The sequence below is a fragment of the Pinus tabuliformis genome, chromosome 6 (genome assembly GCF_031772625.1).
Source record: "Pinus tabuliformis cultivar Carrire ecotype Pingquan chromosome 6, CPIR1, whole genome shotgun sequence".
Lineage (NCBI taxonomy): Eukaryota > Viridiplantae > Streptophyta > Pinopsida > Pinales > Pinaceae > Pinus > Pinus tabuliformis.
This window is the reverse complement of record NC_142292.1, coordinates 1666519810-1666591898: the sequence shown is the minus strand read 5'-3', so window position 1 is coordinate 1666591898 and position 72089 is coordinate 1666519810.

Sequence of the window (72089 nt, the reverse complement as noted above, 5' to 3'; positions counted from 1 at the left end):
GTAGAAGTAGAGGGAGTTAAGAAGAGAAATCATAATTCTTGTACTATGTTCTCTTCTTGAAAGATCTGAGAGCCCTAGGGTTTGTAGAAGCTAGATTAAACTTGAAAGATAAGGAATACCTAGGGTTTAGGGATAAAACACTAGAGATAGATCTATATTTTCTGCTAAAATAAGAAATCCTAGATCATGCGAGGAAGGAATGACATCATGTTAATGATGAGGATGAGGTTGATAAATTTACATGATGGATGCAAGAAGGCCAAGATCAAGGGGGAGCTGATATTTCCCTATAATCCTCAAAATATAAGTACTTTATATCTTTCATCCTCGATTATTATTGTTATTTTTATTTAGCTTATTGTCTTCGTTTCTTTTGTAGGGCTGTAATCATTCTACCATGGAATCCTAGTGAGGATTGCAAGTACATATTAAAGGTTGCCAAGACACTAGTGGAAGAGCAAATCAAAGCTTGTGACAAGAGAAGTCTCATAGAATCAATGATTTGTGGTATTGTACTAGATAAGATTCAATCTCAAAGGATGTAGATAGATCAACAAGCTTTAAGTATACCTTGATTGTGCTAAAGAGAATTCAATGGTGACATCCAAATGGATCTATAAGATCAAGTGTGCATAAGATGGCAACATAAACAAGTAGAAAGTAAGATTTGAGATTGGAAGGTTCTCTCAAAAGAGGGAGAGGATCATGAAAATACATTTTCTCCGGTTGATAGATACACTTCGATTACAATTATTATTACTTCTCTTATGGAATTGTATCATATGGATAAGAGACCATTTTTCTCCATCAAGAATTTGAGGAAGGATTGTACATGGAACCACCTCAAGGCTTTGAGGGCCATGAAGAAGTCTCCTACTTGAAAATAAAATATTTCACCTAAGTTTTGGATTAATGGATCAAGGTTGATCTTATATGATTTAATTATAGCGGAAGTATAAGGATTCATGTGTTAGAGGGAGTAGATGTGGCAAAAAGAATTGCTTCCATAATAGAGGGAGCAATCAAGGAGACTTGTTTTAGCTTTAGAGGGAGTTGACCTATGAATTCAAGGTGACAAACTATCATTGAGATTGTCATGCTATATAACTGATATGCTATAGTAACTAGAAAGCTAGAATGGAAGAGGGAGCATCCAAGATTTCCATAGTAGAATGTGTTTAATAAAGAGCACCCAGTTAGGGTAACCATAAAATAACCGTGATGATGGACCTGGTGAAAGAAGTCAGTCGATTTATGGTTGAGCCAAGGCATGTAGCTCAACATGTGTTGAAGTACCAACATGGTACAATTAGTTAGGAAACAATCAATTATGGTTTGAGATATGCCTCAAACAGTGAATTACAACTACAAGGATTCACAGATTCAGATTGGGCAGAGAGTGTAGAAGACAAAAAGAGTTTGTAACAACCTCTGGGGTAAATGTGCATAAAAAAAACATAATAGAAACAAAAATATAATGAACATATCAGCCATCAAAATCCATATACACATCTGTACATTTGCACATGAAAATCAAGGGAATGAATTTTTTTCATTAATAAATGAAATGAACCAACCGGAGATGGGAATACCACATTCCAACTGACCATATATTGGCTGAGCCAAGTCTCTCTTCAGCCAATCACCATCGTGCCATATTACAAGCATGAATGTGGGATCTCATAGAACACATCAATCAAAACTCATACAGAGCTTCCCGAGGCCACCCACCTCAACCCATCAAATAGCGATTCCACCTCATGGTTGAACATCACCAAAAACCATCATCAGGTTGGTTTCCATCCAAACCTTCCAGGGCTTCTAGAGTGTTTGTCCAACAATGGCTTCCATAACTAGTAACTCAACCCACGGCTTATACAGGGCTTCCAGAGCGTTTCTCCAACCAAAGCTTCCAGGACTAGTAACTCAACCTGCCAAGGGCTTCCAGAGCATTTGTCCAACCAGGGCTTCCAGGACTAGTAACTCAACCCAAGCTGTTACAGGGATTCCAGAGCATTTGTTCAACGATGGTTTCTAGGACTAGTAACTCAACCCAAGCTATGGAAAAATGAGAACCAACAAAAACAAAGCAATGAAAGTAAACCCACAACCACCATGGCTATCCAAGAAATCGCAAGGTTAGGCAATCCATTGTCGATCCACACAATCGTCCATGCCAATGATAGATCACAACCAAGAAACCACATGCATGGGCCATGCATGCCAAAACTAGTGAATAAATCATACATGTAGCACAATACCTGCAAGAAAATCTGATGTAGTTATTGTTGTTGATGCCTTCTTGCACTTTCTTGTTCTTCCTTTGCCTTCTTGCTCTAAGAATCCAAGTCTGCTAGACCCTTCAAGAGTGTTCCAAGAAAACTCTAAGTCTCTAAGAGTATGAGAGAGAGAGAGAGAATAATGAGAGAGCTCCAAAGCTAAACTAACCAAGTCTTCACACTAAAATGAAGAAGCCTGCCAACTGATCTTCAGAAGCCTTTTTATTAATGAGGCCTCTATTTTCTTCATTTTCCATTATTTTCCTTCAATTTCCTCCTCACATGCAAAATGTGACCTTTCACCTTCCTTTTCTCCTAATTTCCGTTATTTTCATAGATAAATGTGCCAAAATACCTTTTTTCCTCTTTAATGCCTTAGCCATTGCCTTTTCCAATTTCCTTAGCCGTAAATAACCAAATGAACACTCCCTAGGATGTTTTTCCCACCATTCAGCTTGGAATACGTGTCCCATCATCCGTGGTATTTATATATTTTTACATGGAATTTTCACCAGGGTTGTTACAGAACCCTCCCCCTTGGGGAAACTCCATCCTTGGTGTTCAATGACACCTATAACCAACATGACTACTAAAAACAAAACATACTTCTCATGGAGCTTTATAATAGAGTTCATTGCAGTATTTACAATGAAATATCTGCTCAAAATCAAAACATCATGACAACATGACAACATACCGCATACTAGAGCTTTATAACATAGCTCATTACGATACTTACAATAACCACATATAAACCTATGCACATTTTCTCAACCATAAAATAAAATAATATGATTCTTGTATCAAACAATAAGGGAATCGAAAGGCTCACACCTCCACCCTCAATGTAATACAAGGATCCACCTCCTTTCCAGGAAGTCCATAGTCCACTGCAAAGTCAAATCTTCATCCCATGTCCAGCGCTATAATCCTGTGCCACTTGTCCTCTCAACGAATAGTTACCGGTGCATTGTCCTAGGCCGCACTCCCAATGTGCATTTGATTCCATCTAGCAATGTTAATGACTCACCCAAATTCATCCACAAACTTCCCTTCTCTGTTACACAGTCCCTCAAGAATCTAGTCACCTCTTCTGTGTAGTCACTCACCTTCCAAGTTCCGTTGGCACCCCCATCCCGGGCAGTCCATCCATTGTCAAGGCTTCCTCGCATCGGAAAATACAAAAACCAAGGCATATACCTGCCTCAAAACGTCATACCAGTCATAGCATGCTCATTGAAATCAATGGACACTATTGGGTACCAGTGTCCCACAATGGCCCTATTCCTGAAGTGCTTTACCAGCACACTGCTGCCTATTTCAATTCCTTTGCTACTAATTCCAATTATTGTAGTCAATTTCAACCAGCCAACTGAGCATTTCTTTCATTCCTATACCAAGCACATAACTTCTATTAGATTCAAAATAAATTGAAATAACTTCAAATCGTACCTCATTGGTAGTTCGCCAATAAGGTACACTTGGAATCATGTTCTCTTCTTGTCACAACAAGTCAAACTAGCATACTTGACCAAATCAAGATATATAAAGATATCACATTAGGTTAGCTCAAAACACAACCATCATAGGTCAAAATCATAAATCACATGTAACCATCATAAACTAGAATCATAGATCATAAGCCATAATCATGGATCATAAATCAGAATCATAATTCACATGTAATCATCATATACCAAAATCATAAGTCACATGCATAATAAAACTGAAATAAAATGTTGATACTTATCCTTTAATCAATCCTTAGCTTCTACCTTCGTCTTTATTGCATACGCACTCCAGATCGGTCGCTACACCCAACAAACACCCAGTGCCTTCTACTCAACCATGTGCATAGACACATAGTGTGCATCACACACATACAACCACACAACATGCCACACCATGCAATACATGCATCTACACCTGACATACAACACATACAACTACACCTAGTGTATACAATACAATGCATCCATCTATACCTGATGTGAAATACCACCCAATACATGTACCTACATAGAGTACCACACAATGAGTACACATGCCGAAATACCATGACTACATGATGCACATACATAATACTACATGCCCTTGACACAACATGTATGACATGCACACATTACCACATGTGCACCAATACCATATGTACAACATGTACACAGTACCACACACATGACATGTATGCGAAACCACATGTACACAATGCCATATGCACGACATGTACATAGCACCACATGCACACAACGTCACTTGTACAATAAGTACACAGAACCACATGCACACATCACCACTTGTACAATTCTGCACACCACACCATATGTACATAGTACCAATGTACCACATGCACGTAACACCACTTGTACATAGCACTGCATATCTAACACGTACATAGCATCATCCGTACACATAATTGCATATCCAACATGCATAGAGCACCATATGCACACATGCCGCATATACATCATGAAGACAGTACAATATGTATACAACATTCCATATGAAATATTCGCACAACCCTATTTGTACCATCATGTACATAACATTGCATAAATAATATGTACACATGCTATGTATACACAACCCTGCATGTGCACACATCATATATGAAACATGTACACCATATACAGTAGTATCACACATCCAAAACCACATTGTCCTTACCAAGAAACTTTGCTTCCGGTATCTCATCCATGCTTATCCTAGCATGCTGCAGACCATACTGATTTCATTTTGTTGATGTATCCTTCAACGTTACCTATCATAACATAACCATAGGCATAATACAAGTATACAATACCAAATCATATTCACATGATACTGACCTCGTATATTTGTGGTGACTACTCTTCCCAATTGATTCCTCATAAGACCAAGAACCTCTTCATGTCATTCTCCTGCATAATAAATCATTCCTCCACAAGAATGATCCTTAACAACCCTGTCAGATAGTAACACAGATACATGGATACATACATACATATATAAATGTTAGCATAAAACAATCATGATCCTGTCAGATAATGACATACATACATTCATGTATACATATATAAACATCGGCATAATCATGTTCATAAGATAATTACTAGATAACATAAGGTCTAGGTTAAGAGAACTTCCTTATTCATGCACAACATGCACTATATTGAGAATAATAATTCCCAACACATCCAAGGCATATGACGCCTAAGATCCATTTACTTTACCTTTTCTGGTTACCTTTCTCATGACTATACTGCCACTATCCATTTACACCAATGGACCAAACCAATCTAATTTGATTTTCATAGTCTTACCTTCCGCTACGCTTACTCATACATTGAGCTTTATTTGAATCTTACATTACCTTTTAGGTACCACACAACTCTCCTTGAGCTCCATCAACTTTCCTCTTTCCCAACCAATTCCCCAGACTCAAAACATAAAAGGCAAGATAAGAAACAAACAAGAAGAAGACCATAAAAACCAATAACAACATGACTCCGCAAACAAAGTGGCATAGCTATGCACCAGACACAATCAAATATGAAAATCAAGCGCAATAATCGTAAAATACCAAAAGCACAAGAGTAATAATAGACACCATAACTCAATCCTCTTGGTTCCCAGGGAAAGCTCAACCCAAGCCTTCTTCAAGATTTCATGGCAACCTCTCTTTCCATGCAACTCTCTGCATCATGCTCACACATGTCAACCACATGTTCCAAATATAAATACAATCATATTTGTCAATTCAAAATCAACTTTTACAAACAATCATGTCATAATCCATAGTCATTAGACATAATGCTACAACTGTCAACTACATTCAAGTACATATCAACTGTCTCAACGCATACATGTTAGTACAATCATCTTAAAACAAAATCATTTGAACACATACTCATATTAAGCAATTCATCAATCATTCAACCACTTGCAAAAATACCATGTTAAATAAATAACCTAGGCATCAAACACTCAAACACCAAATAGATGTCATAATCAAACAACCAAGCATCAAATATATGACATAAGAAAACTCATACCTTAATGTATATGAGGGGAATCAATCTAGTTAGCAGGATATAACATTACAACATGTCAACATAAATCATGATATCCATAACAGTAACTAACTAATATGTTCACATTGTAAACTCATACACATATGCAAAGTGAATCTAGATTAGTATGACACCATCTCACAAATATGTCAGTTCATACCTGAATATCGCAACCATTACCATCTGCATAGGTCAAACCAGGTTAACACAATACATATAACATCAAGATCTTCAAGGCAATGAACATAACCATCACGCATATGACCAATCCAAATTATAACATCAATATCTCAATGAAATGACCCTAATCATCAAGTTAATAGCATATAACAACAATAAGCTATATATCATACTCATCAACAACACAAAACATAATCATCAGGTTATCTAATATAAAACAATAATAGAAATGCATACAACTATAGATTACTATCATTCTTGACTACCTGACACATGTGCCTATAACCACACTAATCATCTAACATCTATCATGAATGTAAACATAACATCAAATACATGTTCATAAACCTAATGTATATAACTCTAATGCATATAAAAATCCTTAATCTACATACCTGCATGCCAAACATACAATACATGTATGAAGATCTTCTCTTATCCCAAATTCCAATGCCGCAACCTCATTATGATTATCTGCATCCCTTGCTCTATCTCAACTAGCTCATTAGCATCATAAAAACCAATAGCATTAGGATGACCTAAATTGCATACAATGACTTCACAAGGCATGTTTGACCTACTATAAATGAATAATCATAGCCACGACCATACATGCATAACACCAACCATTACTCCATTGTACTCATTTCCACATGCAACCAACATTATGCATAATCAATGCCAAATCAACTACACCTATGCATAAACGCATGTAGTCAAACATAAGCGATCAATTCTTGTAATCAACCTACAAGACTAATACACGTAATCAAAATATTACAAAAATGTAACCTAACATACAAGGATGTAAGTAGGTATCATGAAATCAACATTTAAGCAACATATAATTCATACACAGTCAGTCACATGTTCCAAAAATAAAGACATCGTGTCTATTAATTTGAAATCAACATTCACAAATACTAACAACCTATAAGCATACCCCCTTACTATCCATGGTCCACACTAAGGTAGAAGGAGGAAGCTACTATAATGGTTTGATCTCCAATGTCCAATTATGGAAATGGGATCTCCAAAGATCTACTAAATTTAACCACACTTGAAAAGAAATTGATTTTTATTTCTCATAAATTTGTATGAGACTATGTCAAAATTATTGCACTTATTCCACTTGTAACATAATAACTAAAAACATGCCACCTTTCCATTTCCTTACATGCAACCTTTCAAATTCCTTACATGAAACTCTTCAAATTCTTTGCATGAAAATAGGCATAGATCAGTTACATCCATATTATCATACTACAATACTATCCCATCCAAAAAAAATAACATTTTCTTCAAACAATTACCATACTTTTACATTTTCTTCAAAACAACTACTATACTATTACATTTTCATGTAAGCATTTCTTCGAACACTTTAAATGCATACTAATATAGCAAACTGTTTGCATACAAGTAAGCATATATCAAATACGGAAATACTATTACACATCAATACTATCCCCAGCCACAACCAACATACTCATTGGGGCATTTTATCAAATAGTTTGTATGCCATTAATCATTGAACCATTTAAGAATTTCATCAAACACTTTGCATGCAAAATAATATAGAAAATGATTCAATGCATATATCCTAAACTATAGTAGTGTAAGTTATGAAAACTGAACTTTATGATCGGTGGAGTTATTACTGACTATGGTTCAATTTTCAGCTTCTGAGATTTCATAGAAGAAAAGTTATAACAAAATACCAACACAATCGTATTTGGTGCATAATTCTAGGAGTATCCAGAAAGCTCGACTTATACTGGTCATATCTCCTAAAATATAGCGAATAAATGTTTGAAATTTTTATCTCAATATAAGTGGGATTTCCTCTCATTGTGGAAAACCTTTCAGCTCCGGAGAGTGCCCAGAATAAAAGTTATTAAAAAAATTTCACTGTGACCTGTTTGAGACCTGATTTTAGGAGAATTCAGAAGGCTCGACTCCCTCTGCTCATATCTCCTAAAATATTGCGACCCAATATCTGAAATTTCTACCACATAATCATTGGTATTTCCCCTCAATGTGGACGATTTTTTAGCTTCTGAAAGCCTACAGAAGAAAAGTTATTGCAGAAATTCCAACGTGACCTGTTTAAAGGTGCATTCAGGAAGGTCATCTTCCTTAGATCATAATTCCTAAAGTATTGTGAACCAATATCTGAAATTTTTACCACATTATCAGTGGGATTTAACATCAGTATGGACAAATTTTCGACTTCTAATATTCCACAGAATAAAAGTTATAAAAAATATGACAGAAAGGTATAAAATTTAACCTTTGTTCTTCATTTTACGTATGATAGAGCCCATCCAATCCAAGTGCTTGAACCATGCTTTGATACCACTCTGTAACAACCTCTGGGGTAAATGTGCATAAAAAAAAACATAATAGGAATAGAAATACAATAAACATATCAGCCATCAAATGCATATATACATCAGTACATTTACACATGAAAATCAAGGGAATGATTTTTTTTTTTCATTAATAAATGCAATGAACCAACCGGAGATGGGACTACCATGTTCCACCCAACCATAGATTGGCTAAGCCAAGTCTCTCTTCAGCCAATCACCCCATGCCATATTCCAAGCATGAATGTGGGATCTCATAGAACACATCAATCAAAACTCATCCAGGGCTTCCCGAGGCCACCCACCTCAACCCATCAAACGGTGATTCCACCTCACGGTCGAACATCACCAAAAACTATCATCAGATTGGGGTCCATCCAAACCTTCCATTGCTTACAGAGTTTTAATCCAACCAAGGCTTTCGGAACTAGTAAATCATCCCACGGCTTATACAGGGCTTCCAGAGCATTTCTCCAACCAAGGCTTCCAGGACTAGTAACTCAACCCACCAAGGGCTTCCAGAGCATTTGTCCAACCAGGGCTTCTAGGACTAGTAACTTAACCCAAACTATTACAGGGCTTCTAGAGCATTTTTTCAACCATGGCTTCTAGGACTAGTAACTCAAGCCAAGCTATGGAATAATGAGAACCAACCAAAACAAAGCAATGAAAGTAAACCCACAACCACCATGGCTATCCAAGAAATCACAAGGCTAGGCAATCCATTGTCGATCCAGGCAATCCTCCATGCTAATGATAGATCACAACCAAGAAACCACATGCATGGGCCATGCATGCCAAAACTAGTGAATAAATCATACATGCAACTCAATACCTACAAGCAAATCTGATGTAGTTGTTGATGTCGATGCTTTCTTGCGCTTTCTTGTTCTTATTTTGCCTTCTTGCTCTATGAATCCAAGTATGCCACACCCTCCAAGAGTGTTCCAAGAAAACTCTAAGTCTCCAAGAGTATGAGAGAGATAGAGAGAGAATAATGAGAGAGCTCCAAGGCTAAACTGACCATGTCTTCACACTGAAAGGAAGAAGCCTACCAACTAATCTTCAAAAGCCTTTTTATTAATGAGGCCTCTATTTTCTTCATTTTCCATTATTTTCCTTCAATTTCCTCCTCACATGCAAAATGTGACCTTTCACCTTCCTTTTCTTCTAATTTCCATTATTTTCATAAATAAATGTGCCAAAATACCTTTTTGCCTCTTTAATGCCTCAGCCATTGCCTTTGCCAATTTCCTTAGTCATAAACAACCAAATGAACACCCCCTAGGATGTCTTTCCCACCATTTAGCTTGGAGTACATGTCCCATCATCCATGGTATTTATATATTTTTACATGGAATTTTCACCAGGGCTGTTACAGAGTTAATCAATATATTACTACATTTTTGGCTTCCTAATGATTTCTTGGATGAACAAGAAGTAGACATCTATTGCACACAGTACTGTAGAATATGAGGATATTACAACTTGGTTGATGAGTTGTGAAGTAGTATGGCTTCAAAGGCTACTTTCAAGATTACCTTATCGGGTGAAGGTGAAGACCATGATGACAAGTCAAACCACAGTGAGATCTAGTACTGAGACACGGTACAATAGGAATAATTATGGATTTAATATTATTCTTCAGTCAAGCAGATTGCTTACAAAGACTCTATTATAGGATGGAATTTCAATACTTTGAGGACAAGCTTGGACTGATTGAGCATGTCGCTCTTAGCAAGAGGGACTGATGAAATTATGGCATTCAGGATAGTCATTCTTCCTGGGCCAAGTTTATTAGGATAAGAGAAAATGGTTTAGGGTGATAACATAAGGGACTAACATTCTCCCCATGTTACGTTTGACTAGAATTTGGGAGAATGGTCTAGAAAAGGAAAAACATTATTCCTATGTCAAATATATTGACTATAATTAAAAAGAATGGTACTAGAGGCACATTATCACTGAGTTGAGTGGTTTAATTTTAGCATAAAGCTTAGAACTCTCTAGATAGGTTGATTGAACTCAATTAGCATCAACCCCATAGTTACTTAGCTAGAGTGTGGCCTTTGTAGATTCACTTTGTATCAAAGATATTGACCGGAATGATGGTGAAGCAAAACTAATCAGCATACCATGTGTTAGATGGACCATAATTATGGTGATTAGTTGATGCTAATGTTTTACCTTGTGTTAGGAGTACCAACTAGGATTATAGTGATGATGCACCACAGGCCATAGGTACCAACCAAAATTATGGTAGCTAGTTGATGCTATTGATTTATCATGTTTCAGAGTTACTGACTAGGTAATAAATTGATGTTGATCTTGATGATGAGTTGTTATAACCTTTTCTTAGAGAAATTTTTCAACAAGCGAACATCTGGATAGTCATTATGAATACATCCATAGCAAAGAGGGAATGTTGAATTTTATATCTATGGTCGGCCTTCATAAATGATGTTTTATCCCTTTTAATAGATGTTATGTTAAAATTAAGACATATTCTTCATGTCGATTTGAAAAGAGGGAAAATTATATTTTTGAAAAATCAAATTTTATGTCTTCAAAATGTCAAGTCGACCGACCAGGAAAATCATGTTAGCCAATCCCAAAAGACACATATATTCAGCCTCATCCATTCACTATAAATAGGCCATTCATCCTCCTCCATTGGGCAGAAATTCAGATCACTTCTAAGGCTCAATTCAGATCATTTGAGGCACATTTCAGATCACATATGAGGCATATTTTAGATCACTCTTCTTCTGTTTATGTGAAGTTAATTCTTTGTGGAAAATCAAGCTCCTAGACATAATTATTCTCTATGGCATACCAGGTTCATCAAAAGACCTGATTTCTGAGGCATAAGCCATAATTCCTAAGGAAGAAAGAATAAGATGAATTCTTAAGCAGATAATTGTCCAAATTCTGAGTAGATTAGGTTGAGTTAATTGGATAGACAATTGACTTATCCAAATGGTAGTACGACTAGCTGTGACCAAGGGTTGTGTTAGAAGTTATGTTTTACTTGATGTATCTATGTTGAACTTAATGATTTATCTAAGAAGAGGTTGTTGAGTTTTTCCACCATGTGGGTTTTCCTAGGTTAAACTTGTATGTCTCTTGTTTGGTTGTCTCTTTATGATTCTATTGGAATTTTTTTGAGATATTATGTGTAATCACTTTATGATGAATGTGAATGAAAGAAATATTAAATTAAGAAATCGTATGAAGTAATTTTCAACTTAGAAGATCCTTAAAAAATCAATAGAGTCCTACTTAGGCACCCATGTACAACCTCTCATAAGAAGAGAAAAGGAGAAAAACATGTAGGAAAGAACCCCCCCCCCCCCCCCCCCCCCCCCCCCCCCCCCACCCAACAAAAGAGATTACATAACAAAATAAAGATAGAAATAGAGAAAAAATGAGGAGGTGAAGGAAGGAAGACTCAAGCTGACCCCACAAGGACAACTTCCTTCACTCCAAGCATTAGCCATAATTGAAGAAACCTTAGTGATGACAAGGGAAATTTGAAGATATTTTCTACATGTTCTTCAGTAGGTACATACTCTAGGATAATAACACCATCTTGAGTAAGTTGGTGAATGAAGTGTGTATGGAAATCAATATATTTGGTCCTTTGATGTCCCACAAGGTTTTTAGAAATATGTATTATACTATGATTATCACACTAGAGAAGAGTAGGTGGATCCTGTTGAATACCAAAGTCAATAAATAAATGTTGTAGCCAAATAACTTCTTGACTTGTAATAAATTCAACTTGATACTCAACTTTTGTTGTAGATAATGCATTCACTGACTATTTCTTGTAGAACCAAGCAATAGGATTAGAACCAAGAAAAAATAAATCAAGAGCTGGAATTTTGATCATCCACTAAGCCAACCAAGTCAAAATCTATGAAACCTACAAGCTTAGGAGAAGCAATAGTATACTAAATGCCGAAATTGGAAGTGTCTTGAATGTATCTCAGAATATGCTTTGCTACTTTCTAGTGACTCTGATGAGGATCTTGAGAGAATCTAGAAACCAACTCTATTGCAAAAGAAATATCAGTTTGGGTGTGTTTCAAATAGAGTGTACTATCATCCAATTGGCGATACAATGTAGGATCTACCCATGGTGAGGTGCAAATGGTGGTAATAGTAACACCAAGATAAAAAGGAGTAGGTGCAGGCTTACAATTAGCCATGCCAAAACACTAAAGTAAATCAAGGAATATTTTTGCTTGAATATGGAAACCCCTTATGAAGATTTGTGAACTTGCAAGCTAAGATAGTAATGTAGCAGACCAAGATTGACATAGAAAACTATCCCTTTAATGCTTCCTTAAAATTTTGAATAAAAAATGAAGAACTCCCCATGAGGATCAAATTGTCCATATATAAACTAAAAACAATAAATCAAAGCCCTATGTTTGATTGTAATTGTAGGATCCAAATGATAACAGTTGAAACTAGAATACAGAGAAAAATGATTTTTCTTCTCATATCAAGCTCGAGTGTAATAATCCATCTCGAGGTCCTCAAACCATAAATAAATTTCAACATAATTTCACAACATATTTGAATGAAAACATCATATCTAACAAGATAATATATTTGACAACAAAATATAAAAAAACCATATTAGAAATTCATTTATAAATAAATTAACCAAACAACAAGAATAAGACTTGGTTATAGTGTTGGTTGTTTTGCTCCTTCTGGGACGACAAGACTGAATATGCCAGCCTACCAACTAGGAAAGTCTATCAAAATTCATATCCTAGGAACCTCTAGAGGTTCCTTAGCCCTTTGAGCCCAAGTCCAAACCAATATTGAATATGTCAATACTAATTGGATTTGTTGTTTCCTTAAAATTAGAACCTACGTTTTGAAATTATATTCAATATAATGGCTTTTACCCCTAGCTAGAGAAATTGAGAGTTAGAGTGGAATAGTATAGTCCTCATAGAGAGGCTCCAAAACTGAAGGAATTATGGTATCAAGTGCTATATTGGGTCTTATTGCATACCATAACATAATAAGGAGGTAATGTAATTTCATATGCGTCTCCACGATGCATATATATTCAATTGGACATCTAGTTGATTCATGTGACTTACCATGCATCATTATTTGATCTATGTTATGTACGTAGATAGGTTTAACCAACATTCTCATTGTGATTAAACCTAGCTTGAAAGGGTGGGGGGGAATGCATCAAGTGGTTTTAGTTGTTGCATTAGTTGAATGGAAAGTTGATCCTTATATGTTATTTCCACCTTATTGGCATTTTGGATTAAAGCAATAGCTTGGGGCAACAATGGCTTTGTTTAGAACAATTGTTGTAATAGAGATCTGTAAGAGTGAAGCACCTCTACTCTATCTTTCTTGCACCTTACCTTTGAGTTTTAGGAATTAGAAAGGAGTTGGTCATCAATGAAACATAAGGGCACATAATAGAAATAATGGGAAATTAGGGAGAAACCTATTAACTTTTGGAGAAAATTATCTTGTGAGGAACCAATGCCATAAAAGCATTATCTGGTCCAAGCCTCAAATTTTGAGTACATTTGTGAATGTAACAACTGCATAGGAAATGCAAATTTGACGTAATACAATTTTCATTCTCATTGTTGTTTTAAAAAACAAAACGTAAATGTATATGCATATGCTATTTTTCCTACTTATTATACCATTTATTTGTTTCATTTTCTTGTTTCAATTCAAAAAAAAGAATTACAACACATAATTACATCCGTAGTGAATTTTTTTTGGGTAGCGATGTTATAAGAAAAACTTAGATAAAAAAACAACTATCATGTCATTTAACTAGTAGAGGAAGGGTGCCCTTACTATGATTATGATATCCATATTCCAATGAAGCTGACATCTCAATAATGTGATTCCTGGTTTCTAAGACATAACAAGTAAAAAATCACATTGAAATTAAATTGAAGGATGCACAAAAAAATGTCCCCAATAGCATAAAATTTAGATAGAAGAGAAAAATAACATTATATCATTGCGCACATGTTTATTTTAGCATTCCTAGGTAAACATGCCCTTTGTCAATGTCTAGGGTGTCAGTTTTAGAAGTTCAAGCCTTAAAATCAAAATTTGAATTTCATCCCATTGAATAAATTCATGGATATGTAAGTTTATAAACACACACACACACACATACACACGCATTAGAAAAGAAAATTTCCAACCCATGTGTTATATGTATGAAGGGATGCCTTACTTATTATGATGTTTAAATTCTAATGGAAATTATATATCACCAATACAATGCTCGAATTCCATTATATGATGAGTTGTAACTCACATCCAAATGTGATGGCATTTTGGGAAAAATGGAAAAATAATCACAGAGGAATAACAAAAAAAAAGCAGTAGAACAATATTACATCCACTCAAACTCATTATTTGAAAATTTTGATGGAGAACACATCCTCCATAAATGTTTGGGGAAACTATTTGCTAATATGGCCCCTAAAGTGAACTTTAGCAATGCAGCCTATGGAATAAAGTGCTATATCCAAAACCAATCCAAAAAGACAATTGTCACAACATGTAGCCAATGGAGGAAGGGTGCCTCAAGCATAATTTTGATTTCTTAAGTCAAATGGAACCAATGGCCCATTTATATGGTGCTTGATTTCTATCATATCACAAGTTACTACTCACATCCAACTACCATTCAAGGACACATGCAAAGACAAACCCATGTGCATAAATACCACATGGAGTAGTAAAACAAAATTATGTCATATCACACACATGTGCTTTAGCATTTTTGGGATCAATGCAACTTTTAGTGATGACCAAGATAGTGGTTGTTGATCTCCACCCCTAAAGCAAAATTTTCCGATGCATTCTCTTGAATGAAACCCTAGATATAAAAGTCATCTGAGAAAATAAATACTAGGAAATTTAACTAGAGGAGGAAGGGAGACCTTAACATAAATATGACATAAAATAATTCAAAAAAATTGGCAAATTAGTAACCTAACACCCAATTTTCATTACATTCTGAATTACAACTTGGATCCCAAAGTAATTCAAAGACATATTAAAAATGGTCATAGAACATTGAAAACTAAATGGAGTAGTAGAACCACATTCTATCAACTAGCATATGCGTGCTTTCACAATCTAAGAACCAATACACCATTTAGGAAACAATGTGAAAGGTTGATCCTCTATAGATAACTTTTGCAATGTATTTCACTGAATGAAAATCTATATTCAAGGAAATCATCCAAATAAAACTACTATCAAACCATGTGATTAGTGGAAGAGGGGTGCCCCTAGCATAAGTATGATGTCCAAAGTCTAGTAGAACTAATGGATTATTTACCCAAACACTCAATTTTGATTTTATTTTGAGTTTCAGGTCAAGTCCAAAAATTATTTCAAGATACAAAAACCAACCAAATAAGTGATATTTCATTTATCTCTGACACATGTTTAGCATTTTAGTATCCATCACATGCTTCATTAGCATTTAAGACATTGATTACAAAAATTGACCTCTATATCCAAATTTAATCCTCTCATTACACTACACAATATATATATATATATATATATAGATATATATAAAATATACATCTTTTTAGTCTTCAAAACCATTACCAAAATATACTCTTTCTAAATTTAACATATCACAAATAAAAAAATGACATTTCCCTTAACATTTCTAAACTACATCCAATTAAAAACAAATAAAAGAACAATAAAAAAGCTAATCGTATTCCTTTACATATCCACATAAATCTACACATTATAATACTCATTCAACCTTTTTTCATCTTATATAAATTTACATGCATAAGAATCCTTAAAAGCTATGATATTATAAATCCTTTCAAGCTTAGGACACACAAAGTTGTGAATGGAAATACATAAACAATATCGAAAATAACTGCACCCGAATTAAATAAACCATCTTAATTATGAAATAATATAAATATTTACTAATGTGAGTTAATATTGTATTAGCAAAATGAATTATTGATATTTCATTAAAGAACATCCATGAATTGCTATGTGAGTTTATATTTTATAATGGATCTTCAAATCCAAATTAGATTTATAGTTTTAAAAAAGTTGCATTTATCAAATAGTGGTATATTTTGTTATGTATATAGTTATATTTATTTTAGAGTGAGGGTTTTAAAATATATATATATATATATAATAATAAATATTAAATAAATATTTAAAATTTAATAATTTTTTTTAATTATTATGAAAAAAAATGAGAGATAAGACTTGATTTTAATATATATTTATATTTTAGAGTCGAATTTAAATTAGATTTATAATCCTAACAAATATTGTATTTATTATATAGTGGTATATTTTGTTATATATTAAAATATATATATTTTTAATAATAAATAATAAGTAAATGATTAAAATTTAATAAATATATTTTTTATTATAATAAAATAAATGGAGAGATGAGATGTCATTAAGGTTTTGGATAGACAGGGATCATGTGCTCTGTTAAAGTATCTTTTGATGTGAAGTCACTCATTCAATTCCATGCCTAGATTGATGTGATATATTGGACATGCTGAAGATGTAGTCCCACCAGGTTTACAAAAAATAAAAAATGAGAGATGAAATTAAATTTTAAAACTGATTTTAATATTTATTTTTATTATTATTTTATTTTTTCCTTTATAAATTTAAATATTTCTAATTATGACTAACCTTCAAGTACGTTTCAATAATAAAAATATATAGATACTTATGATATTCATACTTGAAATATTGATCACTGAATCTCATTAAGGGGTAGGCTATTTATTAGAATTTTTGGGGGGTTTTGGGCATCTTTTTTATAAAAATTGCCCAAAATGAGGTAAAAATTAGCTGGAATAACAAATTTGAATTGTGAATTCCTCACAATCCAAGGGTTCCTGGAATTTTTTTTTGAGGTGCTGGCTTTATATATAAAGTTAAAACTCTAGTTTTACAAACAAAAATAGGGAATTCATTCACAAACAATTTTTTTATGATCACATGTTTTTTTTTTATGCTGGTGTCATCTTAGGTTGATTATGATGAACTTATAGACCAGAAGCAGATTTCTATTGTGTAACTAAGAATAGATAGACTAATGAAGCACTCTTATAGATAAGATAGAAAATCCTATGAGTACAGAGAAAATGTATAAAAAGTTTTTGTATCTAAAATATGATAAGAAAAATTACTATTATATATAAGAAAATAAAAAAATAAAAAACTTATAAAAATCCATAGCTAATATACTATCTTTTTATTAATTAAAAAAAATTGAAAATAAAAATTCTAGCCAAAAAAAATTCACCAAATTCCAACTAAAATCTAATAATTAGACAAGACCCTCATGGATTTTATCTCCCCTTCTGTTTCCAAAACTGCAGATAATGAGACAAGTCACCTCTGTCTTTCTTAATAATGTGAGTTGAAGTTTTTATTAAAACTTTGTATGGGTTTCAATCTCATAATTTAATGATTCATTCATATCATTACATATATTTTAAGGTTGGCTGATGATTTTAATTAAAAAGATAGCCATTGGAAGTCAAGGGAACACTCCCAGCGAGAGATGATCATTCTCGGCGAAACAATGTTGGTTTTATTTGTATTTTTTTCCAGCCTTATCCAGTATTAGAAATGAAAAAGAATATTTGAATGAAAATTATTAAGAATGAAAAAGGATATTTAAATAAAATTTATTTGTCAAAAGATCAAATTGAAAGATTTTAATAATGGATGTTTTATAGATAGATATTTTTTAGATTAATTTCATAATCAGTATTTGGGAGATATTTTAAACCAACTAATGTAGTTTATCTTTACGATAAAGTGGTGAGGATGAATCACTTTAATTAATTCGAAATTTTGACTAAATCTTGATTATACGATTAATCTGAAAAATATAAATCACAAAAATCTTAAATTTCACCATAAATATTTTGTTTAGCACAATAATCTTTCGAATTATAAAAGATTTTATTAATATGATTGATTTAAAATTCCTCATACAATTCATTTGTTTTAAATGGGGGTATACACCATCCGCTACTCCTGTGGATATGTTATTATAGATTATGAAATCAATTTGGTGCTAAAAATAATGATAGGAGAACGATAACATATTTTGGAAAAAAATTAGCGATAAAAATAATTTGTTAAGCATAAAGATTGAATTTGCTGTCAATCACCCCTAATTTAAATTCACATCTCTCGCTTATTGTTGACGAGTGGCAGCGTCCGCCTCAATGAACGGCCACTCTATCTATTTAGGAGTTACAATAATGTCCTAAGTTGGTCGCCTTTAACCCTGAATAGACAGTGTTGTTATCTACCATGGAAGGTATTTCCAAATTTTAAAGATATAAAATAAATTAATAGAGTGGATAACATTGCTGCTTATTCAATGTTGTGTGGAGTGTGCTTCAAATCACAACAAACGATAATGGCCACTTCTTATATATATATGAATCAGGACAGATTTAAGGCTATCATGGATGTGGTCAAATATTTTAAATAAAAATCATCTGATAGATCATGGCCGCCTTGTATCTTTTTAAAAACAAAATGGACACACCAACTTACTTTTTCAACATACTTTCACTTTAATTATTTGATTTGCAATCCATAAATCGATGTGCAGTCGGCTACCTTCATGCAGTTCCGTTCATTAATTGTGCGATGGCAATCTGCCATTGCTAAATTTATATATGAATTATGACATGTAATATGTAACGTGTGAATTGATAAATTCTGGAGGGCAGTCTTACTATCTATAAGCAGCCTTCCGTCTTTTTTATTTTAAAAAACACAGATTTTCAATCCGGGAGGGCCGCAGTCTTCGTTATAAACCACGTTCTAATGGAAAGAAGAAAATTGCAGTGATTGACCCATTTGAACTTTTAACAAACATATAAAATATCACGTTGAGGTCCCGCACACAATAATATCTTATAGATGAAATAGTAATAAAGTGTTACGTTAAGGTACTGCACATAATATCGCTCTAATAAAGTAGTAATACTTCTGGTGGCCATTACCTTACGTGAGCAAATTGCTTTGTAACACGCAAAAGTTGAATCAAACTCTGACAAATAACCAATTTTTCCACTCCCTCAATGATCTGGCTTTGAAACTGGCCAAGAAATCATGTGATTGATTGAAACTATGACAAAAAAAAATAATATGATGTTTCTTTGAGATTATTGCTTCAACAGATATTTACTAATTCATTTTCTACGAATTTTGCTTCTCTTTATCATCCATATTATAACACCAATTTAAAGTAGTGCAAGCTTCTAGTTGTAGATAGAAGATATAATTTATAATCTAGTGTATAAGGATGCTACATAAGCTTACTAGTTTTAACACTTTTTTATTGGAACTCTAACACCTCCAATAAGTGAATCATAGGGAGGAAATAAAGAATATAACAAAAAATGGTCCTCACATGAGGTTGTTGAAATTTGTAGCTATGGTCGGTCCTCATAAACAAAGTTTTAGCCCTTCTAATACATGTTATGATAAATAAAGACATGTTCTTCATGTCATCTCAGGCACATTTTGGATCATTCTTTTTCTCGTTATGTGAAGTTAATTCTCTATGTAAGATTGAGCTCCTGGACAAACTTCTTCTCTGTGGGAGAACAAGTTAATGAGAAGACCTAATTTTTGAGGTAGAAGGCCTAATTCCTAAGGTAGAGAGAATAGGACAAATTCTGAGGCAGATAGGTGGCTGGATTCTGAGCAGACTAGGTTGAATCATTTAGACATCAGATTGACTTGTCCAAAGGAAAGTATGACCACCTGTGACTAAGGGTTGTGTTTGACTTGATGTATCTCTGTTGAACTTAATGACTTTTTTAAGAAAATTTTGTTGGGTTTTTCCCCCATGTGAGTGTTTCGAGGGTAAACTCTTGCATCTCTTGTTTGGTTGTCTCTTTATGATCCTACTAGAATTTTGTTTAGACCTTTTGTGTAATTACTCTATGATGAATGTGAATGAAATAAATATTAAATTAAGAAAACATAAGAAGTAATTATCATCTTAGGAGATCCTTGAAAATTCAATGGTATTAGAACTATGGTATAAGAGAAACCTAGCCAAGTCAAGCTTGTTTTGAAGGGAAAAAGAATCCATAGTCACTAATCTTTATATGAAGTTTTCCCTAGAAGTAATCCAATCTGCGTTTCTCTTGAAAACCCTAAATAAGGGCGCTAAAATCATCAAAATTCTCAGGAGCATCGAAAGGTCTCAATCCGAAATTTAGAAAGGTGAAAAAGGCCTCAGAAACTGGTTATAGGGCACTGAAAAACTCAATTTTTCCTTAGAAAGCTTTATGAAGGACTAAACTCTTGGTTTAAAGTTGAATTGTATATCAGATGAACCAAATGATCATAAATAGGTCGAAGTTTCAGTTTGAGATTTACATTGCTAGAAGAAAAGACAATAATCCATTTTTGAGATCTATTTGTGAAACCTTAGAAGAATTAAGGAACCACAAACTGTAGCAATAAGAACTCTAAAATATCTACGGAAAATGACTGCAAATTTGTTTGTGCATAATACATACTGAGTTTATTTTCAATTTGACTATGGAAGGCAATATACAAGAAAAATATTGGACTGATAATCAATATTGATTGATTTAATTCTCTCAAGGGTTTACAAGAGTGGTGATCTTGCTCAAATTTCTATGATTGTTCAAATAGAACAAGTTTCTAGCATTTGTGATAATTGGTATGATGTTAAGATATTGACACATTTGTAATTAGAGATATGTTTGATGGTGAAATCGATAGTTGATTACAAGCATGCACCTTATGGGAATAATGACAAGGACATGGAGTTTGATTCCTGCTTAGATTGTAAAGCCAACCTCACCACTGCGCTCCTTGTGAAAAACTGAGTAAAATGAGTATAAAGTCAGTCTAGTTCTGAAACTATCAAAATTTGTCCCTTAGGGAATCTTTTAGATTCTTCATGATTCCACAAAGATTCCTCTCTACAAGTTGAGTGAATATTTTCTACTCAAATGAAAAATATGACTACACTATTGCATTCCAATGGTGAAAATCTGAGTAAAATGAGTATAAAGTTAACATACATTTGACTTTGTTAAAAATCAGCATGCAAGGGAATCTAAAGATTCCTCCCCTACATTAGAGAATATTCTTATTGAACTCTGTGCCAGACATGGTCCCGCCCCCACATTATGTTGCACACTTGTCCTTTGTCCAGCTTATGTTGGTGGGCAAATGAAAAATTAAGGTTTAAATAACTCGTGGTGAGAGAATTTTTCAACAAATGGGTCGTTTCGCTTGTTGGTTTGCATCCTATATAAAATATTTAGTAGTTGAAGAGGTCTTGGAGCCAAACCCCATGGGACCCCTATTATGGCATTCGTTTTATTTTTTTAAGGTTGGCAAAGGGAACTCATTTATGGGGCTGTTGTGTGCGGTGGTATGACCACTCAGTGGGGCGAGCTGACCACCTGGCCGCTGCGGGTTCAACTCGCCCCCTGTTTTTATATTTTTAATTTTTTCGTTTTTTTGAATATAATTATTCAAAAATTTCGGTTGAATTTTTGGGGGTCACTAACAAAATTAAGTAGGTGACAACTTCGCTAGTTCTGTTTGCCGGAAATCATCACTTCAAATTCCCAATTTGTTGCCTCATTAGTGGCTGCCAAATTTAGCAGCATCACCATATTTATCCGACCTCCAGTAGGTGACAGTTTCGCCCGTTCTGTCTGCCCGAAATCATCACCGCAAATTCCCAATTTGTTGCCTCATTAGTGGTCGCGAAATTTAGTGACGTCACCATATTTATCCGACCTCCAAATTTAGTTGGTGCTCTACCAAATTTTGTTAGGGGCTTAGTTTGACCAAAACATTGATTAGCCATAACTTTCACATACGATGTCAGATTGAGGTGTCATTTGCATCATTGGAATCTTGTGACGAGATATTTGATATGACCTTGGTTTAATTTCAATCCAAGAACTTTTATTTTTGAGCCTTTCCTCAACCCTCGTTGATTTCTGAGCCTCTCTGGAAACACCTGAATCATTTTACTGAGAAGATATTGTTTCTTTCTCCTGGAAGAAGCTTTATTGAGAATTTTTCTTCAATTATTGAAAGTTTTTAAGTATACGAAATTTATTCTCATGCTATCAATTTCAAAGCTTTTAACTTATACTTCTGATGGATTTATTCCACTTATCCTCATTGTGTTTGAAACATCATTATCTTTATATGGTGCCAAAAGATGTTGGGAAATGAGGATGACTTTAAGCCTTGTTGGAATTGACAATATTGTTGTTGTTGTTCATTGATTTTCTTTAATGCTTAGACATGACACTTTTCTTTAACAATATTACAGTCATTGCACATGTTGTACATCCACGATTTTGTAGTATAAATTTTTTGGATTATGGCTCAAAGACATAATATGTCCCGAGTCAAGTGTATGTTCCATACACCTATACTAAGAGATTTTGGCATACTGAAATCATATTGGATTGAAGAAATAGTTCTTTTTCTTCAAAGGAATAAGTATTGAAGTTGGTGATATCTAACCTTCTAATACCATATATATTTTTGTATGACTAAAAGGTGTTTCTAGAAAGCAATTGCGATTTGAATTGTTCTAAAAGATATTGTTCCTTCACAATGTTAGAAAGGAAGAATGAAAGAGTTTGATTGAGATAACATGAGAGAAAACATACCTATAGGAATATGAGGTATACATATTTGGGTAGCTTTAAACAATGTAAACTTTGAAATGGGAACTGATAGTGTTACCCGTTTCGTAGAGAGAGAGCAAAAAAGTGACCCGATTTTGAAAAGAGGCGATGCAAAACACACAATTTTTTTATAGCATAGTTTTTGGAACTTTAATTTTTTCTATGTACATTATGTTTTAGAATGTTAGTGATTTCTTAAATTTAATCAACAATATCACGTAATCCAAACTTTCCATCCTCTAGATTTTCATCATTGTCTTTTTCCACAACATTTTCTACCTCATTTTGCTCATTTTCCTCTACTAATGGATCTTTGATGTCTTTGAATCTCCCAATGTATGCCTTCCAATCATTCCATGTAATGGTGGTTAGGGTTCCTTTGCCTTTTTTTCCACACATGATTCACTAAAGTCCCATTTCTTCAACCCAATTTCTTGCATTACATCTGGAAGAAATTGAAGAGCATTAATTCTTTGCTGAATAAAATTGCACTGTATTGGATCTTTTTCAATGGCAATGCAATTTCTTCCTTTTTGAAGGCAACATACTAGTGTTGTACCTAATTATCAAGCACAAAATAAATAATGAATTAAATTAGTACAATGACATATAAATTAAGAAATAATATATTGGAATTCAATTCCATATAATAAAACTTACCTGAGCCAGAAAATAAATCCAAAACCCAATCTCCTTCATTTGAACACATGTCTATAAGATAGTTAATCAATAACTGTGGTTTTTTATAAATTTTAACTATCTCTTGTTCTGCTTCTTTGTCTTCATATGTTAGTTTTCTCACAACAACATCATAAGCGAGTACTTTCCTATAACTCTTTCCATCTACTCGATTAAAAATCATAGACATATAGCTATCATCTTTTGTCCAACTATCAATATGGTTGAACTCATAATCATTTATAAATGGTTTATCTTCATTGTTAAGAATATTTGACTTTTGCCTGTAACATGAAATAGTAAAAGTTGAATTAACTTGTACATAAATGAATTTTTAAACATTAATCAAATATACATTTTCAATGTCTTACCATGTAAGCTACATCCTTGACTTTTTTTTCCCCTTGAAGCTTGACAATAACGTTTCCAGTTGTGTTCTTGAATTAAATGTCACAAATCTCCATAATGGTGATGATGTGAATTCTAGAAATCCCGCAACCACTTTACTAAGAGCTTGATAAGTATAAGGGTCACTATCATAGTCAATGTTTGGAATATTGAAACCATGGGGAATATCTTCAATAACTAGGGCATAATCCCTTTTAGGTATGAGTTTATGAATGTCTTCACAATCGCCTTGTATTACTTGATATCGAATAGTGTCAAGCCCATTCCAAATGAAATGAGTAAGAGTTGGATCAAGTTCAAATTATTAAGACGTTGCTTCTTCACTCTTTCGATCTTAATTTTTTCAATAAAGGTTCTGAAACTATCTGGTGCTCCATTTGCATCCTTCCTCATCTTTAATAAAATAAACAAATATATGTGTAAGTTATAAAATAAAAATAGTATACAGATGAATAAAAATGAATGTATAAATCAGCATACATTTTTAAATGCAAGATAAAAAAAAATTTAATGTTGATGTAGAGCTTGAATCTAGAGAGTTGCATACAACATCATCCCAACTATCTTCATTCAACAATTTAACCATTTGTTCTTTTATTTTCATGTAAACTTTGTGACTGCATAAATAAAGTAAAAAAAGTTAATATAATGATATGTATAATAAATACTACCAAGAACAATATGTTATATTTAAAGGAAAATTATAATCTAGAAATAAGTAAAAATAATTCAACAAACTTACTTTTTAAATTCCTTAGACATTCCCTCCAATGATAATTCCCCTAACCTCACACGATATAATATTGTTTTGATAAGTTTTTCATCCTTCACTCCTTGCAATGCTCTCCAAGGTGTGATAGTCATATCTTCTGGAAGCTGCTTCATTTCAGGACTTGATTTACTCTTGCTACATATCAATGGTTTAGACCTTTTGACCTTCTGGTTTCTAATGCCAATGTTCTCCCACATGCTAAAAATATCATTAATCAATTCCCATATCTCTCGAGTTCTACATGCCAACTGGAAACTATTATCAATACCTCTGAATAAATCAGTATTTACTCTGCCACATTTTGAGTTGATTTTCTCCTCAATTTGGTAGCCTATTTCCATACAACATTCCTTTCAGAAATCTACAGTAACACTTAGCTTATCCCCACCACATTTTTCTTCAAATTCACTATGAATAAATCTAACCCTTTGGATGAAATTCATAGACATCTTATATTAATTATCTGAATTATGATCCCATGCCACTAACTTTGCTTCTGTATCTGATAAACCAACAGAAATGATACATTTCATTGTTTCAAAACATGGGTTATTGGGATATTCCTCCATAAATTGTCTTTGAGCTTCTATAGAATAGTTCCCCCCAAGAACATAATAATTGTATTCAAAACATTTTGACTTATCAAATGCTTCTTTGTTGGGAAGCTGAACTCGATCAACAAGAAGCACATAATTTACCACATGAGCATATGGATTGTGCCTCATCAATGTCTTCAAGTTGTGAACATGCAGGTGGTGTGGCTTTTTGATTTGATATTTACATTGTCCTTCACTTGCTTTATATATTTGTCTCACATTAAGCTGAGATGTACGACCACCCTCAATTAAGTTTCTCTTTGTCAAGTTCTGTTGAATGGCATTTTGTTTTGTTTTAATAATTCCATACTCTAAATCAACTCCTGCTGTAATGATTTCTCTGGTTTCTCTTGAAGTTTCACTAGGATCTTGACTGTTGGTAATCACTACTTCAAAATGTTCAAGTTTACTTTTCTTCCTCATAACATTCTCATCATTAACTAGAAAAGATTTATTCTTGGGCATGTTATTTTTGGTCTTTTACGCCTCTTCTCCTTTCTAACATTAGTTTCAATGTCATCCTCAGTGACGACAACATATTCTTCAGTGTCAGTTTCAACTTCCTCATCTTCAAAAGTAACATGTCTACCTTTGCTAGATTTATCCACTAGATGCATTTTTTTCTGATCCCTTGGATGTAGTTTTGTAGCATCATGAATTACTACATTTTGCTTGTTTGTCATATCTTCTTCTAACACTGAGTAGAAACTGCTGACAAATTTCATAATATCGTGCTCTATGAAATGAATGCCTCCCAACATAATTGAACTTTCAACAAAATTCTGCCAAACAAAATATCATATATCAATAAAAACAAAGTTATACAAATATAATGAGAAAATTACAAGAACACAAAACACAAATATAAATAACAATACTTACGATATTTCGTTTCATCTAATTTATAATTTTCTTACCCAACTTCGTAGATACCTCTGTCATGTCATACAATGAATCTGATAACTGGTATTTAATCCTTTAATGTGACTAGGACAATTTTGTAAGTATGTAAACAACTTCATTGTCCGGTACCGAACACATGTCTATGACCTTTCCCAACACCTCATAAATTCCATTATCATTAGGTATATAAACATATAGATATATCTGCACATCTTGGCTTTCTCTTTCTTTCGCATACCAGACATTTTCTGGAAGTTTCACTTCTTTTCATTTCTTCCATTATGAAATCATATTCTTATTGTTTGAGGCACTTGAAAGATTTGTAGCTATCAGGTCAGGTTTGGTTCGTCCAACAGTGTTTTTGAAGATCCATCTTTAACAGTCTTTGGTCCAGAAAGATTCACAGAAATCTTGTTTGATGCCATTTTCCTGAAAAAAGACACATATAAATCAGTAAATTATAAAAAAATAATAGCTTAAATTAACAAACAAAATGATAAATGATAATTAATTTTTTAAAACATAACAATTTAAATAAATAAATAAGAAATTTAAAAAATACAGTACCTTGCCTCCCCACCACAAAAATCGGTCGGCCACCCAGGCCGGCAGTTGGGCCCAGTGCCCTACCCCACCTAGGTGGCCCAACAACCACGCCCCCTCCCCACCCTGGCAGCCCAAAAACTGCCCTCCCCCCACCCCACCCAACCCCGACGGCCCAACAGCCCGCCAGCTGGTGGTGGCAGCCCCCCTGCCGATATGGGGCAGAGGGTTGGCTACCAGCCTTTGCTTCTAGCGGGTCGTTGGGCTGCTCGGTGGGGCAGAGGCTGGCCGCCAGCCCTCCGCCCCACTGTGGTGGGCCCAGCCTCTGCCCCACTGTGGTGGGCCCAACCTCTGCCCCACCCGAGCATCCCAATAGCTTGCCACCCCGGTGTACTGTTGCGCTGCCCAGGTGGGCCGAAGTCTCACCGCCAACCCTCCGCACCACCCTGGCGGTCCAATGGGTGGCAGGTTATGTGGCCGCCGGGGTGGGGTGGTGGGGCTAGCACCCAGTACCCTGCCCCACCCGGTGACCCAACGGCCTGCCACCCGGTCGGCAGTTGGGGCGCTAGACTAGCATGGGGAGCCAGGCGCCAACCCATCCACCCCACCCCAGTGGCCCAACGGTCGACTGGGTGGTGGTCCATTGGGCTGCTCGGGTGAGGCGGGGGGCCTGGTGCCCAACCCCTCCGCCCCACCCTAGCGGCCCAACGACCCACCACCCTGGCCGCCCATTGGGCCACCAGGGTGGGGCAGGGTGTTGGGAAGCTAGCCCCCCCACCCCTCACTCACGGGCCCGTTGGGTTGCCAGGAGCATGATCGGGCCCACAAAGCCCACTGCGGATGTAGTGGGTAAATCCATCCCATAAAAATTCTTAACTTCTAAAAAAAATTTAAATTGGATTAAACTTATTTAATTTTAAAATTTGCGTAGAAGAAAAATTAACTAACCTTTCAAATGTGATAATTCTCCATTGAATATGTTGTTGATAGTAATGTAGATGCGCCACAAATTCGCTCCAAGTCTTTTAACGAACCTCAGAAAACCTTGATGTGATGTGAGGAATAGTTATAATGAAATTTATTATATAGGGGAAATTACATAATTGTTTTATCGTACCGTTAATGTGGGATTAATTTGTTTTTATAAATTTTAACATGTTAATTTTTTATGGTGATATAGGAAACTATGATAAAGAGAACATTACAGAATTGTTTTACATCACCGTGAATGTGGGATTAATTTTTTTTAGAAGGTATAGTAAAAATAAAAATAAAAATTCCTCAGATTCCGGAAAATTTACTACATCAGTAAATAAGAACTCAAAGACACCCCAAAATCAGGGAGAGATGACAAGCACGGATCCAAGCATGGGAGGCACCAAACGGCATCATCTCTCAGATACTTCAGACTCAGACAAAGAAACAGGCTTTCAGACTGCAGAAACTCAGTTAGTCATTGCTTCAATCGAGCCCACTCAAGGAGAATGGCGCAAGGTTGAAAAGAAAAAGGGGCGAAAGACTTGAAGCCGCCGGCAGTCAGTTTTTTGCCCTCTCTCTCCCCCCTCTCTTTCTTTCTCTCTTTATTCTTTGTGCACGTTAGTCCTCTAATGTTGCGCGGGGTGCGAAAGCACTCGAGCCCTTGTGGCAGCCTACGGGAAGCTTCTATGCTTCTGGAAATGCTCAGCATATGCAATGTAACTTTTTATTTTTATTAATAAAAAGTTCGCTTTTTCTTCGGAAAAGAAAAAAAATAAAAATAAAAAACATAATTTCAATTTTTTAGTAAATATTATATAGTTTAAGTAATAAATTAATTTAGGTAAGAGATTTAGTTTACAATTTTAATTTTAAAGATTTATTTCAAAAAAAAAATTCATTAAAATTTTTCAATAAACTGTAGAAGAAAATAATGGAGGGAAATACATGAAACGAAATTTTCGGAGGGAAAAATTTTGGCAAAATTTTGTGGAGGGAAATTTTCGTTGTTTAAGCTATATATTGTCATTAGGAGAGTCTGCATTTGTATCATTCAACCTCTTCTATTTGAAAGGCATGTATTTTTTTCATAGTGAAGTTTTTCTTTGTGAAGCATCAACATCTTCGTCGCGTAACAACTCTATTCATATTGATGAATATAACATAAATTCTTCCACTATGAATAGAGAGTCAATTCTTCCACTTAGTCCTAATCCTAAGGACTATGAGAGCAACACTGATGAAAGACGGGATGAAGAATTTCAAATAAATAAAGAGTCACGGTTTCCACTTAGTCCTAATCCTATGGATTATGAGAGAATCAATGATGAAGAATTTCAAAAGAATGGAGTGTCACAGTGTCCACTTAGTCCTAATCCTATGCACTATGAGAGAAGCAGTGATGAAGAGCATGATGACGAATTTCAAAAGAATGGAGTGTCACGGTGTCCACTTAGTCATAATGCCATGGACTATGAGAGAAACAATGATGAAGAGCATGATGATGAATTTCAAATTAATAGAGTGCCACAGTGTCCACTTAGTCATAATACTATGGAATATGAGAGTAGAAGTGATGAAGAGCATGATGAATAATTTCAAAAGAATGGAGTGTCATGGTGTCCACTTATTCCTAATCCTATGGACTGTGAGAGCAACAACGATGAAGACCATGATGAAGAATTTCAACTAAATAGAGTGTCATAGTGTCCACTTATTCCTAATCCTATGGACTATGAAAGTAGCAGTGATGAAGAACATGATGAAGAATTTCAAAAGAATGAAGTGTCACGGTGTCCACATAGTTCTCACCCTATGGACTATGAGAGAAACAGTGATGAAGAGAATGATGAAGAATTTCAAATGAATAGAGTGTCATAGTGTCCACTTAGTCCTAATCTTATGGACTATGAAAGCAGTAGTGATGAAGAACATGATGAATAATTTCAAATGAATAGAGTGTCATGGTGTCCACTTAGTCCTAATCCTATGGACTATGAGAGTAGTAGTGATGAAGAACATGATGAAGATTTTCAAATAAATAAAGAGTTGTGGTTTCCACTTAGTCCTAATCCTAAGGACTATGAGAGCAGTAGTGACGAAGGACAAGATGAAGCACTTAGTCCTAATCCTAAGGGCTATGAGAGTAGCAATGACAAAGAACATGATGTAGAATTTTGAGTAAGTAAATAGTCACATTTTCGATGTAGTCCTAATTCTGTGGACTATGAGAGTAGCACTGACAATGCACATGAGGAAGAATATCCAATAAAAATCGAGTCAAATTTTCCATTTAGTCCTAATTCTAAGGACTATGACAGTAGCACTGAAGAAGGGGAAGATGAAGAATATCCTCTAAGTCAGTATTTCAAAAGCACAGCTGATCATAATGAGGATAACATTCCTTAGAATGATGATGAAAATGCTTATACAAATGATGATCCAATGATGGAGATGTTGCCAGGAAATATTGTATCGAGGAGTAGGAGTAGACCTTTTCGTATCAATCCAAGATGTTCTAGTTAGACAAGGGGTATAGGAGAATATTTGATGAGAAGAAGTTCTATCAGCACTCTCATTTCAAGTGAATTTTGTCAAAAATATTTCTTGAAACATATGGATTTGAAATTTGCATTAGAGAAAAGGAAGAGATATTTGTCAATGAATAAAAGCATGCAAAATATATATTTAGTTGGGTGCATGCAATCTACATTGCCAAGTTATGATTATCATATTGGGTCTTTATTTATCTCTAGAAAGGCTTTCAAAATGTTTCATTCGATGGGTAATTTTCGTCTCTCAAGAATCCAAGAAAATTTGGAAAAGGATCTCACATTTTATTCAGAAGTACGACATAAACGACAGTTTGGATGAAATATTTATTTTCAAAGCATGGAGAGTATATGCCAAATAGAGAGACAATACATATTCCAGATAATTTTTCAAGACGAGAAATCTACACCTTGTACAAAGAATATGCAGAAGGTTCTGAGGGACATGGTCGGTTTATTACATATCAATATTTTGTGAAGGTATGGAAGAAAGAATTCAACAATGACTGTATTCCTCAGAAGACAAGGATGGGGATTTGTAGTACATGTGCTTCTCTGAAATAAAAGAGGGATAAATGTGAAGGGTCAGAAAGAGGTAAGCATTCATAACTTTAACTTTTAAAATTGTATAGTCATCAACTATGAAAACGTATTTCTTAATGACTTTCTTTTATGTTGTGTAGATTCCATTGTCAAAGAACTTTAGGAGCATCATGAACACCAAATAAGTGAAAGGAAAAAGTTGTACAAGCATTGAAAGAAGTGTTATGATAATCTGAATAAATATTTGGGTTTGATAATTGATGGTATGGACTAGAAGAAAACACTTTTGCCACATTTTGTTCACACACCCAAAAATTTATAGGAGGAAAATTTTATTTAGTATCGCTTGGTCGGTTGTATGGTATTCAATGGGAAAATGTTTCCAACGGTGTACTTCACAACTCCAAATATTCATAATGATGCAAATCTGACAATAACCATAATTCATGATGTGCTTTCTCATTGGTTTGGTCATCTTCCTGAAATTTGGTATCTATAATTGGACAACACTTGCTGTGAAAAGAAAAATCAGGTTGTTTTTTGATATCTAAACATGCTTGTTGAATTGAGAATTTTTCAGAAGGTAAAGGTTGATTTACTTCTTGTTGGGCACACTCATGACCATTTTGATCAGATGTTCAGTTGTTTTTCAGTCACATTGAGGAGGAAGGAAGTTGGGAGCTTGCCATCATTAATTGAATGTATTAAGAAATCATACATGCCAAAGCCTAGTTTTGATGTGTTGGAAGAAACTGTTGACATGCAAAGGTTCATTCTAGGATCGCATGTTGAGGAGAAATGCATTGAACAACTTAATGACATTAGCTTCCAACATCAATTTCGTATCAAAAAAATTGATGGGAAAACACTAATATGGGGCAAGAAGTATTCAAGTACTGCAAAATGGGTGCCGTCATCAAGTTTGGAATTTTAAAAGTTCATTCCAGATCATCGAATATTTGCATAAAAAATATTGTTATTACAATCAGTTGGTGAAGTTCATAATGCATGCAGACATAATAGAGATATAAATTATTCTGATTGCCTAGAAGAAATTAAAAAATGTATTAGATATACATATGAGTACTTTGACATTGCTGATATAGTTTGGTGGGAGTCATTTTTCAATAATCAAAGTGATGTCATTTCAAGAACAACAAATGAAGATATACCTTTGAAAAATCCATTTATTTGGCCACAAAATGTGTCAAATTAACATGAGGAAAGAAGCATTGTTGAACAACAACAATCTCAAGGTATTATTAATTCTTCATAGGCAGAGGAAAGAGAGATGTATATTGGTTCCAGAAGATCTCGTGCACAACGTGAAGCCATGGAAGACCTTTACATGGGTTCAGTACAGGATATTAAGGAGGGTTGCATGATCGCAGTGCTAACAGATGGAGATCCCAATGGCTATCAATTCTGGGTTGCTAAGGTTATAAAGGTCTTTACAGAAAATGAAGATGTTACAAGTGTTGAAGTACATTGGTATGCCAAAGATACACACCCATTCAATGGTGTGTATAAGCCAAAGATGGTAGTTGATAAAAAAATTGATGGAAAGATAAAAAGAAAGGGTAAAAATATAAATCGTCACCGCACAGACCTCTTAAAATTGGAGGATGTTGACATACTTTTTAATGACTTCAATTTAACTAAGAGAGGAACTCTTCACTTCAAGACGATAAAGATTCTGAAAAGGTTGTTACCAAAAGGAACAATGTTAAGATGGGACTCTATTGAAACCAGTCATAGATCCAAAAGAATTTTGAAACCTGAAATGGTGGGCATGCATTGGACTCAGATGGAGCACTAGTTGATGAAAGAGAAGAATATGGAACATCTTCGTCTGCATCCATTCATTCATCTGAAGATGTGAATTTTGATGGTGTGCAAGAAAATATGAGAGATTTTGAATAATTGTCTAAGACAGTTTATATAACTGATGTTTGCATCGTATCTTGAAACAAAATTTTTGATTTCCATATGGTCTTAAATCATAAGTTATGAGTTATTTTTATGTTGTTGGATTATATGTTTTAATTATGATGATTTTTATTGTTTAGAATATCTACAATGCAACAATAAATTAGAGATATAATGTATGTTTCAGTCAATCTACAAATAATGAAATTTTGATTAATTTAGTCATGTAATTTGTTCATAATCCCATGGTTTTCTAATTTTATGGTTGAAAATTTTCCATTTTTTTTTTGTATCTTTCATTCTTTAATGTTATGGTTGAAAACAATTAGAATTTTAGCAATCTTTAGTGTGATGTTATTATATGTTTAACAACATGGATGAAGACAAATAGAATTTTAATGTGTTTCAGATCCCATTATTTTATCTTTATCGTCATTACTAAAACATGTTGAATTTATACTTAGGAAAGAAATATGTTATTCTACCAAAAAAATTAGTGTGTTTTTTTTTGTCAAAAACAACTTTTTTTTTGCACATAAAAATTCGGTTTTACTAGCATTTTTTAAAAATGTTGAAAATTGACCCTAAAAAAAACCATCGTTCCAGTATCAACAATTTTTGTTTTCATGGTGTTTTTTGCACGAAAAATTCCTTTTCATTGCCATTTTCAAAACATGTTCAAAATTGAGCCTAAAAAAAACCATAGTTCTAGTATACACACTTTTCGTTTTTAGCATTGTTTTTGATGTTCTTTTCGGGTTTTTTGGCGAGAGTTCCCATTTTGAGTATATAGTTCTCGTTTCAAAGTTTACATTGCTTTTAAAGAATTGTGTTGAATACTGAATAAAGTATAACAAGACTGACAAAATATTAATGTAGTCCTTCTCAAGAACATCATGTATTTACTGCTTGAAATATCCGAAGGGAGTTGTGTTGAGAGGTTCTCTCAATATTGGAAGACCTGATAAACATAGGGTTTTGTAAAACCCTAGAGGACCCAAAATATATGACAGAGGAAAAGTATGTAGAAGATGTCTTGGACATACTATTAGTATTATTGCTAGATTCCATTCCCTGAGTATAACTATTGCTAGATGACAAATTTCTCCTTCAAGTATCCGAGACATTATCAACATGAATTTTGTTGCTTTAGAAGGAGAGGGAGTTAAGAAGAGAAGTCATAATACTTGTGCTATGTGCTCTTCTTTGAGGATTTGATAGCCCTATGGTTTGTAAAACCTAGATTAATCTTGAAGGATAATGAAGACCTAGGGTTTAGGGATAAAACACTAGATATAGACCTATATTTTTTGCTAAAATAAGAAATCCTAGGTCATGCGAGGAAGGAATGAATCATGTTAATGATGAAGATGAGGTTGATAAATTTACATGATGGATGCAAGAAGGACAAGATCAAGGGGGAGCTGACATTTCCCTATAATCCTCAAAATATAAGTCCTTTATATCTTTCATCCTTGATTATTATTGTTGTTGTTATTTAGCTTCTTGTCTTCGTTTATTTTGTAGGGTTGTAATCATTCTACCATGGAATCCTAGTGAGGATTGCAAGTAGATATTAAAGGCTACCAAGACGCTAGTGGAAGAACAAATCAAAGCTTGTGACAAGAGGACTCTCGCAGAATCAATGATTTGTGATATTGTACTAGATAAGATCCAAGCTCAAAGGAAGTGGATAGATCAAAATGTTTTAAGTATACCTTGATTGTGTCGAAGAGAAGTCAACGGTGACATCCAAATGTATCTATAAGATCAAGCGTGCATAAGATGGCAACATAAACAAGTACTTAGTAAGATTTGAGACTAGAAGGTTCTCTCAAAAAAGGGAGAGGATCGTGAAAAGACATTTTCTCCAGTTGACAGATACACGTCAATTAGAATTATTATATCTTATGTTATGGAATTATATCATATGGATATAGAGGATGTTTTCTCCATGAAGAATTTGAGGACGGATTGTACTTGGAACCACCTCAAGGCTTTGAGGGACATGAAGAAGTCTCCTTCTTGAAAATAAAATATTGCACCTAAGATTTGGATTAATGGATCAAGATTGATCTTATATGATTTGATTCTAGTAGAAGCATATGGACTCATGTTAGAGGGAGTAGATGTGGATAAAAGAATTGCTTCCATAATAGAGGGTGTAGTCAAGGAGCCTTGTTTTAACTTTAGAGGGATTTGACCTATGAATTCAAGGTGACAGAGTATCATTGAGATTGTCATGATATATAACTCATATGCTATAGTAACTACAAAGATGGAATGGTAGAGGGAGAATCCAATATTTTCATAGTAGAATGTTTTTAAGAAAGAGCACCGAGTTAGGGTAACCATAAAATAACCATGATGATGGACCTGGTGAAGGAAGGCAATTGGTTTATGGTTGAGCCAAGGCATGTGGCTCAACATGTGTTGAGGTACCAACATGGTACAATTAGTCATGCCACAATCAACGATGGTTTTAGATATGCCTAAAATAGTGAAGTACAACTAGAAGGATTCACATATTCCAATTCGGCAGAGAGTGTAAAAGAAAAAAACAGTTAATCCACATATTACTACATTTTTGGCTTCCTAATGATTTCCTGGATGAACAGGAAGTATACATCTATTGCGCTCAGTACTGTAGAATTTGAGGATATTACAACTTGGTTGATGAGTTGTGACATAGTGTGGCTTCAAAGGCTACTTGCAAGATTGCCCTAATCAGGTGAAGGTGGCGACCATGTTGACAAGTCAAACCAAAGGGAGATCTAGTACTGAGACATGGTACAAAAGGAATAAGTATGGATTTAATATTATTGTTCAGTTAAGCAGATTCCTTACAAAGCCTATATTCCAGGATGGAATTTCAATACTTTGAGGACAAGCTTGGAGTGATTGAGCATGTCTTTCTTAGAAAGAGGGACCAGTGAAATTATGGCATCCAGGATAGTCATTCTCCCTGGGCCAGGTTGATTAGGATAAGAGAAAATGGTTTACGGTGATAGCATAAGGGACAAACATTCTCCCCATGTTATGTTTGACTAGAATTAGGGAAAGTGGTCTAGAAAAATAAAAACATTCCTCCTATGTCAAATATATTGACTATAATTAAGAAGAATGGTACTAGAGGCACATTATCACTAAGTTGAGTGGTTTCCTTTTAGCATCAAGCTCAGAACTCTCTCGATAGGATTATTGAACTCATTTAGCGTCAACCCCATAGTTACTCAGCTAGAGTGTGGCCTTTGTAGATTCACTTTGTATCAAAGATATTGACCGGAATGATGGTGAACCAAGACTAGTCAGTATACCATGTGTTAGATGGACCATAATTATGGTGAATAGTTGAAGCTAATGTTTTATCACGTGTCAGGATTACCGACTATAATTATAGTGATGATGCACCATAGGTCATAGGTACCGACCAAAATTATGGTAACTAGTTGATGCTATTGATGTATCATGTGTCAGAGTTACTGACCGGGTAATAAAATGATGTTGATGTTGATGATGATTTGTTATAACCTTTTCTTAGAGAAATTTGTCAACAAGAGAACATTTGGATATTGATTATGAATACCTCCATAGCAAAGAGGGAGTGTTTAATTTTATAGCTATGGTTGGTCTTCATAAATAATGTTTTAGCCTTCTAATAGATGTTATGATAAACCTAAGACATATTCTTCATGTCTATTTGAAAAGGGGGGAAATTATATTTTTGAAAAATCAAATTTTATGTCTTCAAAATGTCAAGTCAACTCACCAGGAAAATCATGTTAGCCAATCCCAAAGGACACATATATTCAGCCTCATCCACTCACTATAAATAGGTCATTCACCCTCCTCCATTGGGTAGAATCTAATATCACTTCTAAGGCTCAATTCAGATTATCTGAGGTAAATTTTAGATCACTCTTCTTATGGTTATGTGAAGTTAATTCTTTGTGGAAGATAAAGCTCCTAGACATAATTATTCTTTGTGGAAGATCAAGCTCCTAGACATAATTATTCTCTGTGGAAGACCAGGTTCATGAGAAGACTTGATTTCAAAGGCATAAGGCATAATTCCTAAGGCAGAAAGAATAAGATAAATTCTTAGGTAGATAATTGGCCAAATTCTGAGTAGACCAGGTTGAGTTACTTGGATAGAAAATTGACGTGTCCAAATGGCAGTATGACTAGGTGTGACCAAGGGTTGTGTATGAAGTTATGTTATACTTGATGTATCTATGTTGAACTTAATGATTTCTCTAAGAAAAGGTTGTTGTGTTTTTTCACCATGTGGGTTTTCCCAGGGTAAAATATGATGTCTCTTGTTTGGTTGTCTCTTTATGATTCTATTGGATTTTTTTCAAGATATTATGTGTAATCACTTTATGATGAATGTGAATGAAATAAATATTAAATTAATAAATTATAACGAGTAATTATTAACTTAGAATATCCTTTAAAAATCAATAGACTTAGGCATCCATGTACAACCTCTCATAAGAAGAGAAAATGAGAAAAACATGTAGGAAATAAACCCCCCCCCCCCCCCCGACCTCCCAAAAGAGAGTACATAAAAAAATAAAGATAGAAATATAGAAAAAATGAGGAGGTGAAGGAAGGAGGACTCAAGATGACCCCACAAGGACAACTTCATTCACTCCAAGAATTATCCATAATTGAAGAAACCTTAGTGATGACAAGGAAATTTTGAAGATATTTGCTACATGTTCTTCAGTAGGTACATACTCTAGGATAAGAACACCATCTTGAGTAAGTTGGCCAATGAAGTGTGTATGGATCTCAATATATTTGGTCCTTTGATGTCCCACAAGGTTTTTAGAAATATGTATTGTACTTTGATTATCACACTAGAGAGAGTAGGTGGATCCTATTGAATACCAAAGTCAAGAAATAAATGTTGTAGCCAAATAACTTCTTGAATTGTAAGAAATGCAACTCGATACTCAACTTTTGTTGTAGATAATGAATGCATTGACTATTTCTTGCAGAACCAAGTAATAGGAGTAGAACCAAGACAAAAAAAAATATCAAGAGTTGGAATTTTGATCATCCACTGAGCCAACCGAGTTAGGATCTATGGAAACTACAATATTATGATAGCCAGTAGTATAATAAATGCCAAAATTGTAAGTACCCTGAATGTATCTCAGAATATGATTTGCTACTTTCTAGTCACTCTGATGAGGATCTTGAGAGAATATAGAAACCCACTCTATTGCAGACAAAATATGAGTTTGAGTGTGTTTCAAATAGAGTATACTGTCATACAATTGGAGATACAATGTAGGATCCATCGATGGTGAGTTGCAAATGGTGGTAAGAGTAACACCAAAATAAAAAGGAGTAGGTGCAGGCTTACAATTAGCCACGTCAAAACCCTTGAGTAAATCAAAGGAATATTTTTGCTGGAATATGGAAACCCCTTTCTTTGAGTGTAATTGTAGGATCCAAGTGACAACAGTTGAATCTACAATAAAGAAAAAACTTATTTGTCTTCTCATATCAAGCTCGAGTGTAATTACCTATCTCGAGGTCCTCAAACCATAAATAAATTTCCACATAATTTCACAACATATTTGAATGAAAACATCATATCTAACAAGATAATATATTTGACAACAAAATATAAAAGAACCATAGTAGAAATTCATTTATAAATAAATTAACCAAATAACAAGAATAAGACTTGGTTATGGTGGCTTGGTTGTTGTGCTCCTTCTGGGACGATCAGACTGAATATGCCAGCCTACCAACTAGGAAATTCTATCAAAATTCATAGCCCAGGAACCTCTAGAGGTTCCTTGGCCCTTTGAGCCCAAGTCCAAACCAATATTGAATATGTAAATACTAATTGGATTTGTTGTTTCCTTAAAATTAGAACCTAAGTTTTGAAATTCTATCCAATATAACGGCTTTTATCCCTAGCTAGAGAAATTGAGAGTTAGAGTGGAATAATATAGTCCTCATAGAGAAGCTCCAGAAGTGAAGGAATTATGGTATCAAGTGCTAGATTGGGTCTTATTACATACCATAACACAATAAGGAGGTGATGTAATTTCATAGGCATCTCCATGATGCATATATATTCAATTGGACATCTAGTTGATTGATGTGACTTACCAAACATCATTATTTGATCTATGTTATGTACGTAGATAGGTTTGAACAACATTCTCATTGTGATAAACCTAACTTGAAAGGGTGGGGGGCAGCGCTTCAAATGGTTTTAGTTGTTGCATTAGTTGAATGGAAATTTAATCCTTATATGTTATTTCCACATTATTGGCATTTTTTATTAACGCACTAGCTTGGGGCAACAATAGCTTTATTTAGAACAAGTGTTGTAATAGAGATATGTAATAGTGAAGCACCTCTAATCTACCTTTCTTGCACATTACCTTTGAATTTTAGGAATTAGCAAGGAATTGGCCATCAATGAAACATAAGGGCGCATAATAGAAATAATAGGAAATTAGGGAGAAAACTATTAACTTTTGGGAAAAATTGTCTTGTGAGGAACCAATGCCATAAAAGCATTATATGGTGCAAGCTTCAAATTTTGAGTAAATTTGTGAATGTAACAATTGCATAGGAAATGCAAATTTGATGTAATATAATTTTCATTTTCATTCTTGTTTTAAAAAACCAAATGTAAATGTACATGTATATGTTATTTTTCCTACTTATTATAACATTTATTTGTTTTATTTTCCTATTTCATTTCACAAAAAATAATTACAACACATAATTACATCCCCAATGACTTTTTTTGGGTAGGATGTTATAAGAAAACCTTAGATCCAAAAAAATAACTATCATGCCATTTAACAAGTAAAGGAAGTGTGCCCTTACTATGATTATGATATCCATATTCCAATGAAGTTGACATATCAATGCTTGGTTTCCAAGACATAGCAAGTAAAAAATCACATTGAAATTAAATTGAAGGATGCACAAAAAAATGAACTCAATGGCATAAAATCTAGATAGACGAGAAAAATAACATTATATCATTGCGCACATGTTTATTTTAGCATTCCTGGGGTAAAGATGCCCTTTGTCAATGTCTCGGGTGTCAGTTTTAGAAGTTCAACCCTTAAAATCAAAATTTGAAATTCATCCCATTGAGTAAATCCATAGATATGTAAGTTTATTAAAACACACACGCACACACATTAGAAAAGAAAATTTCCAACCAATGTGGTATATGTTGGAAGGGATGGCTTACTTATTATGATGTTTAAATTCTAACGGAAATTATATATCGCCAATACAATGCTCGAATTCCATTATATGATGAGTTGTAACTCACATCCAAATGCCATGCCATTTTGGGAAAAATGCAAAAATAATCATAGAGGCATAACAAAAAAAAGCAGTAGAACAATATTACATCCACAAAAACTCATTTATTCATAAATTTTGATGGAGAACACACCCTCCATAAATTTTTGGGGAAATTGTTTGCTAATATGGCCCCTAAAATGAACTTTAGCGATGCAACCCATTGAATAAAGTGCTATATCCAAAACCCATCCAAAAAGACAATTGTCACAACATGTAGCCAATGGAGGAAGGGTTCCTCTAACATAATTCTGATTTTTGAAGTCAAATGGAACCAATGGCCCATCTATATGGTGCTTGATTTCTATCATATCACAAGTTACTACTCACATCCAACTACCATTCAAGGACACACACAAAGACAAACCCGTGTGCATAAATACCACATGGAGTAGTAAAACAAAATTATGTCATATCACACACATGTGCTTTAGCATTTTTGGGATCAATGCAACCTCCAGCGATGCCCAAGACAATGGTTGGTGATCTCAACCCCTAAAGCAAAATTTTGCGATGCATTCTCTTGAATGAAACCCTAGATTTAAAAGGCATCTGAGAAAATAATTACTAGGAAATTTAACTAGAGGAGGAAGGGAGCCCTTAGCATAAATATGACATAAAAAAAACTCAACAGAATTGGCAAATTAGTAACCTAACACCCATTTTTCCTTATATTGTGAATTACAACTTGGATCACAAAGTAATTCAAAGACATATTAAAAATGGTCATAGAACGTTAAAAACTAAATGGAGTAGTAGAACCACATTCTATCAACTAGCATATGCATGCGTTCACAATCTAAGAACCAATACACCATTTAGGAAACAATGTGAAAGGTTTATCCTCTATAGATAACTTTTGCAATGCATTCCACTGAATGAAAAGCCAGATTCAAGGAAATCATCCAAGAAAACTACTATCAAACCATGTGATTAGTGGAAGAGGGGTGCCCCTAGCATAATTATGATGTCCAAATTCTAGTAGAACTAATGGATTATTTACCCAAACACTCAATTTTGATTTTATTGTGAGTTTCAAGTGGTCCAAAAATTATTTCAAGATACAAAACCCAACCAAAAGAGTGATATTTCATTTAATATCTTACACATGTTTGGCATTTTAGTGTCCATCACATGCTTCATTGGTGTTTAGAGCAGTGATTACAAAATTGACCCTTAAATCCCTATATCCAAATTTAATCCCCTCATTACACAATCGCTATATACAGAATTGATTTATTTAAATAAAATTATAAAAAACATTTTCTTCTTATAAATATATTTATATTCTTTATCAAAAATATATATGTTTTAAACTTCTGAACCATTACCAAAATATACTCTTTATAAATTCAACATATCACAAATAAAAATTAAAACTAAATTAAAAAAATGACATTTCTCTTTACCATCTAAAGTACATCCAATTAAAACCCAAAAAAGCAAATAAAAAAACTAATAGTATTCCTTTACATATCGACATAAATCTAAACCTTATAATACTCATTAAACCTGTTTTCATCTTATTTAAATTTACATGCATAAGAATCCTTAAAAGCTATGGTATTATAAATCCTTTCAGGACACACAAAGTTGTGAATGGAAATACATAAATAATATCGAAAATAACTGAACCCGAATTAAATAAACCATCTTAATTATGAACTAATATAGATATTTACTAATGTGAGTTAATATTGTATTACAAAAATGGATTATTAATATTTCATTAAAAGAATCCATGAATTGATATGTGCGTTTATATTTTGTAATGGACCTTCAAATCCAAATTAAATTTATAGTTTTCAAATTTATATTGCATTTATCAAATAGTGGTATATTTTGTTATGTATATAGCTATATTTCTTTTAGAGTGAGGGTTTTAAAATATATAAATTTTTAATAATAAATATTAAATAAATATTTAAAATTTAATAAATACTAAATTCTTTATTATTATTATGAAAAATGGAAAGGTAAAATTAAATTTTAAACTTGATTTTAATATATATTTACATTTTATTTTATAGTGAAATTTAAATATATATATATATATATATATATATATATATATATATATATATATATATATATATTACATAGTGGTATATTTTGTTATATATATTAAAATATAATTTTTTTGAATAAAAAGTAATAAGTAAAGGATTAAAATTTAATAAATATTGAATATTTTTCATTATGATAAAAATTAGAGATGAGATGTCCATAGGGTTTTGGATAGACAGTGATCAGTTAAAGCACTCTTTGATGTGTAGTCATTTCTTCAATTCCATGTCTAGATAGGTGTAATATATTGGACATGATGAAGATATAGTCCCAGCAAATTTACAAAAACAAAAAAAATAAGAAAAGAAATTAAATTTTAAAACTGATTTTAATATTTATTTTTATGATTATTTTATTTTTTCTTTTATAAATTTAAATATTTTTAATTATGACTAACTTTCGATTACTTTTCAACCATAAAAATATATAAACAAGTATGATATTCATATTTGGAATATTGATCACTGAATCTCATTAAGAGGTAGGTTATTTATTAGAACTTTTTGGAAGATTTTTGGGTATCTTTTTTGATAAAAATTGCCCAGAATACCGTAAAGATGGGCTAAAATGACAAGTTTGAATTGTCCCCCACAATCCAAACGTTCATGGATTTTTTTTAGGTGCTGACTTTATATATACAGTTAAAAGTCTACTCCTGTGAATGTGTTATTATGAAATCAATTTGGTGCTAAAAATAATTATAGGAGAACGATAACTATTATGAATACTATTGTTCATGATTATGGTAAGTTTTCACCACAAGGAAAATAAACCCGGCTGAACATTCTTACTCTCTTCCCAATCCCATTTCTGTCGAGAATAAGATATTATCTCATCCATGTATACATACCCTTTTTTCTACATAATTTAAAAATATATATTTTGTGCACATTGAATTTTTTTTTAAGTATTTTGTACCATAAAAAAATTAGCATAACATGTTTTGGAAAAAAAATAGCGATAAAAATAATTTGTTAAGCATAAAGATTGAATTTGCTGTCAATCACCCCTAATTTAAATTCACATCTCTCGCTTATCGTTGACGAATGGCAGCTTGCGCCTCAATGAGCGGCCACTCTATCTAGTTAGGTGTTACAAAGTTACAATAATGTTCTAAGTTGGTCGCCTTTAACCCTGAATAGACCAGTGTTGTTATCTACCATGGAAGGTATTTCCAAATTTTGAAGATATAAAATAAATTAATAGAGTAGATAACATTGCTGCATATTCAATGTTGAGTGGAGTGTGCTTCAAATCACAACAAACGATATTGGTCATTACTTATATATATGAATCAGGACAGATTTAAGGCTATCATGGATGTGGTCAAATATTTTAAATAAAAATCATCTGATAGATCATGGCCGCCTTGTATCTTTTTAAAATAAAAATGGACACACCAACTTACTTTTTCAACATAGTTTCACTTTAATTATTTGATTTGCAATCCATAAATCGATGTGCAGTCGGCTACCTTTATGCAGTTCCGTTCATTAATTGTGACATGTAATATGTAACGTGTGAATTGATAAATTCTGAAGGGCAGTCTTACTATCTATAAGCAGCCTTCCGTCTTTTTTATTTTAGAAAACACAGATTTTCAATCCGGGAGGGCCGCAGTCTTCGTTATAAACCCATTTGAAAATTGCAGTGATTGACCCATTTGAACTTTTAACAAACATATAAAATATCACGTTGAGGCCCCGCACACAATAATATCTCATAGATGAAATAGTAATGAAGTGTTACGTTAAGGTCCTGCACATAATATCGCTCTACTAAAGTAGTAATACTTTCGGTGGCCATTACCTTACGTGAGCAAATTGCTTTGTAACACGCAAAAGATGAATCAAACTCTGACAAATAACCAATTTTTCCACTCCCTCAATGATCTGGCTTTGAAACTGGCCAAGAAATCATGTGATTGATTGAAACTATGACAAAAAAAAAAAATAATATGATGTTTCTTTGAGATTATTGCTTCTACATATATTTACTAATTCATTTTCTACGAATTTTGCTTCTCTTTATCATCCATATTATAACACCAATTTAAAGGAGTAGTGCAAGCTTCTAGCGATAGATATTAAGAAAATTTTGTTGGGTTTTTCCTCATGTGAGTGTTTCCAGGTAAATTCTTGTGTCTCTTGTTTGGTTGTCTCTTTATGATCTTATTGAAATTTTGTTGAGATCTTTTGTATAATTACTCTATGATGAATGTGAATGAAATAAATATTAAATTAAGAAAACATAAGAACTAATTATCATCTTAGGAGATCCTTGAAAAATCAATCGTATTAGAACTATGGTATAAGAGAAACCTAGCCAAGCCAAGCTTGTTTTGAAGGGAAAAAGAATCCACAGTCACTAATCTCTGTATGAATTCTTCCCTAGAAGTAATCCAATCTACGTTTCTCTTGAAAACCCTATATAAGGGCCCTAAAATCATCGAAATTCTCAGAGTGGCGAAAGGTCTCAGTCCGAATTTTAGAGACGGGAAAAAGGCCTCAGAATCTAGTTGTAGGGTGATGAAAAACTCAAGTTTTCCTTAGAAAGTTTTATCAAGGACTAAACCCCTAGTTTAAAGTTGAATTCCATCTTAGATGAACCAAATGATCATAAATAGGTTGAAGTTTCAATTTGAGATTTACATTGCTAGAAGAAAAGACAATAATCAATTTTTGAGATCTATTTGTGAAACCTTAGAAGAATCAAGCAACCACAAACTGTAGAAAGAAGAACTCTAAAATATCTATGGAAAAAGACTGCAAATTTGTTTGTGCATAGAACATACTAAGTTTATTTTCATTTTGACTATGGAAGGCACTATACAAGAAAAATATTGGACTCATAATCAACATTGATTAATTTAATTTTCTCAAGGGTTTACAAGTGTGGTGACCTTGCTCAAATTTCTATGATTGTTCAAATAGAACAAGTTTCTAGCATTTGTGATAATTGGTATGATGTTAACATATTGTCACATTTGTAATTAGAGATATGTTTGATGGTGAAATCCATAGTTGATTATAAGCATGCACCTTATGGAAATAATGACAAGGACTTGGAGTTTGATTCATGATATTTTCACTTCAAAGATGTATACAAAATCACATTTTGAAGAGCATGTAACCATAAGATGCATATGCATAAACAAAACGGAAATAAACAACAACCATGAGAAGCAAAGATACAACATGTCAATAACAGAGTTCACCTAGTGTGGGATACGTCTCCAGACTTTGCTCAATGTGGGAAGGCCTCTTGCATTAATCTTCAACAAAAATCAAATTACATGCATGTACAAAAGACACGTTATACCTCCACTTCTGGAAATGGCCTAGAAATGCACACCTCTTCTGAAGAAATGGATTACACCATTGAATTCCTGGTGAAAAATCGTGAAAAATGACAATAAATTCAACCCCTTTTTGCTTTGGTCAAAATCTGTACCTTCAGGAATATCAAAAATTCTCTGTCGCTCGTTGACCGGAATATTGCTGCTCAAATGATAAATCCAACCCCACCAATGCACTCCTTGCGAAAAACTGAGTAAAATGAGTATAAAGTCAGTCTAGTTTTGAAACTATCAAAATTTGTCCCTTAGGGAATCATTTAGATTCCTTATGATTCCACAAAGATTCCTCTCAACAAGTTGACTGAAGATTTTCTACTCAAATGAAAAATATGACTACACTACTACATTCCAATTGTGAAAAGCTGAGTAAAATGAGTATAAAGTTGACATACTTTTGACTTTGTTAAAAATCAGCGTCCAAGGAATCTAAAGACTCCGTCCCTGCATTAGAGAATGTTCTTCTTGAACTCTGTGCCAGACATGGTCCTGCCCCCACATTAGGTTCTGCGCTACTCCTTTGTCTGACTTTTATTGGTGCGTGAATGAAAATTAAGGTTTAAATAACTCATGGCGGGTGAATTTTTTAACAAATGGGTTGTTTGGCTTGTTGGTTGGCATCCTATATAAAATACTTAGTAGTTGAGGAGGTCTCGGGGTCAAACCCCATTGGACCCCTATTATGGCATTCGTTTTGTTTTTTTGAGGTTGGCAAAGGGCACTCATTTATGGGGCCGCTGTGTGGGGTGGGTTGATTGCTCAGTGGGGCATGTTGACCACCCAACTGCCGCGGGTTCTACTCGCCCCCCATTTCTATATTTTTAATTTTTTTGTTTTTTTGAATATACCTATTCAAAAATTTCTGCTGAACTTTTGGGGGTCACCAACAAAATTAAGTAGGTGACAACTTCGCCAGTTCCATCTGTCGGAAATCATCACTGCAAATTCCCAATTTGTTGCCTCATTAGTGGCCGCCAAATTTAGCAGCGTCACCATATTCATCCAACCTCCAGTAGGTGACAATTTCGCCAGTTTCGTCTGCTAGAAATCATCATTGCCTCATTACTGGTCGCCAAATTTAGTAGCGTCACCATATTTATCCAACCTCCAAATTTAGTTGTCGCTCTACCAAATTTTGCTAGGGGCTTGGTTTGACTGAAACATTGATTAGCCATAACTTTCACATACGATGTTGGATTGAGGTGTCGTTTGCATCGTTGGAATCTTGTGACAAGATATTCGATATGAACTTGGTTTAATTTCAATCCAAGAACTTTTATTTTTGAGCCTTTCCTCAACCCTCATTGATTTCTAAGCCTCTTTGGAGCCACCTAGATCATTTTATTGAGAAGATATTGTTGCTTTCTCTTGGAAGAATCTTTATTGATATTTTTTCTTCAATTATTGAAAGTTTTTAAATATATGAAAGTTATTCGCATGCTCTCAATTTCAGAGTTTTAACTTGTATTTCTGATGGATTTATTCCACTTATCCTTGTTGTGTTTGAAACATGATTATCTTTATATGGTGCCAAAAGATGTTGGGAAATGAGGAAAACTTTAAGCCTTGTTGGAATTGACAACATTGTTGTTGTTGTTCATTGATTTTCTTTAATGCTTCAACATGACACTTTTCTTGAACAATATTATAGTCATTGCACATGTTGTACATCCACAATTTTGTAGTATAAATTTTTTGGATTATGGCTCAAAGACATAATAAGTCCTGAGCCAAGTGTATGTTCCATACACCTATAGTAAGAGCTTTTGGCATACTGAAATCATATTGGATTGAAGAAATATTTCCCTTTTTCAAAGGAAGAAGTATTGAAGTTGGTGATATCTAACCCTCTAATACCATATATATTTTTGTATGACTAAAAGGTGTTTCCAGATAGCAGTTGTGATTTCAGTTGTTCTAAAAGATATTGTTCCTTCACAATGCTATAAAGGAAGAATGAAAGAGTTTGACTGAGATAACATGAGAGAAAACATACTTATAGAAATATGAGGTATACCTATTTGGGTAGATTTAAAGGATTGTGTTGAATATTGAATAAAGTATGACAAGACTGACAAAAGATTACTGTAGTCCTTTTCAAGAACGTCATGTATTAATTGCTTGAAATAGCCTGAGGGAGTTCTGTTGAGAGGCTCTCTCATTATTGGAATACCTGATAAAAATAGAGTTTTGTAAAACCCTAGAGGACCTAAAATATATGACAGTGGAAAAGTATGAAGAAGATGTCTTGGACATACTGTTAGTATTATTGCTAGATGCTATTTCCTAAGTATAACTACTGCTAGATGACAAATTTCTCCTTCAAGTATCTGAGACATGATCAACTTGAATTTAGTTGCTCTAGAAGGTGAAGGAGTTAAGAAGAGAAATCATAATTCTTGTGCTATGTGCTCTTCTTGGAAGATCTGATAGCCCTAGGGTTTGTAAAACCTAGATTAATCTTGAAGGATAAGGAAGACCTAGGGTTTACGGATAAAACACTAGAGATAGACCTATATTTTCTGCTAAAATAAGAAATCCTAGATCATGCGAGGAAGGAATGAAATCATGTTAATGATGAGGATGAGGTTGATAAATTTACATGATGGATGCAAGAAGGCCAAGATTAATGGGGAGTTGATATTTCCCTATAATCCTCAAAATATAAGTACTTTATATCTTTCATTCTCGATTACTATTGTTGTTGTTATTTAGCTTCTTGTCTTTGTTTATTTTGTAGGGTTGTAATAATTCTACCATGGAATCCTAGTGAGGATTGCAAGTACATATTAAAGGATTCCAAGATGCTAGTGGAAGAACAAATCAAAGCTTGTGACAAGAGGACTCCCCCAGAATCAGTGATTTGTGATATTGTACTAGATAAGATCCAAGCTCAGAGGAAGTAGATAGATCAAGAAGTTTTAATTATACCTGTATTGTGCCAAAGAGAAGCCAATGGTGACATCCAAATGCATCTATAAGATCAAGCGTGCATAAGATGCAACATAAACAAGTACAAAGTAAGATTTGAGACTAGAAGGTTCTCTCAAAAGAGGGAGAGGATCATGAAAAGAGATTTTCTCCAGTTGAAAGATACACTTCGATTAGAATTATTATTGCTTATGTTATGGAATTATATCATATGGATATAGAGGCTATTTTTCTCCATGAAGAATTTGAGGAAGGATTGTACATGGAACCACCTCAAGGCTTTGAGGGCCATGAAGAAGTCTCCTTCTTGGAAATAAAATATTGCACCTAAGATTTGGATTAATGGATCAAGGTTGATCTTATATGATTTTTTTCTAGCGAAAGAATAAGGACTCATGTGTTAGAGGGAGTAGATCTGGCAAAAATATTTGCTTCCACAATAGAGGGTGCAGTCAAGGAGCCTTGTTTTAGCTTCAGAGGGAGTTGACCTATGAATTCAAGGTGATGGAATATCATTGATATTTGTTAGAGTTTAAGCTTTTGTGGTCATTTTTTGGAAAAATAGGATCCGGATTATCCATAGTACTATGTTCATTATGTCGACGTTTCAAACCCCAAAGGGGATCCATCATCAGGAGTGAAAATGAATGAATATATCATTGAGATTGTCATGTTATATAACTAATATGCTATAGTAACTAGAAAGCTGGAATGGCAGAGGGAGCATACAATATTTTCATAGTAGAATGTGTTTAAGAAAGAGCACCCAGTTAGGGTAACCATAAAATAACCATGATGATGGACCTGTTGAGGAAGGCAGCTGGTTTATGGTTGAGCCAAGGCATGTGGCACATGTGTTGAAGTACCAAAATGGTACAATTAGTAATGACACAATCAATTATGGTTTGAGATATGCCTCAAATAGTGAAGTACAACAACAAGGATTCACAGATTCAGATTGGGCAAAGAGTGTAGAAGAAAAAAAGAGTTAATCCGCATATTACTACATTTTTTGCTTCCTAATGATTTCCTAGATGAGCAAGAAGTATACATCTATTGCGCTCAATATTGTAGAATCCGAGGATATTACAACTTATTTGATGAGTTCTAAAGTAGTGTGGCTTCAAAGGCTACTTGCAAGATTGCCTTAATTAGTTAAAGGTGACGACCATTATGAAAAGTCAAACCAAAGGGAGATCTAGTACTAAGACATGGTACAAAAGGAATAAGTATGGCTTTAATATTATTCTTTAGTCAAGCAAATTGCCTACAAAGCCTCTTTTCTAGGATGGAATTTCAATACTTTCAGGACAAGCTTGGAGTGATTGAGCATGTCTTTATTAGAAAGAGGGATTGATGAAATTGTGGCATCTAGGATATTCATTCTCCCTGGGCCAGGATGATTAGGATAAGAGAAAATGGTTTAGGGTGATAGTATAAGGGAAAAACATTCTCCCCATGTTATGTTTGACTAGAATTAGGGAGTGGTCTAGAAAAGGAAAAACATTCTTCCTATGTCAAATATATTGACTATAATTAAGAAGAATGGTACTAGAGGCACATTATCACTGATTTGAGTGGTTTCCTTTTAGCATCAAGCTTAGAACTCTCTAGATAGGCTGATTGAACTGATTTAGCATCAACCACATAGTTACTCACTTTTGTGGCCTTTGTAGATTCAGTTTCTATCAAATATGTTGATAGGAATGATGGTGAACGAAGACTAGTCAATATACCATGTCTTGGATGGACCATAAATATGGTGATTAGTTGAAGCTAATGTTTTATCGCGTGTTACGATTACCGACTAGGATTATAGTGATGATGCACCATAGGTCATAGGTACCGACCAAAATTATGGTAACTAGTTGATGTTATTGATTTATCATGTGTCAGAGTTATTGAGCATGTAATAAAATCATGTTCATGTTGATGATGATTTGTTATAAGCTTTTCTTAGAGAAATTTGTCAACAAAATAAAATCTGGATATTGATTATGAATACTTCCATAGCGAAGAGGGAGTCTTGAATTTTATAGCTATGGTCAGGCTTCATAAATAATGTTTTATCCCTTCTAATAGATGTTATGATAAACTTAAGACATATTCTTCATGTCTATTTGAAAAGGGGGAAAATTATACTTTTGAAAAATCAAATTTTATGTCTTCAAAATGTCGAGTCGACCGACCAGGAAAATCTTGTTAGACAATCCCAAAGGACACATCTATTCAGCCTCATCCATTCACTATAAATAGGTCATTCACCCTCCTCCATTAGGTAGAAATTAAGATCACTTCTAAGGCTCAGTTCAGATCATTTGAGGCACGTTTTAGATCACATCTGAGACACATTTTAGATCACTCTTCTTATGGTTAAATGAAGTTAATTCTTTGTGGAATATCAAGCTCCATGGAAGACCAGGTTCATGAGAAGACCTTATTTCAGAAGCATAAGGCATAATTCCTAAGGAAGAAAGAATAATATGAATTCTTAGGTAGATAATTGGTCCAAATTTTGAGTAGACCAGGATGAGTTATTTGGATAGAAAATTGACTTGTCCAAATGGCAGTACAACTAGGTGTGACCAAGGGTTGTGTATGAAGTTATGTTTTACTTGATGTATCTATGTTGAACTTAATGATTTCTCTAAGAAAAAGTTGTTGGGGTTTTTCACCATGTGGGTTTTCCCAGGGTAAAATCTTATGTCTCTTGTTTGGTTGTCTCTTTATGATTCTATTGGATTTTTTTGAGATATTATGTGTAATCACTTTATGATGAATGTGAATGAAATAAATATTAAATTAATAAATCATAACAAGTAATTATCAGCTTAGAATGTGCTTGAAAAATCAACAGAGGCCTACTTAGGCACCCATGTACAACCTCTCATAAGAAGAGAAAAGGAGAAAAAAATGTAGGAAGGAAACACCCCCCCCGGCAAAAGAGAGTACATAAAAAAATAAAGATAGAAATAGAGAAAAAATGAGGAGCTGAAGGAAGGAGGACTCAAGATGAGCCCACACAGACAACTTCCTTCACTCCAAGAGTTAGCCATAATTGAAGAAACCTTAGTGATGACAAGGAAATTTTGAAGATATTTGCTACATGTTCTTTAGTAGGTACATACTCTAGGATAAGAATGCCATCTTGAGTAATTTGGAAAATTAAGTGTGTATGGATCTCAATATATTTGGTCCTTTGATGTCCCACAAGGTTCTTAGAAATATGTATTGTACTCTTATTATCACACTAGAGAAGAGTATGTGGATCATGTTGAATACCAAAGTCAATAAATAAATGTTGTATCCAAATAAATTCTTGACTTGTAAGAAATGCAACTCGATACTCAACTTTTGTTGTAGATAATGAATGTGCTGACTATTTCTTGCAGAACCAAGTAATAGGAGTAGAACCAAGACAAAAAAAATCAAGAGTTGGAATTTTGATCATCCACTGAGCCAACCAAGTCAGAATATATGAAACCTACAAGCTTAGGAGAACCAATAGTATACCAAATTCCAAAATTGGAAGTGCCCTAAATGTATCTCAGAATATTCTTTGCTACTTTCTAGTGACTCTGATAAGGATCTTGAGAGAATCTAGAAACCCACTCTATTGCAAAAGAAATATCAGCTTGGGTGTGTTTCAAATAGAGTATACTATCATCTAATTGGAGATACAATGTAGGATCCACCCATGGTGAGGTGAAAATGGTGGTAAGAGTAACACCAAAATAAAAAGGAGTAGGTGCAGGCTTACAATTAGTCACACCAAAACACTTAAGTAAATCAAAGGAATATTTTTGCTAGAATATTGAAACCCCTTTCTTTGAGTGTAATTGTATGATCCTTGAAACCAAAATAAAGCAAAAACATATTTGTCTTATCATATCAAGATTGAGTGCAATGATCCTTCTCGAGGTCCTCTGTTATGAAACCAGCTCAAGAAAAGATAGAAAAGAAAGATCAACGCCTTAGAATTCAGCCTCTTCGAGGGGGCAACCTCCTTTACATTACATAAATGAACAATTCTTGGATGATACAAATGAAAAGTCCTCCTTTCTATATATAGGAGTCTAAGGGGTTATAAAATAATCAGAGCCGACATAACAATAATAATGTAAGGGCACAATAATAACAATAGTGGGCTTCTATGGGGTACATTAGTAACAATATGGGCACTACATGGGTACATCAATATAATAAGTGGGTTTTACTAATAACAATAAGGGGTTACACTAGTAGTATACGGGCCTAACATGCCCCTCTCCTTCAAAAAACGTTTTCCTCAACGCTTGAGTAGTTCTTGATGCTTCTGTATAAAATTCTTGTCCTCCCATGTGGAATCTTCAGCGAGTAAGTTCTTCCACTTGATGAGATACTTTGAAATTGATCGATTTCGTAGCTGTCGGGTTCTTGTTTCTGTGACTACTCCAGGTTCCAATATGATTTTTCCTTCCTTTTCAATATCTGGCAATAATGTTTGAATTGGGATCTTTTGCAACTTTTGAATAAGTGGCCATACTTCTTTGTCCTTCTTCCATTGATCCCTTGCTTCGTTTATCCAATCTGGTTGGATAATAGAAATAGCACAAAACAATGCTTCCACATCCTCATCCTTGAAGAGTCTTCCCATTCGGTAAGTTCGCCATTTTTTAAGTGCATGTAGTATTGCCAACATTTCCTTCTCATAAATAGCTTGCTTGAGATGTAGCAGTAAAAATACCCAATCACCTACATCAAAACATTTTTCACTACGATGTTGATCTACCTGTTGTTTCGTTTGATTTTGCACCGAAGTGGCGTTATCCTTTAAAAGTTGGAGAACTTGTTGTTGATGCTTGATGCAATCTTTCACTGCTTGAACCTTTTTCTTCTTGATATGTCCTTCTATCTCTAGAGTTTGAGGAGTGGTAATTTCTTCCAATCCTTTACAAGATATGGTCGGATTCATTTCTTGATGCTCGATGTGATCTTTCACTTCTTGAACATTTTTCTTCTTTATATGTCCTTCTATATTGATAGTTTGAGGAGTGGTAATTTCGAACAATGAATTACAAGATATGGTTGGATTCATTTCTTCTTTCTCGATGTGATCTTTCACTTCTTGCACCTTTTTCTTCTTGATATGTCCTTCTATCTTGAGAGTTTGAGGAGTGGTAATTCTTGCCAATGCTTTACAAGATATGGTCTGATTCATTTCTTCTTTCTCTGGGGTGGGGTCCTGGCGTATATCTTCTTCTTTTGTTGTTTCTTGATCCTTTTCTTCCTCCTCTTCATATTCTATGTAAAATAATTTCTTCTCAGCACACTTATGACCTTTAGTGCATTTGCTATCACAATTGTAACAAAGCCCTTTTTCTCTTTTTTCTTCCAATTGTTGCGGTGTGACCCTTGTAGGTTGTGGAAGGCTAGGAGAAACAACACTTCCATCTTTATAGTTGTGAGGGGTACACTTCCTGGTTTCCATAATTTTGCTTTCCACTATGTCACAGAGCCCTTTTACTCTTTCCAATTGTTGTGATGTTGCTCTAAAGAAGGTGTTGCTCTTTATATCCTCATAATGTGCTATCATTTCCTCCGTGAAAATTGACCACGTAACAAGTGGTTTACAAGAACAAAGCCCTTTGTACCATAAAAATTGATCTGGTTCTAAATATGAAGATGCAATACATACCTTTTGTAACAATTGTACACCATGTAGATCAAAATATTGCTCCATCTGAAGTATCCAGTTTACCGGATCCTTGCCATCAAACTTCCTCATCTTGCTTTTTCTTGATTTTAGGAGCTCGACCTTGAAACAACTGTAACTATGTACTTTCAGATCTTTAAGTTCTGAAATTGTGACCTGTAGTAGCCCTCTACGTCCTCTTTCCAATGCCACCAGTCTGATCCAAATTGGATTCTCCAAGAAAGAGTTATGCACAACCTCCCAAGATGACTTGATTATAGACTAGTTCAGTAGAGCGAACTTGTACGACGTGCCACGAGTCACTGTTTCGACCTTTGGATCTGAAAAACATCCAAAAGAAACTAAAGTCCGTCCTCTTTCTGTACCTTCTTACGAAACTTCAATCTGATCCCCAGAGAGAAAGTTATGATAATTTTCCCCAGGTCACCTGTTTTGAATGTAATTCAGGAGTCTGCAAAAAGACCAACTTCCTCAGATCATATCTCTGCAAATATCGCGCGAAAAGCTCTAAAATTTGGACCCAAGGTTCAGCGTGATTTCTTCTCAAATGGGTTTTTTTTGTGACTTCTGAAACATCACAGAAAAACGTTATAGCGAAAATGCCAAGATGATTTGTTTGGAGCAGCGAAACCCTAGAATCCAAAGCTCTGATACCAAATGTTATGAAACCAGCTCAAGAAAAGATAGAAAAGAAAGATCAACGCCTTAGAATTCAGCCTCTTCGAGGGGGCAACCTCCTTTACATTACATAAATGAACAATTCTTGGATGATACAAATGAAAAGTCCTCCTTTCTATATATACGAGTCTAAGGGGTTATAACATAATCAGAGCCGACATAACAATAATAATGTAAGGGCACAATAATAACAATAGTGGGCTTCTATGGGGTACATTAGTAACAATATGGGCACTACATGGGTACATCAATATAATAAGTGGGTTTTACTAATAACAATAAGGGGTTACACTAGTAGTATAGGGGCCTAACATCCTCAAACCATAAATAAATTTCCACATAATTTCACAACATATTTGAGTGAAGACATCATATCTAACAAGACAATATATTTGACAACAAAATAATAGAAAACCATAGTAGAAATTCATTTATAAATAAGTTAACCAAATAACAAGAATAATACTTGGTTATGGTGGCTTGGTTGTTGTGCTCCTTCTGGGATGACTAGACTGAATATGCCAGCCTACCAACAAGGAAAGCCTATCAAAACTCATAGCCCAAGCACCTCTAGAGGTTCCTTAGCCCTTTGAGCCAAAGTCCAAACCAATATTGAATATGTCAATACTAATTGGATTTGTTGTTTCCTTAAAATTAGAACCTAAGTTTTGAAATGATATCAAATATAATGCCTTTTACCCCTAGCTATAGAACTTGAGAGTTAGAGTGGAATAGTATAGTCCTCATAGAGAAGCTCCAAAACTGAAGGAATTATGGTACCAAGTGCTAGATTGGATCTTATTACATACCATAACACAATAAGGAGGTGATGTAATTTCGTAGGAATCTCCACAATGCATATATATTCAATTGGACATCTAGTTGATTGATGTGACTTACCAGGCATCATTATTTGATCTATGTTATGTACATAGATAGGTTTGACCAACATTCTCATTGTGATTAAACATAGCTTGAAAGGGTGGGGGGGAGCGCATCAAGTGGTTTTAGTTGTTGCATTAGTTGAATGGAAATTTGATCCTTATATGTTATTTCCACCTTATTGGCATTTTTTATTAAAGAAATAGCTTGGGGAAACAATAGCTTTATTTAGAACAAGTGTTGTAATAGACATATGTAATAGTGAAGCACCTCTACTCTACCTTTCTTGCACCTTACCTTTGAATTTTAGTAATTAGCAAGGAGTTGGTCATCAACGAAACATAAGGGCACATAATAGAAATAATGGGAAATTAGGGAAAAAACTATTAACTTTTGGGGAAAATGGTCTTGTGAGGAACCAATGCCATAAAAGCATTATCTGGTGCAAGCTTCAAATTTTGAGTAAATTTGTGAATGTAACAACTGCATAGGAAATGCAAATTTTATGTAATATAATTTTCATTTTCTTTCTTGTTTTAAAAAACCAAATGTAAATGTACATGTATATCTTATTTTTCCTACTTTTTATACCATTTATTTGTTTTATTTTCCTGTTTCATTTCACAAAAAAAAAATTACAACACATAATTACATCCCTAATGATTTTTTTTGGGTAGGGATGTTACAAGAAAAACTTAGATCCAAAAAAATAACTATCATGCCATTTAACTAGTAAAGGAAGGGTGCCCTTACTATGATTATGATATCCATATTCTAATGAAGCTGACATCTCAATAATGTGATGCTTGGTTTCCAAGACATAGCAAGTAAAAATCACATTGAAATAAAATTGACGGATGCACAAAAAAATGTCCCCAATGGCATAAAATATAGATAGAGGAGAAAAATAACATGATATCATTGCGCACATGTTTATTTAGGATTCTTGGGGTAAACATGCCCTTTGTCGATGTCTAGGGTGTCAATTTTAGAATTTCAACCCTTAAAATCAAAATTTGAAATTCATCCCATTGAATAAATCCATAGATATGTAAGTTTATTGAAACACACACACACACATTAGAAAAGAAAATTTCCAACCCATGTGGTATATGTAGGAATGGATTCTTTACTTATTATGATGTTTAAATTCTAATGTAAATTATATATCACCAACACAATGCTTGAATTCCATTATATGATGAGTTGTAACTCACATCCAAATGCCATGCCATTTTGGGAAAAATGCAAAAATAATCACAGAGGCATAACAAAAAAAAAGCAGTAGAACAATATTACATCCACACAAACTCATTTATTTGGAAATTTTGATGGAGAACACACCCTCCATAAATTTTTGGGGAAATTGTTTGCTAATATAGCCCCTAAAGTGAACTGTAGCAATGCAACCCATTGAATAAAGTGCTATATCCAAAACCCATCCAAAAAGACAATTGTCACAACATGTAGCCAATGGAGGAAGGGTGCCTCTAACATAATTCTGATTTCTAAATTCAAATGGAACCAATGGCTCATCTATATGTTGCTTGATTTCTATAATATCACAAGTTACTACTCACATCCAAATGCCATTCATGGACACATGCAAAGACAAACCCATGTGCATAAATACCACATGGAGTAGTAAAACAAAATTATGTCATATCACACACATGTGCTTGTTGTGGTCACAACCACCACCCTATTAAAACCTGCTCTGGTGGCAAATTTGAATGGGTCCCTAAGAAGTTTGATCTTTCATTTCTCTAAATAATAACTCTCTAGATGATCTGTTATCATCCCAGGGATTTTAACTATCTACTGAGTCAAATCTTCAACTCTTAATGGTTAAGACCCCCCTTGAATAAATCTCTGTGGCATGATTCATTTATAACCCAGTCTAGCCCTTCATTCATATCTTTCATCGGGACTTTTTCAATCCTCATAAACCATCATGGTGCTCTATGCCCACACATATAACTAACCCCACTCCTTACTATGGTTGTATGTGGACTCAACCCACAAAACCTTATATCGCCCCTTTATTTATATTATAACACTTTTGTAATAGAAATACTTTGCAAATGTATCTAACTTATCTTTTCTAAGCTCTTTCGGTCTTTATACATTTCTCCATGCCTACCTTTATTGCTATCACAATCTCTCAATCTCCACAGTTACACTGCGCATTCCTCTTTTTGACCCGATAAGCGATGACCTTCCGGACTTCAAATGCAATTAAGAATAACACATGTGATTTCGATTCTGCTCCCCAATTGCAAATTGCAATCGGTGGAAACCAAGGCCCATCCATAAGGCATTCCGCGATATGGCAGACCCGTCGGGATTATTAAACACAACACATATGATTTCGTGTTCGAAGCCCATCACAAATCGCAATCGGCGAGATTCAAAGCTTATACATAAGGTGCGATGCGATACAATGGACCCGACGGGACTATTAAGCATAACACATATGATTTTGGGTCTGCTCCCCAATCGCAATTCGCAATCGGCGAAACCCAGTGTTTATACATAAAACACGATGCGATATGGCGGACCCGCCGGAATTATTAACTGCAGCACATATATTTTCAGGTCGGCCAATCGCAAATCACAATCAGCAGTCACTCTTATATGTGCTGCAGTTAATAATTCGGCGGGTCCGCCATATCGCAAATCACAATCAGCAGTCGGAGAGAGTGAAGTGACATGTGATATGCGAAGGGGCGATAGGCAGACCCGACGATAATTATATATATGGGTGTATAGTATTTGAAGTCCAGCATTATGGTTCAGTTGCAGGTTTTCCCTTGTATTCCCATGTGTTCCGATAAAGTGTTGTGGTCCAGGTTTGTTTGTGCGCATGTTTGTCATATTTCTCATAATCATAGCTAATATGAACTATTTCTGTAGGCGAGGACCAAGAGAAGAAAGGCGAGTTCGAGTGGACCTAGTAACGGATAAATACGATTTATATCAAGACGACACCTCTGCACCACCGATGTAAATATTGCAAAGAAATACTTGCAAGAAAGAGATATGAATTGCCATAGTGCATAATGGGGGCATGCTCTATGTCAAGAGGAAGCACTCATGACAGTGCTGATCCACCAAGATGTTATTACCTCCAAACAAACCTTCAATCATGCCAGATGTGGGATGATGAGTGCAGTGCCTTCAGTTTCCTTCAGGAAATAATAGGGAATAGCATCCGCTCAATACAGGTGTGAAGAGATGACATGCAATCATTCTCTTTTAATCAACATCTATTCATTTCCCTAGGAAATGAAGCGCTCCAGCAGATATGCCCTCTACATGTCAGTCGTGTCACCGATCGATTCTATGTCTATATATTTTAATGTGTATATGAAAAAGAGCAGGAAGGTGGAAAGTCCGGGGGGGGAGACGAAGGATCAATCCTTTCTGCATAAATATTACCCTCGGAGATGGGTGGAGGACTTTTTTTTGGGCAGAAAGCTTTTGATTTATTTTGCTAATAAAGAAGACTGTTTGGGTCAAGAAGGATCATTTTTAGATTTATTTTCCTCTTCATTCATGTGTTTAGAATCAGGGTGTTGTTGCTGGCATTATTATAAATGTGTTTTGTTTTGTGCATATTGATAACGATACAACTTATGACTAGTCTTGGTTATTTGAATGTAATTCTTGATCATGGTTAACTCATGAGAGGTCCTCGATTCAAAACTATATTAAACATCAATTGCAAGCTTATTTGTAGGAACAGGAATGTACATTCTTGTATGAATAATTAGATTACAATTAAGCTCTAATACAGCCTTGTTCATCTGTGAACTTAGTGACTGATTCATTTGGACTTGGAATCTATATATGATGTTTAATCTCTTTTATTATGGTCCTATGGGATAGATTAGAACAGTTAAGATTAACATAAGTAGGTAGAATTAGTATAGATAGGACTTAATACATATAGGTTAGTTGTTTCTTTTGTTGATTTAACTGAAGTGTTCCTCCGGGGAGCCATACTTCAACACCTATAATAGTTTACGGGATCCTTTAAAACCCATTGGAACTAGCCACTCCAAACAAAAGAAGATCTAATCAGGGCCTGCGATCGGGTTAGTTCCCCTTGGTGGCATAGCGAAAATTCGCCACGTCAACAAATTGGCGCTAGAAGGAGGGCTTCAACCTCCGTCCACAGCTTTTCATGATTTCATCTATAAATGTCATGCATGGATTCGAAAAGATTAATGTATGGATCGTAAAGGTCAAAAAGATCATTCTGCCCATTTGGAAGAGCCTCATTTCGAAGAAGAAGAGATCCCTCTAAGTCCTGTGTTTGGGTCACCCAAAGAAGAGAGACTGTGGGAATATCCTGTCATTGAGGAACAACCAATAAGAGTACTTACTCGGGCTTACACTCGTTCCCTCTCTCATCTCCCCATATTTCACTCTTTACCTCTGACAACTAAAAGAAAGCCAAGGGTCTTTCCCATAAGTGAAGAGACATCTACAGCCCCTTCTCTTGAATATATTGTGCTAGAGTCCTTGCAAAGTATCGACACTCCTTGGGAAGAAATTCCTAAGGATTCCCCCTCTAAAGGTAATCCCTGGATTGATTTGGAAAATCCTAACAAAGAATGCCTTGAAGAAACCTTCAACCAGAACCTCCCTATCCATAATATGGCTAACGTTCCCCCTCCAAGTGGGAATCCACCTCTACCACCCCCTCCAAGTGGGAATCCACTTCTATCGCCTCCTCCAGGTGGGAATCAATCCCCACCTCCTCCAGAAGCACTCCCTCCCTGGCTCACTGAGGATGCCGTAGCGGTACCTAGGTAGCAGCATGCCTTACCCAAGAACGCAGAAAGAGTATTGCCTAAATTCAACCCTGAGTGGGGAGACACTACTGATAACCATATTCACTCTTTCTTCCTAGCCATGCGCATGTTGGGGGCAGCCAATGAAGATGTAGTATGTCGCTTATTCCCTTTTACTCTGATTGGTACGACCTCCACATGGTACTTTACATTGAGAATAGGATTGATCACCTCATGGGGTGCCTTTCAACAGGCCTTTTTAGACAAGTTTGGCGATGACAAAACACCTGCGGCCTTAGTTTTAGAACTATCCCGTTTGAAAATGGAAACTAAAGAGAAGGTCAAGGATTTTAACATCTGGTTCAACACTTTGTTCAACAGAATCTTGGCTAACGCTAGACCTACTGATGAGGTCCTCATGAAATTCTACATCACTACTCTCCCTGTCCCTACCACAATGTGGGTTGAAAGGAGTAACGGACAAACCTTACAGGGTGCTATCGATGAAGTAGTAAAACTTGAAAACAAAATGATCAGTCTTACAACATGTCATCATACGACCGAAGGAAAGAAAGCCTCTCAGTCATCCAGGAAGAATAATGGGAGTGATAACAAAGTGGCTGAGATCAAGGAAAAAGACACCACAGATGTGGAAGGTTTGCATCGCATCATTAAGAAATTGACGAACATAGTCATTGATATGAAGAGGGATTCTGGAGAGAGTACAAGTGGGAATGGAGGAGATTATAACAGCAGAAAACCCTTCAAACCTTTCTATCATAAGAAGACAGAAGGTGGTCATGGTCAACTTGCATTGCCTGCTCCACCCAACGAAGGGAATTTAAATATGGAAGAGTTGGCTCTTATTGAATTTCTTCTTACCAAAGAAGAACCTATAGTAGAGCTGGAGCTAGAACAAGAAGATGAGGAGGAGTACCAAGTAGAAGAGCCCTTGGACGAGGCATCTCAAGTCAATGTACTATGGGATTTCTATACAAATGGGAATGATGCGATGAGGAAGATAGTATAGTAGAGATCCACACTAATGAAATCCACACACAAAGTAAAGGGCCACTTGCGGACGTGATGAAGCTTGTAGACTAGACAAAGAAATATGTTCGCCCTTCGAAGGCATCCGCTCCTAAAGTTCTTGTTGAGAAGGGTAGACCTAGTGGTGATTCCAAGAGTATTCCAGTTGTGAACTATCCACGTAAAGATAATACATCTCCAAATGCAACGAAGGCGACTCAAAATGGTAAACTTCCACCTAAGAATGGAAAAATAGGTATGTTTACTCTGCCCTACCCTATTTATAACATTGATTACAACATTGTGGATGATCTTAAGAAATCTCGAGCTAATATCACATATTTTGATTTGTTAAAGTTAATGCAGTAGAGAGATCTGCCTTTGAAATCTATGAATGAATGGAATTGAAAATATCCCACCAACCTGAGTAGCCAAATCAAGAAGTTGACATCCAGATCTGTTAGTACCCCCAGTGCAGCCCAACCGCCATCGACCATGGAAGCCACTCTATCAAAAATGAATCAAATCCCCCAAGATATCAGTGTAGCCATGATAGGAAGGAAATCAAAATCCATGACTCCAACTTTCCTTATCACATTTGAAATCTTCAACATGAATGCATACAATTTCTTGGTAGATTTCAGTGCCTCGTCCACTATTATGCCTTACATTGTTGCTAAAAGACTTCATGCAATACCCGAGAAAATTGGAACTCGAATTATGCAACTGGATAGAACGAATGTGAAAGTAATTGGAGAATTGAAAGATGTGCTGATTTAGATGGCTGCCAAACCACAGTACACACAAGTCATTGACATAGTGGTGGTCGACATACCCGAGGCATATGGAATGCTGCATAATAGGGACTGCTCAGCAAAACTGAATGGATATTTCTCAACTAATTGGTCCCATCTCTTGATGCCTCAAAAGGGAAAAGGTGATATGCTGAGAGTTGACCGAGAAAGATACATGAAGTATGTGGTGACGGAACTAAATGGCCCAAATGAACCTGTAATGTTTACCACCTCTATCCTTCGGAAGTATAGTTTCGACGTTTATACCATCGAAACCTGTTTTGGAGAATTCCATGCAGAGACAGTTGAAGAAACTGTGACAAACACACAGTTGGAAGCTCTCCCGCGTAGTCTAACTGATGAGCCACTCTGTAATATAGTAGATGATAGAACCACTTTAATAGGAAGAAATCCATTTAATGTATCATTTAGATTCTATTTTCTAGACACTCTACTTTGATGGCTCTAACTGCCTTGAAGGTGCAGGTGCTGGGAGCATTCTCATTGACCCGCAAGGGAACCAACATCTGATGGCCAGCTGGTTGGAGTTCGCATGCACCAACAACATGGCAGAATATGAAGGCTTGTTGTAGGGCCTAAAAAAAGCCATTGATATGAAGGTAAAAAATCTTAAAGTTTTTGGTGACTCACAGATAATTGTGGACCAGGTAAGGAAAATGATACACTGCAATTCGCCACACCTAGTAAGATACCAACATGAGGTATGGAGCTTAATTGTCAATTTTGATTCTTTTAATATCACATACATACCTCGAGGGAAAAACCAAGATGTCGATCTGACGGCTAGTATGGCTACGAAACTTTTGCCTGATATTATACTAAACAAGAATAAATGTTACGTTGAATTGATTTTCAGACCATCCGTGCCTGATAACATCTCGACTTGGTAGGTGTTCAAAGGTGATGAGCAAATCCTTGAGTTCCTGCATTGTGAAAAAACATTCAAAAACGCAGTCATTGATGAAAAAGAGCATGACAAGCTTATGACTGGGAGCAAAGATGAGGAAAAGGAGAAGCTCAATATAATTCTCAAGTCGGTTGTCAAGATGGACCACTTGTATGACCTGCATGATAAATTTAAGAAGCCAACTAACTGTAAAACACATAGTTCATCCATGAAGTATGAATCGGTCAACCTTCAAACCAAAGAAGACCCAAAAAGTGCTAACTTGGGCTTGGGATGCTCTCCATGAGAAAACGCTGCATTTATTAAGTTGTTTAAAGAGTACAAGGACGTCTTTGCATGGACATATGGCGACTTAAAAACCTTCGATACCAACATTATGCAACATGTGATTCCATTGGAGAAGGATGCTAGGCCATACCAACAAAAGCTTCGCAAGATGCATCCAAGCTTGGAACCATTGGTGAAGAAAGAATTAAACAAAATGTTGGATGCCAAAATCATTTTTCCTATCAGGCACACCCGCTGGGTAGCCAATCTCGTGCCAGTAAGAAAGAAAAATGGAGACATCAGATTATGTATCGATTTCAGAAACCTGAACAAAGCATCGTAGAAAGATAACTATCCTATCCCTTCTATGGAACACATTCTTCAGTGCGTTTCTGGGTCTGAAATGTTGTCCCTATTGGATGGTTTTTCAGGATATAATCAAGTGTTGGTATCGAATGGAGATCAGCTTAAGACAACCTTCAACACTAAATGGGGCACTTACGCATACTGTAAAATGCCGTTTGGACTTATTAATGTGGGCGCCACATTTTAGAGAGCTATGGACATAGCTTTTCGAGGATTGATTAACAGATCAGTGGTATTGTATATGGATGACATTACTGTGTATTTTTATTGCAAAAGGGATCATATTTATCACCTGAAATAGATTTTCGAAAGATGTCGAAGATACGGAATATCATTGAATCCCAAGAAGAGTGTCTTTGCAATCACAGAAGAGAAACTACTCGATCATATCCTCTCTAAAGAAGGGAATTTTATTGATCCTAAAACAATAGAGACCATCATGAGAATACAACCCCCTACAAATAAAAGGGCAATGCAATCTTTCTTCGGGAAAATTAATTTTCTTAGGAAATTCGTTTCAGGTTTCACAGAAGCAGTGCATCCCATGTAGCTAATGATGAAGAAAGACATTGTGTATAGGTGGAGCGATGAATCTAAGAAATCATTTCAGTGAATTAAGGAGGCCATCGCAGAAGCTCCTACATTGGTCAACCCCAATTTCGACAAGGAATTTTTCTTGTACATTTTTGCTTCTGATGTTTCATATGCCGCAATTCTCACCCAAACAAATGATGATGGCAACGAATTCCCTATTTCTTATATGAGCTCTAATCTTCAAGGAGTAGAACTGAACTACCCAGATGTGGAGAAACAAGGTTTTGTGGTTTTTAAAGCAGTAAAATATTTCCACCCTTATTTATTAAAGGCCATGACTAAAGTAATTGTTCCCCACCCTGCTGTAAGAGACCTCTTCGTGCAGAAAGAAATGGGTGAATGGAGAGGGAATTGGATAACCGCCCTTCAAGAATATGACCTCGAGATTAAGCCAGCGAAGATAGTTCGAGGGCGGGGATTCTGTGAGCTCCTAACAGAAGCCTTGGTAGATAAAGAAGGGGCGTCCAAAGAACCAAAAGTGAAAAACATACAGAAGGCACAAGTAGAATTCAAGGAGGAGCCCCTATGGATTAATGAGATGCTGATGTGTGAGTGTGAAATGTCAGAAGTCCCTTTGGACCCTGAGTCGTCGTATTACGAACATATGCTTTTATTTAACATGGGGATCATGTCCTGAGCACATGGATGCATCACGAAGGAGAGTGCTCAGATTGAAATCTAATCAATATCACTTGGCCAATGACACATTATACAAAAAAAATTATGATGGTATTTGGCTGAGGTGTTTGGAAAAGGATGATCCCGATCATGTCATGAAAGAAATGCATGACAGCCCAGCAGGTGGTCACTATGAAGGAGAGACCACTACTCACAAAATATTAAGAGCTGGATATTATTGGCCCACATTGTTCAGAGACTCACATGCCTACACTTGGAAATGCAAGGTATGTCAAACTGTTGCAGGATGAGAAATAAAGTTGGTCATTCCCCTCAGGCCCATTATGATTTATCGCTCATTCTAGCAATGGCGCCTAGATGTCATAGGTGAGATCACTCCGAACTCTTCACAGCAGCATAAGTATATACTCACGGCAACCGACTACTTCACCAAATGGACCGAAGCCATCTCACTTCGGAAGGTTAACGAAGATGAGGTAATGTCTTTTATTGAGAAATTTATTATCAACGGGTTTGGCATACCTGACGCTCTCATATTTGATAATGCTTCTTACTTTTCATCACTAAAATTGATTGAATTTGCTATCGATAAATAAATTCACATAAGGTATGCATCAAGCTATTACACCCAGGGAAATGGAGTTGTAGAGTCCTCAAATAAAAACCTCATCCGCATAATCCATAGATCTGTCGCCAACAACTAGTGGAATTGGCGCAACTCTCTAACAAACGCCATTTGGGCCGATAGGGTCACCCCAAAAGTAGCATTAGGAAAAACCCCCATGCTTCCTCATCTATGGATAGGAAGTCATCTTTCCTCCTAACATTACCCTTCCCTCTTTACAACTCTCCCAAGATTTGAGAGGGACCCCTTCAACCTTACTTCAAAAAAGGATCAACCAACTTGTAAGGTTGGAGGAATTGAGAGATAAAGCCATAAATAAATTTAGAAATCACCAAATGATTGTGAAGAGATGGTTTGATCTCCATCTGGTAGGAGATAAAGATTACCAAGCAGGAGAGCTAGTCTTGAAATGGGACAAGTTGAGCGAGCCAAAGGGTAAGCACATGAAATTCCAACACTTATGGCTGGGCCTGTTCCAAGTTGAGGAAAAAATTGGTCAGGGAACTTACAGATTGAAAACTTTACAGGGAGAAATTGAAAAACTCCTTGTTAATGGCCAACATCTTAAGAGATACTTCCAGTAGCCACCACATGGTGGTTACCTCCTGAGTAGGTTAGGATTAATTTTATTTTTGCTGTTAGCTTAAGTTGTATTTTCGTCGTGTCCGTTCTTATTTTTTTTCGCAAAGTTTTTTTTCCTTCTATTTTGAATTTCAACCCTTTTTAGCCAACTGATTTCGGTCTTTCAATCTCGTTTTCACCTTTATAACTCTCTTCAGATTGCCCTCATTCCCCACCTTCAGCTTTTTCCTCCCTCAGTAACCTACTGATGAGTTTGCCAATCCTAAATTCATCGTTACCCTGCAAATCAAGCAAACTTTCAATGAGCATATGAGAACTGGAAAATCAGCGGTGGAATTCAAATCAAAGCCACTAATTGGCATCTATTGGGAACTAGGAAGGATCTATTGATAACCTGGATACTTGGAGCATGTAGGGGCATCTTTATAAAATGAAAAATGTGTAACCACAGCTAGACTGGCATGGCAGAACGCTACATTTCAAAATCCCATCTAGACCTAGCCTATACTTGTCTATTAGGTTTGCAGTCATTCTCCATTGGTTCCATCCACCACACTAAAATTTCCAATATTTGTCATCTACAAGTAAACCTCCTTTCATGGGCTAAGCTCACTATCATTTATCCTGTGGCAAATCCAATTGTGCTTTAGTCCTTATGCCTGAAACTGGAAGGACTTATTTAAAAGAAAATGAAATGTCAAGTCCTTGTGCCAATCTGGAAGGACAGGTTGTTTAGGAAGCTGGTTGGAGTAGGGACTATTGTTGGACTCAAAGTACTGGTTGACACAGCAAGCCTAACCTTGCTTAAGCGGCTTAAAAATATGGCATGATCCATGACTGCGCCCCATTCGATTATACAGAAGTATAGCACTAAAAAATTTCTTACATAAAGTGCAGATAAACATATCTACATCAAGTCTGATGCACTATAAAGAGCTCAAGTACACACCTAAACAGTTATTGACAAACTAGTGATGGCCTCGAAAGGATTTTGAAAGTAGAAAACAGGTAAAGGAGGGCCAATAAATCCCATAATACGACCATTGGAGAATGTATGTCAAAACCCTATTAGTAAGTAGAAGCTATTTGTCATTATCCCGCCTAAAGCAATTAATGCTGAAGTGGAACCCATGCATGTCCATACAGTTCGCATTTCAAGTTTATCTCAACACCTTCATGTTCTACTAATCCAAGGTTTATTTGGTAACAGAGATAACTGGTTTGCCTAACGGTTCACCATTTTTTGTGGCCACAACCACCACCCTATTAAAACTTGCTCTGGTGGCAAATTTCAATGGGTCCCTGAGAAGTTTAATCTTTCATTTCTCTTAATGATAACTCTCCGGATGATCTATTATTATCCTAGGGATTTTAACTCTCTGCCAAGTCAAATCTTCAACTCTTAATGGTTAAGACCCCCCTTGAATAAATCTTTGTGGCATGATTCATTTATAACCCAGTCTAGCCCTTCATTCATATCTTTCATCGAGACTTTTTCAATCCTCATAAACCATCATGGCGCTCTATGCCCGCACATATAACTAACCCCACTCTTTACTATGGTCGTATGTGGACTCAACCCACAAAACCTTCTATCGCACCTTTATTTCTATTATAACACTTTTATGATAGAAATACTTTGCAAATGTATCTAACATACCTTTTCTACGCTCTTTTAGTCTTTATACATTTCTTGATGCCTGCCTTTATTGCTATCGCAATCTCTCAATCTCCGCGGTTACACTATGCATTCCTCTTTTGCAATTGATAAGCAATGACCTTCCAAACTTCAAATGCAATTAAGCATAACACATGTGATTTTGGGTCCGCTCCCCAATCGCAAATTGCAATCGGCGGAACCTAAGGCCCATACATAAGGTGTTCCACGATATGGTAGAACCGTCAGGATTATTAAGCATAGCACATACGATTTTGGGTTTGAAGCCCATCGCAAATCACAATCGGCAGGATTCAAAGCTTATACATAAGGCACGATGTGATACAGCGGACTTGACGAGAATATTAAGCATAACACATATGATTTTGGGTTTGCTCCCCAATCACAAATCTCAATCGGTGAAACCCAGTGTTGTTCCCTCATACCATCAAACTAATACCATGGGCCCATTACATTATTACTAACTACTTGTGGTCCCTTACATGATATGGGTTAACCACCTTATTTATTACTATGGCCCATCCATTATTACATTATTACCTTGGGTACCTCCCTTGGTACCCCATATTATCTCCCCTAGGTATATAACATTCCACCCCCGTTAGCATGTTTCATCCCCGAAACATGGGAAGAACACAAATAATAAGATCTACTCAAAAGAGTAGTCCACTGGTACCATGCACGTGTATCTAGCCATCCAAGAGAAAGGTGAACCCTCGATCTTGCTGGTGCCTCGCTCGCTTGAGATGGAAGTTGACCGTGGCAGCTTTTCTGTGTTGATGTGTAGTAGGTGGATCTTCGCTCCTCGCTATTCGTCATATGGGGGTTGTTGTCCTTGTGGCTAATTGGTTGCCATCTTGTTGGTTGTTTTCTTGCGGGGTGATGTGGGTGATGATATGTTGAAGTTTTAACCCACAGTGTCTTTTTCTTTAATTCACCCTGCTGTGGTGCCTGTTGTGGTGTCTTCTTTTCCAGTATGACTTCAACCACTGAGCCCTCATCTGATGTACCTGTAACCTTTTCTGCTTCAGCCTCTGTTTGTGTTTGATTGTCTATCATCACTGGCTCATCATCTAATATGTCAGACCCTGGAACATCTTCTGCTTCAACGTTCGTGGACTCTACCTGTTTATTGATGGAAATATCCTGTAATGTAATTTTCTTTTTTTTATACCAGAGCTTCAGGAATTTCTTCTGCACATTAATATTGATAGTACCCGCAGATTCCATCCAAGGATATCCCAAAACAACATCCATATTATCCATCTCTGAAGTATAAAAATCACCATGCAACACATACTTATCCATAGAAAGCTTCAATTCCTTATAAATTTGAACATCCTCATCATCAACCTATGTATTTTCAATTTGTTTTGCTAGAACTTGCAATTTTTTTGCCAAATTAACATTGGTAAAATTATGCTTGCAACTAGGATTTATAGAAACAATGATATTCTCTTTCTGAATCAATCCATGAACCTGCAATAAGGAGACACCAGTAGAAAATAACCCTTTAGGTTCCTTGGTTTCCTTCTTTTCTGTAAAAATAAAATCTGTGCTAGGAAGTGTGTATGTTTGTGTGATCTTATCAACAAGATTAGTTTTATGGTCAAAGTGGTCCATAATAGCTTTTGTGAATATGTGTCAAGTCAAGGGCCTTTGATAGCAATGTTGATGCCTTTGCCACCATTGCCATCTTTCATAGTCCAAGTACATTTGTCCCATTCTCAGCCGAGCCTCATCATCCATGATGTAATTCAAACTAAAACATTTCTCCATTTGTGCTAGCCATTTGGCTGGATGAGAGCCATCAAATTTATACAAGTCCCTCAAACTCCAATCTTGGCCCGCCATCACAAAAAAAATTGGCGAAAATTTTAAATGGCCATAATTCTGTCAATATTACTCAGAATCCCTATTATGACCTATTTTTGGAAATGAAACAACCATTTTGAATCTACCCATGTGATAGAAATCTTGATTCAGGCACTGGAATTTCAGATCTATGCTGCAACTCTCTCGCCGTCACCAAAATTTCTACAAAAAGAGCTGATTTTAAATCAATGATATCTCCCTCATCCGGACTCCAATTCGATCGATTTTTTTTTTGAAATCAGGTATTTTTTCACATAGAATCCAGATCTATAATTATATTTTGCAAATATTGCACCAAGATTTCCATATCTGTGCCGCAAATTCGCTGCCCCGAAAAATTGTCTGCAACCCCACTGATTTTTAAATTAGCGATATCTCCTTCATCCGAACTCCGATTCAGCTGATTATTTTTTTCAAATCGGGTATTTTTTCACATAGAATCTAGATCTGCAATTAGATTTTGAAAATCTTGCACCATAACATCCAGATCTATGCTGCAAACTCGCTGCCCTGAAAATTTGTCTGCAATCCCACTGATTTTTAAATCAGCGATATCTCCTTCATCCGGACTACGATTTGACCGATTTTATCTTGAAATTGGGTATTTTTTCACATAGAATCTAGATATGCAATTAGATTTTTCATATCTTGCACAAAAATGTACAGATCTGATCTGCAAACTCGCCGCCCCCAAAATCCTGCAAAAAATAAAAAAATTCTCCACTTTTGCCCAAGAAAGTGCTTTGATACCACTTGTTATAGCTCTGATACCACTTGTTATGGATCTAACCCAGAAATATATGATAATGCAAACAAACCCATAAACAATAAGAGAGAAATAGATAGAAATGCTTCTTTATTATCAAAACCCTTAAGGTAGGGCAACACCATACATTCACTCCTTAAGGAAGGAGAGCACTCCACAAGCCATATGCCTGTTCACACAATAATCCTTCACAATAGTCCTTGACATGAAGTCTCTAGCCTCTATATAGGCCTCATACATACAATACCATGGGTTATTACCATGGTTCCCTCATACCATCAAACTAATACCATGGGCCCATTACATTATTACTAACTACTTGTGGTCCCTTACATGATATGGGTTAACCACCTTATCTATTACTATGGCCTATCCATTATTACATTATTACCTTGGGTACCTCCCTTGGTACCCCATATTATCCCCCCTAGGTATATAATAGTTTATACATAAAACGCGATGCGATATGGAAGACCCGCTGGAATTATTAACCGCAACGCATATATTTTCAAGTCGGCCAATCGCAAATCGCAATCGGTAGTTGGAGAGAGTGGAGCGACATGCAATATGCGAACGGGCGATAAGCGGACCTGACTATAATTA